The 69,425-nt window shown below is 48.5% G+C and overlaps 3 protein-coding genes and 1 pseudogene across 12 annotated transcripts; 1 reads left to right on the forward strand and 3 right to left on the reverse strand.

The window, feature by feature from the left end:
* Positions 1-13,735: 13,735 nt before the first annotated feature.
* LOC115513698 (psoriasis susceptibility 1 candidate gene 2 protein homolog) lies at positions 13,736-33,040 on the reverse strand. Of its 10 annotated transcripts, XM_030315028.1 has the most exons (19): positions 32,133-32,378; positions 31,809-31,875; positions 31,516-31,726; positions 29,470-29,773; positions 26,887-27,050; positions 26,650-26,785; positions 26,324-26,434; positions 25,980-26,129; positions 25,278-25,388; positions 25,082-25,188; positions 22,162-22,274; positions 21,944-21,989; positions 21,667-21,803; positions 21,356-21,544; positions 21,154-21,255; positions 19,287-19,438; positions 19,002-19,173; positions 18,388-18,533; positions 14,356-14,441 (listed from the first exon to the last, which is right to left on the reverse strand). In XM_030315028.1, exons 1-18 carry the CDS (start codon positions 32,277-32,279, stop codon positions 18,421-18,423), a joined length of 2,532 nt encoding a protein of 843 aa, XP_030170888.1. In that variant the 5' UTR covers positions 32,280-32,378; the 3' UTR covers positions 14,356-14,441; positions 18,388-18,420. The 10 variants fall into 10 exon arrangements, 9 of the variants coding, with proteins under 9 accessions (XP_030170887.1, XP_030170886.1, XP_030170889.1 ...); XM_030315027.1 differs by lacking the exons at positions 18,388-18,533; positions 32,133-32,378 and adding an exon at positions 32,941-33,040 and having other exon boundaries at positions 13,736-14,441; XM_030315026.1 differs by lacking the exons at positions 18,388-18,533; positions 32,133-32,378 and adding an exon at positions 32,941-33,032 and having other exon boundaries at positions 13,736-14,441; positions 31,809-31,940.
* Positions 33,041-33,167: 127 nt separating this feature from the next.
* Positions 33,168-38,231, forward strand: TCF19 (transcription factor 19). Its single transcript, XM_030315036.1, has 4 exons — positions 33,168-33,516; positions 33,935-34,559; positions 35,665-36,223; positions 36,491-38,231. Exons 2-4 carry the CDS (start codon positions 34,322-34,324, stop codon positions 36,729-36,731), a joined length of 1,038 nt encoding a protein of 345 aa, XP_030170896.1. The 5' UTR covers positions 33,168-33,516; positions 33,935-34,321; the 3' UTR covers positions 36,732-38,231.
* Positions 38,232-38,386: 155 nt separating this feature from the next.
* Positions 38,387-43,884, reverse strand: POU5F1 (POU class 5 homeobox 1). The gene is made up of 5 exons (XM_030315034.1): positions 43,480-43,884; positions 40,019-40,139; positions 39,567-39,697; positions 39,086-39,244; positions 38,387-38,901 (listed from the first exon to the last, which is right to left on the reverse strand). The coding sequence occupies exons 1-5, from the start codon at positions 43,882-43,884 to the stop codon at positions 38,635-38,637; spliced, it is 1,083 nt and encodes a 360-aa protein (XP_030170894.1). The 3' UTR covers positions 38,387-38,634.
* A 25,468-nt stretch (positions 43,885-69,352) lies between these two features.
* Positions 69,353-69,425, reverse strand: part of LOC115513711 — a 3,562-nt pseudogene continuing 3,489 nt past the window's right edge.

The raw sequence follows: 69,425 nt of genomic DNA on the forward strand, positions 1-69,425 counted from the left end.
TTCCTCATTGCCTAACCTGGAACTGGGGGCTCTACCCACTCAGGTGGCCACTCTCACCACAGGACCCAGTCACCTGGCTCCTTCGCTCTCCTGCCTGCCCTGGTGTTGGCCTGTCCCACTCCTTCCATGCACAGACATGGACCTTTCTACTTTCCTGTCCACAACAGAGTGCCTGCTCTGGTCCCACACCCCACCACATGGTTAACCCCACCTGGTTTCCCATCCACAGCCTCTGAATCTGTCCCTTTCCTTGGGATCCATCACTCCGCCTCCACTTTCCACACTGCATCCCCAGTACCCCCCTCCTTCCCACCTTGTTGTCATTGTCCAAGTTCCATGCCTGCCACACCTATTACATGTTCCATCAATGAATTGAGCCTTTTCCCTCTTAACTAGGAATCTGCACTCCAAGCACCAGCTCTCTGATCTCTCCCTTCTGGGGGTGCTCCTGGGATAGTACGAAGGGTGCTGGTTGCAAGGGCCTCAGCCTGAGGAGAAGCCTGGGCTGGGAACCACTGTCATAGCTAGGTCTGAAGTTACTCACAGGCCACTCATGGCCTCTCCCCCACAGCTGGTGACCCTGACTTCAGTGGGTGAGCCACAGGCTAATGAGACTAATTGGGAAGGTGGTGGCCCTGCAGACCATCAGCTGGCTCCCTGGCCTGGATGAGTGGATAAGGGAGGGCTAGGCAGATGTCAGGATCCCTGAAGGATGAAAGGCAGGACTGGCAGATCAGAGCCTTGAGTTCAGCAAGAAGGGGGGCAGGTCATCCTCCATCACATTCCCCTCCCTCCTGCTTTGGTCCTGGCCCCACCCCAGCCAATTAATTGCTCACTAGTATTGCCCAGAGTATCAGTATCGGAGGGAGAGGCCTGGGAGTCAGGTCAAGCTGCCTCTCCTCCTCCCCCACCCTGCTCCCCTCACCCAGACTCTCATCTCCATACTTCGCCAGTCTCCTCACAAAAGCAGTCTATGTCCAAGCCCTTGGCTGCCCTCTCCCATTCCCTCTTTCCTGCCCCGCCTTTAATTCCAGGCCAGTGCTATCCATAGGACTTTCTTTGGTGATGGGAATGTTCTGTACCTGCCAAGTACGGTAGCCAATAGCTACATGTGGCTATGAAGCATTTAAAATGGGGTTAGTATAGGGAGCCTGGGTGGTTCAGTGGGTTGAGCGTCCAACTTCAGTTCAGGTCATGATCTCATGGTTTGTGAGTTCAAGCCCCACGTTGGGCTCTGTGCTGATAGTTCAGAGCCTGGACCCTGCTTCAGATTCTGTGTCTGCCTCTCCCCGACTCACACTCTGTCTCTCTCTGTCTCTCAAAAATGAATAAAATGTTAAAAAAAATTAAAATGGGGCTAGTATAACCAACCTAAGGAACTGAATTTTTAATTTTACTTCATTTTAATTTAAATGCAAATAGCCATGTGCAGCTAGTGGCTACCATCTAGTCTAGTTCTTGACCTTACCAGCATTCAAGATAGGAGTGGGAAGGAAGAGGGGCCTGGAGCTACCGCAGCAAGAGGAGATAATGGTACAGTGTCCCCTGAAGAGGGCTGACGCAATGGGAGGGAAAAAAAAAACACTGGCTTTAGACTCTGGATGACCTGAGTTCAAGTCCCAGCTAACTTTTGGCTTTAGGCAACTGTCCAAACCTTTCTGAACTTCAACATCCTCCTCTGTCAAATGGGGATATTTTAAGTCATCCTACCTTGCAGGGGGTTTGTGAGGATCAAATGGGAAATTATCAGACAGATTAAAGGGGACTAAGGGCGCAGCCCCCCTGGTGCAGGCTTATCACGTGAAGCCCAGCAATGTCCTGTCTGTGTCCCACACTGGGACACAGCAAGTAGGATGCACAGTCCCAGGCTCTCCCTTTGGAGTCTCCAGTCTGGCTGACCTTAGGAGACCTACAGCCTCCTTGCCCCTCTGCCCCTACAGAGCAGTGACCTGCGTGTGTCTGTCCCAGCCACATCTGTTCCCTCCCTGGACTCCTGGCCCCACTGGAGCCCATCTCCCTGAGGAGGAGGGGAAGGAGGGAGGGGTGCCGGGAGCAGGGAGGGAGTGCCCGAAAGAAGAGGTGTGTGGAGCCTTGTGGGTGAGGAGGAGGGGAGGAACTACAAGGCCTGTGGGATATTCTTTTCCAGAACAAACAGAGGTGGCAACGTCTGTCCTGTTTTCTTCCTCTCATTCCTCCTGGATGCTGTCAGCCTCGGCCAGGGGAGCCAGGGCTGGAGGAGGCACAGTCTCTCTCTCTCTCTCTCTCTCTCTCTCTCTCTCTCTCTCTCTCTGCCTCTGTCTGGGTCTCCAGCCACCCACACAGCCTGGTGTTCAGCCTCAGAGCCCTCCTCTCACTGTCCCCCTGTCTGCTGTATCCACCCCTTTCCACCCAATCCCATCACCACATCTGCCCACTTGTGGGCCCTCCCAGCTCCTCTCCACTCTCTCTTTTCTTACTGGAATCCTATCTGCTCTGCTGTTTTACTATGCTATGTCCCTGGGACTCATTACTAACCCTTCTCTCAGCTCAGACAGTGAAAATCTGAAGCTAATGGGCCTGAGGAGGGCAGGGAAGGGACACTGGCTGAGTGCCTGCCCAGCCCAGGGCCACCTTGAGGGACATTCACCAATTAGACAATGCCCATGGAGATGCAGGTGGGTCTGCTGTGTTCCCCAGCAGCAAGTGTCCTGCCCAACAGGTGGACTGGGTGAGACAGCACTGGTGGTCCAGGGCAACCCCACACACACCAGAGAAAATAAAATTTAAAGCATGTGCCTTCCAAGGACAAGAGATTGGGAGTTCTTGCCCCACATTTATGAAGAAGGCAAGTTGTGTCCACTCTAGGCTGCCCTGGGCTACTCTTTGCTGCTGCATTCTGCACTGGGCACTGGGCATTCTGCACTGGGCACTGGTTCAGCATGCTCATCCTACACTGTGCTTTGGAAGTTGCAACAAGGAGGAAGATGAATTGCCCTTGTCCTTGAGGAGCTGAAGTCCATCTGGGGACAGACAGCCTAGAAAGAATGCTGACATGGAGAAAAGGGACAGGCACTTGGCTTTGAGGAGGCAGCAGGATATTCCCTGGGCTTTGGGGAAGATAAGCAGGGAAGGGAGCAGGCAGCTCAGACTCGGGGCCCTGGTGGTGCTGAGAGTATATTTAGAACAAATAAGTAGCTTGGGAAGTATAAACAGAGGAAGAAAGAGATGGAGAAAACAGAAAGGCTGTTTGGACCAGCATCAGAGACAATTTATAACATCAGGCTAAGGTAGGACTGTGGTATGTGCAGGAGGATGCAGGGAACTGAAGGTTCTGAGTGGGGGGACAGCATAGTCAGAAAGGAGGCTTGGGGAGTAGAGAAGAACCATTTCCTCTGTCTCAGGTCCCCCACGAATGTGCTGGTGCTTAATCCTTACACTAGCCCTGCAGAGTAAGAGTTCTTTCTCCCCCATTTCACAGATGGGGAAACTGAATTTAAACTAGTTGCTCAAGGGGCGCCTGAGTGGCTCAGTCAGTTAAGTGTCCAACTCTTGATTTCATCTCAGGTCACAATCTCATGGTTGGTGAATTCAAGCCCCTCATCGGGCTCTGTGCTGACAGCACGGAGCCTGCTTGGGATTCTCTCTCTCCCTTTCTCTTTGCCCCTCCCCTGCTCATGCCCTCTCTCTGTCTCTCTGTCTCTCTCAAAATAAACAAACTTAAAAAATAAAAATTAATTAATTAATTAGTTGTTCAAACCAGCTGGTAACTAGAAAAAAGAGTTTGGAAAGGATGCAAACCTGCCTATTGGACTCCAGAGCCCATGTGGGTACCATCACTCAACTGACACCAGGCCATAAATTAATGGCAGTGGTCCATGGACAGACTTCAGAGGTTCCTTAAGCCCTGTATGGGTATATGCAACATTCCTTGTGTGATATCAAAGTCTCAAAAGTTAAGAGGTCCTAAGTGAGAAAGTCAATAGCACATGCTGTCCCTCCCACTCAATCTTTTCTCCTCTCCTTTTTACCATGGCCCTCAAAGATGGGACTGAAGTTCTAGAACGAGCGTTCCATGCAGGGGTGTTTGGCAGACCTAGGGCTACTGCTTGAGAGAAAGAACAAGGGAGTGAAAACACAGGAAGGGAAGAAGCCCAAAAGATGAGCTTGTTTTGTTGGGAGGAAAGGGGAAGAGGCCACTCTGCACCTCAGGCCCTGAGGGCTCCTTCCCTCTCTGAGCCTCTGTGCTCTGCTCCAGCCATAGGCACTTTCTTCTCCTCCTCTCTCTTCCTCTGTTGCCCTTGTTCTGCCTGTGGTGGGCTCCTCTCTCCAGCAGTCATGCCCCCCCCTCAACAGATGGCAAGCTGACACTCCCTGCCCACTCCCAGTAGGGTCTCCCTGAGTTGTTTCCCTGTAGTGGCATGTGGGGATGGGTGCCCTGGGTCATTCATACTCTCCCCCTGGTCTCTCTCGTGACGTAGGTCATGGGTCCAGGAAGGAAAGGATGAATTTGTACATGGGAGATCCAACCTGGTCTGTGCCCTCTTCAGCCCCAGTGTGCCCATGACTGCCTAAACTTCATTCAGTTGTAGTCTCTGTTCTCTGCCTGCCTCTGTACTTTCTTCCCTGTGGTAGATGGTCAAGCACAGAATCCACATTCCATGTGGTCTGACTCCTTTGCCCTCAGATAGAGTCTGTGGCACATTACCTATGCAGCCCCACACAGCCTCAAAATGCAACAGAAACCATTGGCCCTGGACTGTGGTCTCCAGGACAAATGGGCAGAGCATATGCCTGCTCGCTGAATTTCAAGCACTTGCCTGTGGTAAGCACGTGGTGATTCTTCCCTTTCTACCTTACTCTGAAATACATCTTCCAATCTGGCTTCAGTGCCCTCCACCCCTCCCAACCGCATCGTGCAAAGCCCAGTATAGGTGCCAGGTGATAAACAACAGTGGCTAAGGCCTTGCCTCCAGGAGCACTCGGTCTAGCCAGGCAAGGAGCAGGAGACACATGGACTTGGCTCTGACACAGAACTACTTACCTGTGTTCTCTTGTGGGCCTATCTGTCCCACCCTCATTCCTCATGGATGACTGTCTCCCCTGAGCCACTCTTCTCTCCACTGGATGATCTCTTTTCTCTGAGGGATGCAGCACACTTCCATTAACAAACAGCAGAGCTCACGTGGCCACGCTGAGGAAGTCTTGGGATTTCCCCCTGCACAAGGCATTAATCTGAAGCCAGGAGTGGAGTAAGACAGGGCTGTGTACTTTAAAAATCCCTTAGGTGGGGCGCCCGGGTGGCTCAGTCAGTTAAGCGTCCGACTTCAGCTCAGGTCACGATCTCGTGGTCCGCGAGTTCGAGCCCCGCGTCGGGCTCTGGGCTGATGGCTCAGAGCCTGGAGCCTGCTTCCGATTCTGTGTTTCCCTCTCTCTCTGCCCCTCCCCCGTTCATGCTGTGTCTCTCTCTGTCTCAAAAATAAATAAACGTTAAAAAAATTTAAAAAAAAAAATAAAAAATAAAAATCCCTTAGGTGATTCTTGTTGGGAATCCCACCCAGCCCTTAGCTAAGATCACTGCTCTGAGGATCAGTCTATACCCCATCAAGATATATTCTGCTCCCTCAAAACATATCCAGTGGTGTGGTCTATACCCAGCTCTCCCTTCCCTCCTTCTCCGTCAGCTCCCAGTCCACCCATCTCTTCTCTAGGACAGACCTCCTGGAATTTGGCCTGGTGAGCCTCCACTTGTGCTCTTCCCATCTGTCCTCACCATCTTAGCAGCCCTTCTGGTACCTTCCAAGGGACCCAGGGCACCACAGCTGGGACACGGGAATGAGGACTGGAGCCAGAGCCAGGGACATCCTCAGGCAGTGAGTCCTGAAGAGGAAGAATTCAGCAGGTGGGAGCTCTGCCCACCACGCTCTCTGCTCCCCCTTCTTGCCCTTCCCCACTGCCTGCAAGCCATAGGAAGTCAGCTGAGTGCGGGTCATGCTCCCCAGGCCCAACACCTCATCGCTAGGTTTAGGTCACATCTGATTTAGCCACCACCCCTCTTGTCTTGTGAGGAGGTGACTACAGAGGCTGTGATTAGCTCTCAGAGTAACAATAATATTTGTCCTCTTCTCTGTTCTGTGGAGTGACTGCTAGGGACACCAGTTCTCATTGTTTGCTCGTTATGCTCACCTTTAAAACAGTCATTCTTTCCACTGTGGCTATTAATGCTTTTTATTGTCATTGGTCACCCAGAATTAGAGACCCAGCTCCCTCCCGAGTCCAGAGGACAGAGCCAGGGAGGGCGGGTGAGAGGAGGGCCAGGGTGCAATCTGAAGAAGCTTTCGGGAGCAGCTGGAAGGACTCGTGCCAGGAGGGACTTCCAGGCCAGGTGTGGCTCTCAGAGCTGCTGAGGGTGTATCAGGTGGGCCCATCTTCTCTGGCCTAAATCCCTCTGGCTGGGAGCTCCTCTCAGGCAGGAAGCTTCTCCTGTCCCCAGTATGTCCCTGGCACCTGATGCATCATGTACACACAGAGGTGACCTGAAAAGACAGAATTCTATGGCAGAGGCTGGCATCCCTAGTCCAGCTGCATTCTCCTGGACCCCAGGCTAGAACCAGGGAAGAACACTGACTCTTCAGCAGTGTGTAACAGATCACCACAGTCATCTACACGTGCTGGATTGACCTTGATTCTCCCAGTGACTCTAGGAGACAGAAATGATCATTTGTCCTTTGGGGCCACAGACACAAGTTCAGGGAGTTAAGGCGATGCCTACCTCCAGTAGCTGGGGACTTTACCTGCAGTCCTGATGCTATATTCGGCACACAGCACTAAGCTGGTTTTTCCTCTTCTTCCTGGGTATTCCCATGGCCTGACTCACTCCCTCATTTTATTCACTTCTTGTCACCTGCTGTTTCCTCAGAGGCCCTTTCTGACTTTTCTATTTCAAATCATATCCTAAGTCCACATATGGACCACCACTCTCCACTTCCTTCCTCTGTCTTAATTTTCTTTAGAACATTTATCACACGTGATACCTTATTAGACATGTCCTGTATACATCTTGGGTATTGCTCACTCCCCCCACTAGAAGGTAAGCCCCGCTATTTGACTCACCACTGTATTCACAGCCCTAGAGCACTGCCTGGCTTATGGAAGGAACTCAGCACATAATGAGAGAGAGAATAAATAATAATGAATATGCTTGGCCACTTGCCCAAGCAGCCTATGCCTGAATTTTCCTGAGGGCCCCAGAGCTGCCTCATCTCATCTCAAGTGCCTGAATCACCTTAGAGGGGTCACCTTGGTGACCAAGAGGGCACTAGTGGGGCTTGACTGAGGCCTGAAGAGTGGATGATGTAGAGGCAAAGAGCAAGGACGACTCTGGAGGGAAACACCTTGGAGGAGCCTCTAGGCCGCCCTCTGGTGGAGGAGCATAGAATACCCACACACAGGAATTAGGCTGTCTGCACTGGGTGGAAATTTAGAAATTAAGAAATTGCCTAAAGTCACATCCCAAGGTCATACAGAGAATAGATAACAGAGTAGGGACAAATATCTGGATCACAGTCTGATGCTGTCACCACTATGCTATCCTGTCTTCCCCATCACAGGAGTTGAGATTAAGCTGCCAAAAGGAAGGCTAAGGATATTTGAGGATATGGGGGAGGGGGCGGGGGGCAGGGGAGAGGTGAATAGCTTGGAAGGTGGATTTGGTTAAATTCAACAAGTTTTTTGAGCTAGCGCTGGGCACCCAGTGGGGCACTTAATTGAAGATTAGAGGGAGAAAATATACAGTAAGAGAGCTTAAATTTATACCAAAGCAAGTTTTCAAATGTATTTGAAACAAGAAATTAGCAGATGAGTTAGGAATTCCCCTCTTCAGGGGAATGCCCCTCTGTGGTTTAACTTTTATCACATTTTATTGCCATGATTGACATGTTTGTTTCTTCCCCGGACAGAGCTCCTTAAGGGCAGGGAGGACTGAAACTGCTTCCTGGGATTGTTACCATGGCCTAGCACCCCACGCAGTGGATGCTCAATAAACGATTGTCATTTGGGAAAATGTTTGAACAAATGAGTGGTTTGGAGTTTCCCTGCCCAGAGATCTTCAAAGAAGAGCAGACAACCATCTCTTCTGTCTAGTCCAAAGACATCACTGGCCTGCCCAAAGGCTGAGGGCTGTGCCTGATGCCTTCCCAAGTTAACTCAGCTTCTATAATTAGAGTATACCATGATACAAGTTCTAGATTCTTTTCTTTCATTGACCAAGCATTTATGGACTGCCTACCAGTCCAAGGTACTGAGCTATTGTTCTCTAAATCCATGATCCTATTGTATTATTTGATTCTATGACTCCTTGTTGACATAAGATGCAATACTGTCCCCACTGCATTCACTCCTAGCTGAGGTCAGCCAAAGTAGATGGGAAGAAGCAGTGAATGGATAAGCTGGCACAATGGGTTCCCCTGTGTTAATGCTCCATACCCTCCAGTCCCACTCAGTCTCCTTTTCAACTGATAAACACACCAAGTTTGGGTGTCAATACCTGTTGCCTATTAATAGGTATTAAAATCTCCAATTACCTCATGCCTCCCCCTTTTCCCTCCCACTCACCCACCTATTGTGTCAAACGGGGAAGAACTGGTTTGGAGCAAGCAGTCCTGCATCATCTTGACTTTGGCACTTGGGTGATGTCTTAGATGAGTTACCTCTCTCAGAGTAGTTTCCTCATCTGTGAAGCAGGGCTAATAATTTGCCTTATTGAATACCTTCTGGGTCATGTACTAGGAAAGAAGGCATACAAACACAGACAAGGCACGGTCTCTGCCCTCAAGAAACTCATACATTACAAGGGGAGGAAGACATGAAAACCATAATAATGTGGAAATTAAATAAGACAGCATGATGTAGAGTCCTAGACAACTGCCTGGGCTACACCAAGGACTTTTCCCTCACTTTCTCTCTCCTTTAAGAATTATTTTCTTGGGGCTCCTGGATGGCTCATTTGGTTGAGCAACTAACTCTGGATTTTGGCTCAGGTTCTCACAGTTCATGAGTTCAAGCTCCGCACTGACAGTGCAGAGCCTACTTGGGATTCTCTCTCTCCCTCTCTCTCTCTGTTCCTTCCCTGCTTGTGTGCTCTCTCTCTCTCTCTCAAAATAAATAAATTAAGTTTAAAAAAAATTTTTTTTTAATTATTTTCTCTTTCTTTTCCAACGAACTTCATCTGGCTTGGGGGATTGCTACTGGTCAGTTTGAGGGTTCTAGACTGCTTCCCTTCCATCCCATATAACCCTGCCACAGAACACCCAGTCATGCATGTGAGCCTCCCCACCACTGGACACATTTCTATCGGAGGAAAAACACTTTAAACATGATTCTTTATTTATTTATTTATTTATTTATTTATTTTGAGAGAGAGAGAGAGAGAGAGAGAGAAAGAGAGTGTGTGTGTGTGTGTGTGTGTGCAGAGAGAGAGAGGGAGAGAGAGAAAATCAATCCTAAGCAGGCTTCACGCTGTCAGTACAAAGCCCTACGTGGGGCTGGAACCCATGAACTGTGACATCATGACCTGAATCAAAATAAAGAGTCGGACGCTTAACCAACTGAACCACCCAGGTGCCCCAGAGGAGAAACACTTTCAGATATAAACTCCCAAGCCTGGCTTCCCTATTTCCCCCCCACCTACCTGTCCAGCAATAACCCCCTCTTTTCCAGGTGCTAAGCCCTTCACTCTAACCATTTCAGTCTACTCCCTGTTGCCCAAACTTGACATTTATTAATGAATTCGGCCATTCATGAAACATGTATGCAATGGTTAATTTTATGTGTCAGCTTGACTGGGCTAAGGGATGCCCAGATAGCTGGTAAAACATTGTTCCTGGGTGCATCTGTGAAGGTGTTTCTTGGAAGAGATTAGCATGGGAATGTTGAACTAAGGGAAGAAGCTTGCTGCCGCCAGTGTGGGTGGGCATCATCCATTCTGTGAGGCCTGAATGTAAGAAACAGGAAGAGGGGTGAATTTGCTCCTTGTGTGAGCTGGCATCTCTACCTTCTCCTGTCCTTGGACATCATCAGCACTCCTGGTTCTCAGGCCTTTGGAATTACTTCACTGGCTTTCCTGGTTTTCCCACTTGTAGATGGCAGACTGTGGGAATTCTCAGCCTCCACAATCTTGAGCCAATTCCTATAATAAACCTCCATATATACTCTATTGGTTCTGTTTCTCTGGGGAACCCTAATATAACCTATTAAGTGTCCATGAAGACCTAGGCACTATATTCAGTGTCAGGGCTACACAGATAATAAATAAAGGGATGGGGAAATATAGTGGTTAAAATCAGAGACATTGGAGGGGCACCTGGGTGGCTCAGTCGGTTGGGCACCAGACTCTTGATCTTGGCTCGGGTCATGATCTCAGTTTATGGGTTTGAGCCTTCCCCCACATTGGACTCTGCGCTGACAGTGTGGAGCCTGCTTGGGATTCTCTCTCTCCCTTTCTCTCTGCCCCTTCCTCGCTCTCTCGCACTCTCAAAATAAATAAATAAATGATAAAAACCTGAAAAAAGGAAAAAAATCGGAGACATTGGCTTAGTAGATAGACCTGAGTTCAAATCCCAGTTTTGCCATTTGTCTTTTCTTGTATGAGTCACAGTACCTCTCTGGATCCAAAACGGTGGTAAGGATGCGGTTACTGTGCAAATTAGGTGAGAGCTTAATCTGCAGAGCATTTGGCAACAGTGCTCATACAGCACATGAAGTCATAAGTAGTCGCAGTGGTTTGCAGCAAACCATACTCTGCGACCCAGGCTGGGATGCCCAGAAGTAGATCCTGAGACAAAGATTCAAGAGGACTTTTTTTTTTTTTTTTTTTTTTTTTTTAAGGTGAGGGTGGAGGAGGAAGGAGGAGGAGTGGGTTAGTGCGAAGGAGCCCAAGCAACGTGTCATGAAAGGCAACCGGGCTCAAAGGGCTGGCGTGTCGATACCCCCACATTTATCGGTCATCCTTCAAAGGTTGGGAGAGAGGTGGGGGCAGCGAGGATGCGAGGGAGAAACACAGGTTCTTCCAGCACGCCAGTGTCCCAGCGGTGGGAGCCCTAGGCGAGGCTGCTGAGAGTGACAGCACACTGGGAGGCACAGGCACCAAAATGGTAAAGCGATCCCACAGAAATGTGCAGGGCCGTCTCTGCCCCCAAGAAGCTCGAGGCCTAGGAGCGGAGGGCAGGCGGAAATAAATCCTTGCCCTCTGAGTTTTGTTCCACGCACTGTTGAGCCGCAGACCGCGGTAGCGCAGGGGAGGGGGCGCAGGTGAGTGGGGCGCGGCGTCATTAAAGAGAAATACCACCCGCTGGAGACAGGAAGCCCTTTCCAGACACTGGGAGCGGCACCAAAAAGGCAGGAGGCGGGGACGGGCAGAGCACCGGTGAGCAGGGGCGGGTCCTGCAGGGCTTGGGCGTCAGGTAAGTTTGCGCCTGCGCCTTCGCTGGAGCCGCCCCTACCCACATTCTCCCCAGCCCGGCCCGCAGCCCGGCGACCTGCCCTTCCCCCGCGCGCGCGTGCCTTCTTCCAGGAAGCCTCCTCTGACTATTCCAGCTCCCCGTGACTCCCTTCTGGACTCACGGCGTTTATTGGCGAGGCTATTTGGTGCTTACTCATATAATTATTTAGTTACTCGCATCCTGTCTGTGACATTGTTATTTAACTTTTCATACAAATCCTTTCTTTCCCGGCTTAATTTTAAGCTTCCGGAGAGTGGGAACTGTTTGTTTTTATTTTCTATATTCCCCCATGGCACCTGGCATTGATGGACATATTAAGGTATAAGATAATGACTGAATCTCGTGAACCTAGTCCACACTGGAAACTATTAAATTCTAGGCTCACCCCTACAATTATTACGTGTTCTAGGATTCTTTCTAAACTAAAATTAGGTGGGTTTTTTGGTTTTTTGGTTTTTTTCCCAAACTGGTCACATACCGGTTTTGATGGGGGGCGGGGGGGTTGCTGTGTAAACAAATTTGATCTCAAGTGTGAATTTTAAGGTCATGCACAATTTCTTTTAGCCCCTCTTCAGCGCCCAACCCTGGTAAGCCACTTGATTGACATTAGGCAATTGAGATCCCTTGGCTCCTGCCTTTTTAACTTTCCAGCGTAAACACTCCCTTAACGAAGTTTTTAAAAATTATGTATGCTTTACACGTTTTTAAGTGAACAGTTAACATTTTTAATCATAAGTTTGAATATTGTAAAGGGTATACTTTCCAGGGAATTGTATATACTTACCTGTTAAAAATCACATCACTCTTTCAAACTATATTCAGATGGGGGCGCCAGGGTGGCTTAGTCGGTTAAGCGTCCAACTTCAGCTCAGGTCATGATCTCACAGTCTGTGAGTTTGAGCCCCGAGTCAGGCTCTGCGCTGACAGCTCGGAGCCTGGAGCCTGCTTTAGATTCTGTGTCTCCCTCTCTCTCTGCCCCTCCCCAGCTCATGCTCTGTTTCTCTCTGTCTCAAAAATAAATAAAAACATTAAAAAAAAACTGTATTCAGATGAAATGCTGTAACATTTTCATATCTACAGCACCCTTTTAATAAGTGAGCAAGCCTTTTAACCAGTCAGCAAATTTAAACTTATTTTTGTTTAGCTTTTTCCATTCCACTCTTCCTAGTTTTATCCTAATGAAATATATTTTCATTGTATTGCTTTTTTTGTATTTTATTGTATTTGGGGGGAAGTCTTTTCATATATCTCTGTAACAAAAATATGTATATAAATTGAAATTTATTTTCTGTGACCATAAGACTGTGTTACGAACAGTTATGCTGCAGTGGGTTTATAACTACAATTATTACAAGACACGGTCAAAACTACAAATATTGACGATGATTAAACAGAATAAGCTTTTATTTAAGATGCATCTCTTGGGGCGCCTGGGTGGCTCAGTCGGTTGGACGTCCGACTTCGGCTCAGGTCATGATCTCGCGGTCTGTGAGTTCGAGCCCCGCATCGGGCTCTGTGCTGACAGCTCAGAGCCTGGAGCCTGTTTCGGATTCTGGTCTCCCTCTCTCTCTGACCTTCCCCCGTTCATGCTCTGTCTCTCTCTGTCTCAAAAATGAATAAGTGTTAAAAAAAAATTTAAAAAAAAGATGCATCTCTTAATGAGATGGAAAGGGCTGGTTTCTATTCCCCACTGATTTTTGTTTGCTAAGTTTCTATTCCCCACTGATTTTTGTTTGCTAGCTCTAGGAAGAGCACTCTCCTCCAGTTCAAGGTGAGCAAGAGAGCTTGGCTTTTCTCTGTCCAGAGGGAGAAGGGTGGTTTGTTATCGGACACCAGTGGAAAACGAAAACATGGTACAGTCATCAGGCAGATTCATTTTTGGAAGGGGTACATATACTTCTGGAAATTGATCCCCTTAGAACTTAGTCCTGCCCACATACCCCCGGGAAAGTTTTCATGTTCAGCCAGGGGTGTGCAAGCCATGAGCTATTAAAAAGAGACGTAACTTGGTTTCTCATTCTCCAAAATAGGGGTTCCAGAATGGGAGAAATGTGGGTCTGAATGCCCTTGTAATTCTGATAGTTACATTTCCAACTTCCTTCTGCTGAGTTCCACATCCTTATGCATAATTATGGGCAAGCCAGGAACTCATATTACTTCCAGATCTCTGTATGTTTGTGCTCTGAGGAAGGCATCTCAATATTCAAAGACCTAATCATTGGCAAAGAAGCAGCCTAGATTCAAAATTAAGAAAACATGGTTTTTATTTTTCCATTTCATGGAAGCGCCGTTTTGGTCTCCTGATAGTTTGCAGCTGTAGGCCACCAGGCGGCAGCAGAAAACACAGTGTGGGGCAGGAGTGGGAAAGAGGAAGTTGGGAAGCAAGTACTGGGGGAGGACTGGACATGAGGTAGGGGTGTATGCTTCAGTTGTCAGAGAAAACTGGTGGGGAAATGTGGGCGGAACTCAAAAGTGGACAGGAAATACTGAGAATTCAGAATTAATTGAAAGAATGAGGAAAGAAATGGAGGATAAATTGGGGAGAACTGAAGGGGAATCAGAAGGGTTCAGATGGGCTTGGAGGGCACTGAGATGCCTCTGGGGAATCCCTCTATCTGTATTCTTCCCGGGGTGGGTCAAGATCTGGCTCCTCTTGAGATCCATGGTCCACTTCAGGAGCAGGTGGCCAGGGGTGTTCTGGAGGCTGGGGTCCTGCTGGCCAGGGATCATCAGGCCGGGGAGGTTGAGGGGGATCGGTTCTTGGGGGCTCAGGAGGCCAGACTCCAGATTCAGGCAGGTCTCTCCAGGGACGACTGGGGCCAGGAGGTGGAGGGTCCTCAAAGAGAGGGGGTGCCCCTGGCCAAGGGTCACCAGGGATTGGGGGGCCCTGAGGCAATGTTGGGGACCCATCCTCTTCTCCAGCCTCTGTGGGTGGGTGAGAGGGGTGGTCTCCGTTGCCTGAGATGCCTGTGGAGGTGGAAGGAGAAAGGTAAAAGGTGATGAGGGCCAGATCCCTCCTCCCCCAGCTAGAGACTCAGAAGGCATAGCATCTCTGAGATAGACCACACCCTGAGCTGACACCACAAACACATCTCAAAAGTTAACTCACTCGGGTGCCTAGGTGGCTCAGTCGGTTGAACATCCGACTCTTGATTTCGGTTCCAGTCATGATCTCAGGGTTGGTGCCTTTGAGCCCTGCATCAGGCTCTCCACTGACAGTGCCAGAGCCTGCTTGGGATTCTCTCTTTCTCTCCCTCTCTCTGCCCCTCCCTGCTCTCTCTCTCTCTCTCAAAATAAATAAACTTTAAAAAGGGGGGAGGGCACCTGGGTGGTTTAGTCAGTTGAGCATCCAACTTTGGCTCAGGTCATGATCTCATGACTTGCAAGTTCAAGGCCCAAATCGGGCTCTCTGCTGTCAGCACGGAGCCCGCTTCAGCTCCTCTCTGCCCCGGCTTGTGCTCTCTCAAAAATAAACATTTTTTAAAAAATTAAAAAAGAAAAAGAAAATAAATTTTTAAAAAGTAACTCTCAAAGAAACTTTACACATTTACAGTGTATCTTTGATCTTAAAATGACATAAGAACCCTATCTGGTATCATTAACTTGACCAACTTTCTTTATTTTTTGAGAGAGAGAAAATCTTAAGTAAGCTCTACACTCAGTGCTGAGCCCAGTGCAGGGCTCAATCTCATGAACCATAAGATCATGACCTGAGCTGAAATCAAGAGTCGGACACCCAGCTGACTAAGCCACTCAAGCACCCCTAACTTGACCAACTTTAAATTGACAGGACCTGATATAAGCTCCATCCACCCTGGCTGGGACCCCCAATAGCACGGTCTCTGTGCTGGTCTGTACCTCCAAAGCCATTTACACCTTGGGCCCATGTGGCACACAGATCCCAGCCTCTGCAGTGACACCCACCCTCTTTCACACAGTCCTCAGCTGTGAAGAATACTTGCCTATACAACTGGATTCTGATTGAAATTGCCACATGGACCTACACCTGAACCAGTAAAAACATTGAGCTACATCACCTTCAACCTCTTAACTCTTCTCCTCACGTGAATACCCAGAATCTCCTCCATCCCTATGCATCTAATTCACCCTCACCTCACTTGACCATCTTCCAACAACCCAGGTTGCACTCCTGGCTTACCTACGGCATACAGGTAAAGGACCAGGATCCCCAGTAGCTTCCAGTTGAACATCATGGCTATCTCCTGGCCCCCAAAGTTGGGGGTGGGCTGAGTCTAGGTGCCTGGGAACCCCAAGAGACTTTATAGGGGAGGCGTGAGAGGAGGTGTCCAATCTCTGGGGAGGGGCCAGCCCAGTGACACAAGGAATCCCATCAGAACCTAACTGGTCAAACCCGTTTGGAAGGCCATGGCTGATGTGTAACCTCTGACGGTGGCGTCCCTCATTTTAGTCCCCCCCCCCCATTTTGGGACCCAGCCACCCCAGCTCTATCAATGATCTAGACCTTGGTCACCCCACCCTTGTTTTCACATCCTCCTCCCTACACACCCTGAAGCAATCAATACCCAGCTCTCAACTCCGTAATCACAGGGACTTCTACCTTTCATCCCTTGGAGCCATTGGAAGCCAAGGAATGGGAGCAAGCCTTGCGTGGGGAAGCAGTATAATTACAGGGGCTGGGAGGCAGGACGCTCGGGGAGGAGCAGGGAGAGTTGCTCCTGTTTAAACACACAGGATGCAGCTGGGATGGTCTCAGCCAGCACCCCGAGCCTCCCCCTTGGGACTCAGTTTTACCCTTGGAACTTCCACTCCCCTCTAGACTGCTTTCCAGCATGTGCCTTCATCAGACACCCAGGGGGCCTCCCAAGCAGTGACATCTGAAGAATTTCATCCAGAAGCCAACTGGGGTGATGACAGATGAGAAGTATGAGGACATTCTGACTCCTTCTCCCCACCCCAGAGCAGGCTCCATCAGTCACAGCCCAGAGGCTTAGGAGGGACCTGCCTCTGCTTCCCCAGTCATCTCAGCCTCTTCCTCCTCTCTCTGGAACCCTGCTCACCGGCCCCTGTGACTGCTTCCCTGGTCCTTGGTGCCAGCTCTCTGTGGCCCCCCACTGCCTGGGAACTTTAAGCCTTGGTCCAAGTCTTGTCGAAGTTTCTCAGAGACCCCCTTAGAACCTCTTCCTCAGGAAAGCCTCCTCTGGTCTGAAGGTCTAGTGAGCTTCTCAGAAAGCCTTCCAAACAGAACACCCTTCCTCCCCAGGCTATTCCCCACCTCATCTGCTGCCTCCTAGTGAGGGACAGTGGTGTCACTTTGAACCCTTCATTCTGCTCCTTCCCCCCCCACACTCCCCAAGCCAAGCCCAACCCACCTCCCCATTCTGGAGCCCATCTCTCCCCAGCCCCCAGTACCCTCCTAGCCCCCACTCTTCATCCCTCCCCGCACCGAAACCCCATCCTCCACAGCCAGCCAAACTAACTCTTAAAAATGTCACCCTAGGGGCTCCTGGGTTGAATGTCTGACTTTGGCTCAGGTCATGATCTCCTGGTTCGTGAGTTCAAGTCCCACATCAGGCTTGCTGCTGTCAGCAAGGACCCCGCTTTGGATCCTCTGTCCTCCTCTCTCTCTGTCCCTCCACCCCGTTCATGCTCTTTCTCAAAATTAAACATCAACAACAACAACAACAAAATCAGCCTAATTGTGTGGCTGCTTCCCAGCTTTAAATTACTCCAAGGGCTTCCTACTTAGATAAAATCCCCTCTACCAGGTCCTCCCTTCCCACTCGGCCTCTGTGCTTGTCTGTCCTCCGCAGGACTCTTCTGGAGTGCTGCCGGTGTGGCTCCTCTGCTTGCTTTCCGCAGCAAAGGTCTCCACACATCTCCCCCTCAAGGCCTTTCTTGTCCCCTCATCTAGCCGTCTCTCCCCAGTCAGGTTCTATCACATCACTGTATGTGTCTTCTCTTCATGGCAATGCTGCTTTGCCCACTTAGGTACTTGTCCATCATCTGTCCCCCCTGCCCTGATGTCAGTGCCGTGGGAGCAGGGACCCACCCGTCAAGCCACCACTGCAGCCTCTGAATGCCTCTGAACAAGGACACCGCCTTAGCTCTGAGATTCCTGTCAAATGAGTGATGTCTTATATTCCTCATTCCTGACAGTGATTATCTTCCAGAGGTAAAGAGTTGGGTTTTTTTTTTCTTTTTCTAGAGAGAGTGCAAGTGGGGGAGGGGCAGAGAGAGAGAGAGGGACAGAGGATCTGAAGCAGGCTCTGTGCTGACAGTAGAGAGGCTGAAGTGGGGCTCGAACTCAGAAACTGTGAGATCATGACCTGAGCCGAAACCAAGTGTCAGACGCTAAACCGACTGAGCCACCCAGGCACCCCAAGAGGTAAAGAATTTTAAAACAAAAGTTGAGGGGCGCCTGGGTGGCTCAGTCGGTTAAGCGTCTGACTTAGGCTCAGGTCATGATTTCACGGTCCGTGAGTTCAAGCCCCACATCGGGGTCTGTGCTGACAGCTCTGAGCCTGGAGCCTGCTTCCGATTCTGTGTCTCCCTCTCTCTCTCTCTGCCCCTCCCCCACTTGCACTCTGTCTCCCTCTCTCAAAAATAAATAAACATTAAAAAATTAAAAAAAAAAAAGTTGAGAATAAAGAAAACCTGGAGCTTCTCAAAAAACTTCCCAAGCAGCCCAGGAAAAGGGGTTTTGAAAAAGGCACCACCTAGAGAAATAGCTGTGTGGGACTCCTCACATTTTCTGGAAAGCGATGGCTGCTGGGAGAATTCCCTTCCATTCCCAGAGACAACATGGCTCCTACTGTATTCATCTTTATTGTGCCATAGAAGAATTCACAGACATCTTGGTAGCTCGTGTCCATGAGGGCAGCTGGCTGACCTCCCTACCCCACCCCACTTCTCCAAGATCCTCCCCGCCCACCTTGAGCCCCCAGCTGCTCAGAGTGCCCACTGCTCAGAGGCAGACTGGAGGAGGATAGTTCTGGTTGTCTCCTTGAGAAACAGCTTCCTCTTTGGAGATGGCCTCACTCAGGCCCTGCAGATCATCAAGCAGGACAGAGAGCGATCCTGGGAAAGAAGACCCCAAGGGATAGGAGCCCACCAAGAGAAGGCTGTTGCAACTACCGCGCAGAGAACAGGGCATCGGATGGGAGAGTTATGAGGGAGAGGGTTCTCTGGCCCAAGACAGGCATGGATAAGAGAGGTTGTTGGGCCTCCAAGGGTCATGGAGAACAATGCTCATGCATTAAGAGTGCCTGGAGAAGGGGCGCCTGGGTGGCGCAGTCGGTCACGATCTCGCGGTCCGTGAGTTCGAGCCCCGCATCGGGCTCTGGGCTGATGGCTCAGAGCCTGGAGCCTGTTTCCGATTCTGTGTCTCCCTCTCTCTCTGCCCCTCCCCCGTTCATGCTCTGTCTCTCTCTGTCCCAAAAATAAAATAAACGTTGAAAAAAAAAATTTTTTTTTAAAAAAAAAGAGTGCCTGGAGGAAAGATTGCTAAAGTCCCCCTCATGTGTCCCTTCCTACATCGACCATTACCTTTTATGGACTCTCTGCTGGTGGGTGCTACTGCTGGAGGCACACGTGCTGAAGACCCTGGGGCCCTGGGGCCGGACTCCATAGATTTCCCCTTATCCAGCAGGGAAGGAAGAACTGCCAACAGTCGCTGCTGCTTGTAACGGGAGAGGAGACCCTCCTGCTGCAAGGTGGCCTGGGAAGGAGAGGGTTAAACGCCACCGAGCCCAGACAGAGCCGAGCCTCCTTCTTCTACACCTCTGCTCCCCCACCAGCTCAAGAAGGGCCCTGGTCTCTGCCATCCCCTACCAGCATAAGGTTCTTGTCCCTTTCTAGCTCCTGCAGGCGTTGGGTCAGCCGCAGCCCCTCCTCCTTCCGGGCCTCATCTTGCAGGCGCCTGAGCTCCTGGTTCCGTTCCTTTTCCCGGGTGGCTTTGCGCTGCATCTGGCGCAGGGAGACCACTATGTGGAAGCCGGGGCACAGAGGGCACAGGTGTGGGGCAGCCCAGAGGCAAAGAGGCACCATGAGAACAGTACTAGAATGATGGGCAGGAACACCGGGCCCCCAGCTCTATGGCTCAGGGAAGCCATTTATGCTCTAGGACTGTCTCTTCGGTCTGGTGGCTAATGCTCCACGACCCTATGGTCCTGTGAACCCAAAGTACCTTCCCCATCCCTGAACTTAGGAGAAATCTGAATATGAACTGGATATTAGATTTTGTGCAATTAATGTTCTTAATGTGACAATCATATTGAGGTTATGTAGGAAATTTTCCTCCTTGTAGGAGGTGCAGCTGAATGGTCATAATGTTTGTAACTTATTTTAAATGATTCCCCAAAATATGCATGTATCAGTGTATGTGTATATATGGATAGAGCAAATGTAGCAAACGATTAGGAACTGCTGGGCACCTGGCTGGCTCAGGTGGCAGAACGTGTGACTCTTGATGATCGGTTCAAGCCCCATATTGGGTGTAGAGGTTACCTAAAAAATAAAATCTTGGGGTACCTAGGTGGCTCAGTTAGCTAAGCATCCAACTCTTGATATCGGCTCAAGTTGTGATCTTATAGCAGTGAGATGAAGCCACACGTTTGGCTCCTTGATGAGCATGGAGCCTTCTTGGGATTCTCTCTCTCCCTCTCTCTCAGTTCCTCCCCTGCTGTCTCTCAAAATAAACATTTTTTTAATTGAAAAAGATTAATTAACTGTTAACATCTAGTTAGAGGTATACAAGTGGGCATTACATGACTCATAACTTGTGTAGGTATTTGAACTTTTTCCTAATAAAAAGTTGGGGGGAGGCTCCTGGCTGGCTTAGTAGGTAGAGCATGACTCTTGATCTTGGGTTTTTGAGTTCAAGCCCCATGTTAGGTGCGGAGTACTTAAAAACAAAATCTTTGAGGGGCTCCTGGGTGGCTTAGTCAGTTAAGCGTCCAACTCTTAGTTTTGGCTCAGGTCATGATCTCACAGTTTCATTGAGTTTGAGCCCTGTCTCAGGCTCTGCACTGCCAGCTTGGAGCTTGCTGGGGATTCTCTCTCTTTCTCTCCACACCCCACCCCCATCCCTCCTCCACTCGAGCTATGTCTCTCTGAAAAATAAATAAACATAAAAAAACAAAAAAAATTTGCAAAAAAAATAAATAAAACACTTGAAAAAAAATGTTGGGGGTAGACACACACAGGAAAGAACACCATGTAAAGATGGAGACAGAGAATGGAATGATGTGCCTACACACCAAAGACTGCCAGCAACTGCCACAAGGCAGGAGAGGATCATAAAACAGATTGTCCCTTAGAGCCTCTAGGCTCTGTGTGCACCAACCCTGTGTGCATCTTGAGTTCAGAATTCTAGCTTCTCGCTTCCAGGGCTGTGAGAGAATAAATGCATATTGTGTTATGGGAAAAAAAAAATTGGGGGTAACTGTTGGTATGAGGTTGGGATGGGTGTTGCCTTTGTGAAGGAGAGTGGCTGGGAGGGGCTTAGGAGGCTCGGGGCTGGTCACATGCCAGTGCTTGATACGCGCACTGGCTACCTGAGTGTGCTCACCACCTGAGAATTTGTGCCATTTCTTGATAACTTCATTATTTGCATACTACCAAAACAGCTTTTAAAAAACCTACGTCCAACACTTCCTGAATCTCCCCAGAAGCCCATGTGCATCCCAGCAAATCTCACCTGCCTTGCCATGCTCCCTCCGAGCCTCATTCAATCTCCTCTCTGTTTCTAAGAGCTGCTCCCGAAGCCTAGTTTCCACTTCAGCCACCTTCTCTTGCAGAGCTGGGGGGGTGGGGAGGTGCAAATGGGGTGTGACAGGGGTAGCCTTGGTTCTCTGCTCCCCCCAGTCCTCCAGGGTAAACCCATTTCCCCTCCGGCACACCTTGCCCATAGATCTCCTGCTGCTGGGTCAGTTCCTGTCGGAGACTGGCAGCCTCCTGTGTGCTCTCCTGCTGGCCCTGGCGAGCTGCTTCCAGCTGCAGCCCCACACTAGCCAGGGACTCCTGGGTCCGCTGCAGCTCCTGCTCCAGCTGCTGGGCGACCTTGCTCAGCTGCTGCCGCTCCGCCTCCCCTGGGAAGAGGCAGCACTCACAGGCCTCCCCTTGCCAGGCCCCAGCTCTTCCCTCCTCTCCACCCACAAGGCACCCAATTCAGGCCTGTGCTTCAGCCCAAGGACTCCAGGACCAAGAGTACCTTGCTCCCGGGCCTGGCCCACCTCCCGCTGGATGATATGGGCACTCAGCTGCAGTTCTGTGTCCAGGCGGTTCCGTTCTTCTCGCAGCTGCTCCAACTCAAGGCTCACATCTGTGGCCAGTGGGGGTTGGGGGCAGCTGGGGCAGGGAAGAGAAAGAGGGGAAATCACCCAGCCTGATCCCTAAGCCCCCATCCCTCCTCAGTCCTCATTGTTTGGGGTCCCAGCAAACAACACCTTAACTCCTTCCCATCCACCTCAAAGTGCCCTAAACTTCACCTCTCCTGGCGCAGCTGAACAAGGGCCAGTTTTCGAGCCATCAGGCCTGGAGGAGAAAAGGCAGAGAACAACAGAGAGGAGTTCGAGGAGGAGAAAAGGGAAGAGGGGAGTAAGGGGAAGAGATTCAGGGGCTGGTGGCATGTAGGCAGGGGGACAGTTGTGGGATGAAAAAGATGGGGGAAGACGGCTACAGTGGGTCTGGCAGTTGCCCTACCTACCCCGAATGGTGTGGACTCTGCGGACGGCATAGCTGACTCGGCTGCTGAGGCTGGGAAGCCGTGTGGTGGCCCGTTCCATGTCAGCCACGGTGCTCTGGAGCCAGGTCTGGAAGCTGAGGAAGACATGAGGTTAGCGACACTTCAACCCCACCTCATTCCCAAAAGGACTTGATGTGACCTGTAGGGACAACTTCTATCCTCTACTGCTTAACATGTGGGGAGCAGGGAAGGGCAGAACATAGCAGGGAAAAGAGAAGCTGAAGCCAGGGCTGGAGCACCAACTCTTTGTCCCGCCAGTCACGCCTGAGCTCCTTAGCCAAATAAGGAAGAAAACCCGAGAGCCTAAGTCCTTTGGTGTGTGTTAGATAAAAATGATCCAGTTGAGGGGTGCGCGCCTGGGTGGCTCAGTTGGTTAAGTGTCTGACTCTTGATCTCGGCTCAGGTCATGATTTTGCGGTTCGTGAGTTCGAGCCTCTCATGGGGCTCTGCGCTGACAATGCGGAGCCCTGCTTGGGATCCTCTCTTTCTCTCCCTCTCTCTGCCCCTTTCCACTGCTCAACACTCTCTCTCTCAAAATAAATAAATAAACATTAAAAAAAATGATCCCCTTTCTCATAAGGACAGCACAGCTATGCTTGGTCCCCAAACCTACAGTAAGGCTCTCATTTGGGTCCTCACAATCGGTGTCTTTAACAAGAGCCTTGCAGTAATGAGCAAGAATGAGCTTCATGGGGTCACATACCTCATCTGGACCCAGAGCCCATATACACAGTAGAGTTCAGTACAAATGATTCACACAGGCTACAACGAGTGCCATAAAGCTGGCTAATCTCTAGCTGATTTGGACTTTTTTGCCTGCAGGCGCCTGAACATGTCTCCTGGCTTTGGTAATCTGGTATTGTATGCCACATCTGGGTATACAGCATTTAGGTGCACTTTTCCTAAGAAACAGAGTACATAACTTCCATCAGTTTTCTAAGGGGCCCTCACCCCAAGAAAGCATTACCTGACTGTGTATCTTTTCAAGCAACCTGCAAGGTTTATTTCTCATAACCTAGTTTTTGATCACTGGTATGCATTAGAGATCAAAGCTATTCTCTCCAACAATTCCTTGATACCAGTGAAGGCCAGATACCCGTGCTTTATCAGCTGGCTGTGCCCAAAGCAGGACCAGCGTGGTGCATGAAAGCTGAGAAGCCTACACAGCCCCCGCTGGGAGGAGGACCTGCATCTCAGGGCAGGGGTGGAATACCCCAGGAGAGTCCAAGTCTGTACCAATTGGAAAATAAATGAATGACAAAGGCTGACAGTTATATCTCTAGCAGCACAGCAGAGATCAGTTATCTAAAAAATGGTGTGAGCAGATGCTTCCAACACCTCCTGTGGCTCTTATTAAAGCCATTTTTTTCAAGTTTTTATTTACTTTATTGGGGGGAGTGGGGGCAGAGAGAGAGAGGGAAAGAGAATCCCAAGGAGGCTCCGCACTGTCAGTGGAGAGCTTGATGCGAGGCTCGAACTCAACCGTGAGATCATGACCTGAGCAGAAACCAAGAGTCGGATGCTTAACCAACTGAGCCATCCACGTGCCCCTTAAAGCCATTTTCTGACAAGGTCTCCAGGCCATCTAGAGACTATCTAACAAACCTGGCAATAATCTGAGCGGGGTTGTTTTAAGCCTCGTGGACTTTTTGGCAACCAATCATTAGCAACAACCATTTCAGTGATGTCCTGATGCCAAAGTAAAACCCTGTGTACAGCATACCTTCCCGCTCTCCTGGGGACAGGAGGCCCATGCAGGGAGTTGAATCTGGGGTGGTTCGTTATAACTAGTCTCTCCAATCCCGTGCAAAGTGGAAGTTTTTCATAATTTTTAAGTGAAATTAGTCCTCCAGGTACAAATCCAATAGAAGGTGATGTTGGGCAAGGACCTTTCCGGCACCACAATTTTGCTACACCAATATTCTTACGTGATCCATTCAGAACAGCCTCATGGTAATGGTAAACATTTACAGAGTGTAGATGACAAGCCAGGCACCGTGCCAGGAGCACTGTGAGGGCCACCTCAGTATCCCAAAGTCCAAAGCTGAGGAGGGGCTGTTACCCACACAAAGAAAGTATGTTTCTCCTTTAGAGGTCTTTCTAAAGGTTATAAAACAAGAGTCAAGAAGTAAAATCCTAGGAAGTTGGTATGAGAGACACAGACTTGCAATTGATTGAAAAGGAAACTGGCATACATTTCAGATGGAATATCAAATAAGCCAGTAGGTGTGCAGCTTTAAAATAAATAGAGGGGCACCTGGGTGGCTCAGTCAGTTAAGTGCCTGACTTCCACTCAGGTCATGATCCCACAGTTTGTGGGTTCAAGCCCCGCATCCGCAACTGAGAGCCTGGAGCCTGCTTCGAATTCTGTGTCTCCCTCCCTCTCTCTCTCTGCTCCTCTCTCTCTCTCTCTCTCTCTCAAAAATAAATAAATGTTAAAAATTAAAAAATAAATAAGAAAATAAAATAAAATAAAATAAAATAAAATAAAATAAAATAAAATAAAATAGACTAAAACGTGGTTCGAACTAAACAGGGCATAAAATTTTAAAGAAAGAAAGATGGAGTATCCACACTCTCCATCCTCGAACAACTCTGAAGGTGGAGATCCTCCCAGGGGAGCTGAACTACAGGAGGAAGCACAGCCTCGCCTCCAGCCAAACGTGCACGGGAGTCATAACAAGTGACCCTTGATGAATGTGGAGCAGGCTGCCCCAGGGGAAAACCAGCACAGGGACTTTTCCAGGGCTACACACCTCTAGCCCTGCATCCTCCAATGGCCAGCTCTCCAGCCCCTCTTGCCTGAAACTCTTAACCTCCAAGGTGCCCAGGAAGCTGGGGAAGCAGAAATGCTACTCCACCCACCCTCCACCCCAGATACCTGCTGACAGAATTGGCCACAAGCTTCAGCTGCTCCTCAGCTGTGGCCGTGTGCTGCTGCCTCCGGCGCTGGGCCTCCTGGGCTCGGTTCAGCTCTATCTGCAGGGCCTGGGAAGGATACAGTGAAAAGAGGGGTCCCCTCCCAACTCCGGGGACATCCCTGACTTCCCTCAGCTCCGCCTGTCTCAGACACAGACCTTGGCGCCCATCCGCTCCACCTCCACCTCTGCGGCCTTGTCCTGCAGGGAGCGCTGCAGGATGGCCTGCTCCTGGCTCTGGGCCACAACTCTTTCCTGGAGCTCTGCCACCTGTGGGAGGAGAGGATGTGGGACAGGGCACAGCTGGAGCGGAAAGCTGGAGGGGGGCACTGGGAATGAAGGGGCTGGTGCCAAAGTCTCCGGGAGAACATCATGCAGGGAGATGAGCCTGGGTTCCTGAGAATGGAGTCTGAGTCCAGGTTTCCTTTCAGAAGCATGTTCCATGTGCCCCCCCACCCCTTGAGGAACCACCTGTGACATACCCACAAAGACTCACTGCCACTGCCCACGCCGCCATCCTTGGGCATCGTCACCTCCTCCGAAAAGCCATTCCTGACCATCCTACCTAAAGCCGGCTGACGCCATGGTCTCTTTCCGTCACTTATCTTTTACATTTTTCTTTAAAGCACACATAATTCCTTGACATCATCTAATTGTGTGCTTGCCTGTTGTGGGTCCCTGCTCCAGAATGCAAGCTCTCTGACAGTAGTACTTGTCTCTGTTCAGGGCTATGTTCCCAGCACATGGTAGCCACTCAATAAATCTTTGCTGGACAAGTAGCATCCCTCATGTAAGGAGCCAGGGGTTGGGGGGGGGGGGGGAAGGGGAATATGGAGAGAAAGAGAGCGAGAGTCAAGCAACCTGTCCCTTCAGCTGCTCCACGCATCCTCTGTGCTCCAGCTCCTGGGCCTTCAGCTGTACCATGAGGGCAAACACTTTGTCGCGCCAGCGCTTCAGCAGGGACTGGCACTTCCTAGTGAATTCAGGCTCCAGGGAATCTGAAGGTTGAACCTGCGGGGTGGAGGAAGGGTGGAAGTGTGGGTTCCTGGTGGGGGCAGAGGAAGGGGGTGAGGTGTCGTTTTGTTTTGTCTGGCCCGACCAAGCAGCAAGAGTCACAGCAAGAAGTGTTCACAGAAAAGAAGATCCCAGGAGGTTCTGGCAGCATGCGAACGCCTCCCACACACAGAGAGCCACCAGGGGCCTACCTTCCTGGCCAGCTCCTCCTCCTGCATGGCAAGGATGTGCATGAGGCTTTGCACACGCACCTGCAGCAGCTCCATTGTGGTGTGCAGGCCATCCCGGTCCTCCTGCAAGTGCTGCGTATGGGAGAGGGAGGGCGAGAGCCACCGCCTCTGTAGAACCTCCACACAGGCCCTCATGCAGCAGGCAGCACGCTGCCCCTCGACAGCACTGCCTTCGCTCCTGGGCACTGTGCTCTTCTTCAGGGGGCCACTCCCATCCCAGGATCTGATCCCTGAGCCCTCCCATCCCACGCCCAGCCCCCACACAGAGGCACCCTGTACTCACTCACTTGCACAGTTTCTAGAAGCTCCTGTCGCTCTGATTCCCAGGTCTGGCTTTGAACCTCAGGAGGGACTTGCTCCCCCACATATCTCCTTAAATTCTCAACCAAGGTCACCTGTGCTTCCAAATCTTCTTGGGCCTTGCTAGGGTTGAGGTTGGAATAAGGCAGCAATCGGTGAGGCACCCTGGAGACCCACCACACCCACCAACCACCAGGTCCCCCTTAAGTCCACCCCCCCTTTACCTCAGCTGCTTCTGCAGCAGCTCAGCCTCCTTCTGGGCCACAGCCAGCTCCTTGGCTTCCCCTGCCCTCCTGGTTTCCAGACTATTCAGAGATTTCTCCAAGCCCTCAGCTTTGCTGGTCAAACTAGAAAGAGCCTCCTGATGAGCCTGCGTCAAAGAGGAGAGCTGTGGAGAGAAGAGAGGGCACAGCAGGAGCCAGCTCACTACATCTGGACTTGGCAAATCCGCTCCTGCTCAGGCCCTGTCCCTTCACCCCTACCTTCTGTGACCTTAGACAACAACCGAGCAAATCACCCAACTGCATATGGCAAAATGGAGAGTCCTCACTGTCCTCCATCTACCTTCCAATCCATCAGCAGTTCCTGCCAGTCTCCCCCCTTCACTTCTGTCTCCACCGCCACTAACCTTAGCAAGCCACCCTCATCTCTGGCTTGTACAACAGCAACACACTCCTGACCAGTCTTTGAAAGCTTTTGGTGGCTTGGAATGCCTGGGTAGCTCAGTCAGTTAAGCAGCTGACTTAAGTTCAAGTCATTATCTCATGGTTCCTGGGTTCGAGCCCTATGTCCAGCTTGGTGCTGAGAGCCTGGAGCCTGCTTCAGATTTTGTCTCCTTTTCTCTGCCCCTCCCCTGCTCACGCTCTGTCTGTCTCTCTCTCTCAAAAATAAACATAAAAAACAAAAAAGCCTTCAGCGGCTTATCATGGCACAGACAACAAAACCCATCTTCTGCCCTCAGCCTGTGAAGCCTGACCTACCGTGGCCTCTGCCCACTTCTCTGAGCTCAGCTTCTACCGCTCTCCACTGCCCACTCTGCTCCAGCCACAATGCCCTCCCTTCCGCACTAACAAACCAGCTCTTTCCCACAGCAGAGTCTGCCTGAGGCTTGGCTTCCCCCAACTCTTCAGACCTCGGGCGATGTCACCTGCTCAGAAGGCCTCCCTAGGCCCCCTACCACCCACTCCATCCTACCACCTATTCATCATCTGGAATGATCTTGCTTCCACACAGCTCTCTGCCACACCCTGTTGGAAAGGCAGCTCTAGGAAGGGAGGACTCTGCCCCCTCCAGCCCTATGTCCATACCATGAAGTGATCATTTTGGACTTAAATCACAAAGCTGGTCTTCTTATTTTATTTATTTTTAAGTACGCTCTACATTGGACCTAGGGTTTAAAGTCACAACCCCAAGATCAAGAGTCGCACGCTCTACCAAATGAGCCAGCCAGGTGCCCCATAAAACTGGTCTTTTTAGACATAAAATACAAATCTGATCATGTCATTTCCCTATTGAAAACTTTTCAACAGTTGCGCATTGCTCTCAAGGTAAAGTACAAAGTTCTGAACAGGCCCCGAGGCCTCACTGTCCACACACCATCCAGGGCCTCTCTTATCTCCAGCACTCAAGCCCCTCTGGCCTCCTCATATCCCCCATGCTACCAATGTTGCCCAGCTCCCATCACCTCCCCATGTGCCAGCTAACCAGCCAACTCCTATTTAGCACAAATGACAATTTCTTATCATGAAGCATTCTTCATAAATCTAAAAGCTATTTATATTTTTCTTTGAACTATCTCCTTTGTCCATTTTCTGGCTAGATTGCTACCCTTCCCTTGTCAATTTCTAGGCATATGAGGGACATTAGCCTTTTCCTGTGATATGAACTGTATATAATCTTTAATTTTGTCATTTCTAAATTTAATATTACAAAGCCAATGTATCAGTCTTTTAATGGCTCTGGATTTGATTCATAGGTAGAAAAGCCTTCCCCAATCTGAGGTTATGAAGGAATTCACCCAGGGGCGCCTGGCTGGCTTAGTAGGTAGACCATGTGACTCTTAGTCTTGGGGTTATAAATTCAAGCCCATGATGGGTGTAGAGATTATTTAAAAAAATAAAATCTTAAAAAAAAAATGGATGACAATAAATTATGTTTAAAAAAAATGAGATTCACCCATGGTTTCATTTCTTAGCATGTCTACTGGTTAGGGTGGTCTTCCCTAACCCCCCAGACCATATTAGGGCTCCCTTGTCCTTCTCCTGCATAGCATTTCTCCCAGTTGCAAAGAATGAATTAGGATTGAATTAGGCGTTGAATGTGCATGTCCCCCACTAGGCTGTCAGCCTCACCCACAAGGACTCAGGCTAATTTGCCCTCCCCAGAGTCCCAGCTCCTATCTCCTCAGAGATGGCAAAGAGTAAACACTGAGCAAGGCTTGCTGACTGAATCATCTCCCCTTCCCAGTCCACCTTAAGACCTCTCTCCCACCCTCCTCACCACCCCCACAATGCTCCCACACGAAGTGGTTACCTGGAGTGAAGTAGAAAGACAAACTACCTCCTAGTGGAAGGGGAAGGAGGGCTTCAGGTGGTGGAGGTCACCTGAGTCTTGGGGGGAAAAGTGAAATCTGGATAAAGACCAAAACAGCCAAATCCCTCTTTCCAGATCATCTGCTCTCTCGCCCTCACCGAACATCTCATCACTCCACTGCTCACAGGGCCTGATCTGCGAAAACTGCTGTTTGCTGGGAAGCTTTTGCCCCATTCACCATTGTGAAGCCGAACCCTTCTCATCCCCACATTCACCTGCTCTTGGTGCAGCCTTTTAACCTCCTCCAGGTCCCGCTGGCTCCCCTCTTCCAGGTTCTTCCGGACAACCTCAGCCCCAGCCAAGGCAGCACGCAGGCCCTCAGCCTCAGCTCGGCCAGCCTTCTCCGCCCGAGCCAGAGCCTCCAGCTCCATGGCCTGGGCCTCCAGCCTCATCTTCTGCTGCAACGAAGTCTCCCGCAGGACCCGGACCTCCTCCTCAAGTCGCCGCAGCTCTCGCAGCTGCCGAGAGATCAGCTCAGCCTGCTGGCTCAAGGCCTGTGACCCCTCTAGCTCCACAGACCTTCAAAGACAGGTTAGCACAAGTGAGACCTGTCTCTGGTGCTGGGAGGGTGGCCAAGGGGACAAACGGAGACAGAAGAGGGTCCCTCTGCCCTGTGTGTGGAGATGAGGGGGATGAAGTTGGGCCATGGGGATATCTGCACTTCCATCACTGTTGTCATTTATCATGCCCCTACTAAGCAGATTAGGTCCACTATCAGGGCTCACAGGACCTAAAGGCTAGCTGAGATCATGGAATATGACCTCTGTTGAGAGAGCTATGTACAGGCAGATGCATTAAACATCAAATGCACACATCATCAGGCCACACATTTTGAAATGGAGAGGCTGGAAGACACCCAGAGATTTCTGAATTCTGATTTAAGGGCAAGGAAAAGTTTGAGGAAGTTTCAGAGGAAGAGAGGTCATGGCTTCCAGTATCAATAGAGTGAGACCAGGCATCAGTTAAAAGCATTTATTGAGCGTTAGATATACCATATGAAGAGTTGATAGCACATTGATAAATTACATAGTCTACTGGTATCTTGTAAAGTTTAAACCAGCTTATGTTAACATGGCTCTTGATGCAACTCCTTCACTGAGGCCCAGAACCACAGGATTTTTCTTTCAAAATGACGGGGATCGGGGCACCTGAGTGGTTCAGTCGGTTGAGTGTCCGACTGCAGCTCAGGTCATGATCTCATGGTTTGTGGATTCGAGCCCCATGTTGGGCTTTGCACTGACAACGCAGAGTCTGCTTTGGATTTTCTGTCTCCCTCTCTCTCTGCCCCTCTCTAGCTTGCACACACATTCCTCTCTCTCTCTCAAAAATCAATAAACATTAAAAACAAATAAACAAACAAACAAACTGGCAGGGATCTATAGCCTAGAGACATTAAGTGACTGGCCAAAGGACCCTAGTTGGTAGCCAAACTAGCAGCAGTCTCTGTCTCCTGACCCCCACTCCAGTGTTCCTCTTTTGTCATCATGCTCCTTCCTCTTGGACAGGGTCCAAGGTGGACCCACCTGCAATCCCACTCCAGAGCAAAATGTCAGAATGACATTCCAGTACATTTGGGAAAAGACACACATGAAATATCAAGAACAAGAATCAGAATTTTTACAGACATAACATCGACAAATAGCGTGTCCGGCTCTAATGGCAAGCACTCCATCAGAATAAATGCATACTACCATAGTACAGTCTATCTATACTCCTACTTTGCACTTCTTTGTCTTGCCTCATATTATGCTCATTACCTACCGTCGGTTGTTGGTCAATCTACCTCTTCCCTTAGGATTTTTAGTTCATTGATATCAGTATCTCATTCATTTTTGCTATCCCCATCCAGCACATTGCCTTGTTATTTATGCATTATAAGCTCCAGTAACTGCTTATACAAAAATGCACAAATTATGGAACTAAGGGCTGCAACAGGGTAAGGAATCTATTTCAGTGAAGAAGGGTCAGCAGAGGGGCGCCTGGGTGGCTTAGGCGGTTGAACATCCAACTTTGGCTCAGGTCATGATCTCGAGGTTCATGAGCTGGAGCCCCACGTTGGGCTCTGTGCTGACCTCTCAGAGCCTGGAGCCTGCTTCGGATTCTGTCTCCCTCTCTCTCTGCCCCTCCCCCGCTTGTGCTCTCTCTCTCTCTGTCTCTCTGTCTCTCTCTCTCTCAAAAATAAACATAAAAAAAAAAAAAAAAAAAAAAAAGGCGGCTCACTGGCAAGAAAACCCAAGGAAAGAGCAACAATGAATCCCTACCTGCCTCTCCGCCCTGGCTCCTGCACATTGCCAGAAACATCCTGTTCCCACATTATCATTTGAGGTCTCTGGTCTGGCCGCTTCTCTGAGACATCTTGATGGGCTGGGGGTTGGACCAGGGGAATGTCTGAGACCCAGGTGGGAGCCATTCTTGATAGAGTTGGAAGGGGACGAGCTTGGAAGTGGGATGGGGGAATCAGCCCAGTGGAACCTGAGGAATCACACACAATGACAAAAATGGTCAGTTTCCGAGGGAGAGACAATCATCAGTCCCCTTGCCTGGTCCCACTGACCTGAAGGTCGAAACATCTCCACATCACTTGAAGTCTCTAGATTCTGTGTCCAGTCATCTATGTTTTCCTGGACAACAGGAGAAACAAGGACACCCCAGATCAATTTTCAGGCCACCTTCCAAAGAGAAAGCCCTACAATAACAAAATCATAATCCTTTAGTAACTTCCCAAGTAGGAAATACCCAAAGATCACTTGCTTGACCCAACCTGGCTCCTGATAGAACTATGGCAATAACCATCAGGTAGAGGGAATTAACTGAGACAGGTTGAGAAAGAGCTCTTAGTCTTTACTCATACTCTTAGAATTCTGGGCAGAGCCTTTACCCTCCTCAAGTTCCTACAGTCTCTGCCGTTCCTGGTCGGAGGTGAGGAAGGAGGTATGCAGTGCAGGGGCTGTGAGCCCAATCTCCAGAGTTCTCTCCATGGCTCAGCAAGGCCTCCAGGAAGCCCATCCAGACACCACCAAGCCATGACGCCCGGTCCTTCCCTATTACAGCACTGGCCCAAGGCCTGGCCCCAGATGAATGTGACCACGTGTAGGGCAGGACACTCTCCAGGTCCCCTGGGAATCCAGACAGCCTAGATCCCTTGGCAGAAAAACCAGCTTCCTGACATCTCACCCAAACCCTTCTATCAACTTTCCTTAGTTTCTCTCTACTATGCCCTTTGCAGCCATTCCTGCCGCCTACCCTCCTCTTTCCAGAGTCCTAGAGCACAAGAGAGGTCTCTTCAAGGTCTCCCCACCCTCCCACCAGAATTCACCTATTTTCTCCCAATCTGGGATTCCTATCACCCTTGCTACAGCCTAATCGGATTTTTTCCTGAAGGAATTATTCCGATCCCTTACTCCCCCCTCATCTCCCAATTGCTTCCCTGCACTCTAGCAGGTTCTCAGTTCTCGCTCCACCCCATCCCCCCCCCCCCCCCCCCCCCCCCCCCCCCCCCCCCGCCTCTCCTACAGATACCCGAGTCTACCCTCCTGGACCCTGAACTCTAAGGCCATTCGGGCCACCTCATCTGTTCCTTTACCTGGTCCCTGTACCCCTCTTCCCCTGTAGACCCCTGAACCCACCCCCGTACCCCCTCTCGACCCCCCTCCCGCCCCCAACTGACACTTCCGAACGTCCCTTACCCAGCGCGAGAGCCTCCTCTGCCCTTTAGCCACACCCCCTACACCTCGCTCCTGGGCGCGGCCTCCGCCTCTGACTGCGCCTGCGCAAAGCGGGATGCTTGGCGGGCGGCTCTAAAATCCGGTTTCACCCAGGAAGTAGGAGAGAAAGAGATGCGCGCAGGCGCAGTACTGTCTAAAGCCGGACACAATTAAAGCGTTGGGGGACGTCTCCGCGCCCTGGCGGCTCCTCCCAACTCCGGGAACCCGGGAAAATTTGTGAACTAATCAGAAAAAGCGGAAGGCGGGAGATCAGGGACACTCCCAGCACGCCGCCCAATGGAGGGGAAGAGGACAAATGAGCTGGCCAATCAGGAGTGGCACAGGGGGCGGGTTCGCTCGGCGCGGAGTTCAGACCCGGGAATTCCGAAGGCTAGGCGGGTGCTGCCCGCGCGCGAAGACCGCGCCCCTCTCGACCCCGGCTTCCTCGCTGTCAAACAGCGGCGGTAGCGCCAGCTCCGGGCCCGAGCCGGAGGGGTCCGGGGTCGCCGCACAGTCTGGCACTGCCTGGAGAGGAGACTACTTGGAGACTGCACCGCGGTAGATCGGAAACTGGGCTGGGCAGGGGAGGGAAAAGGCTGGATTTGCCTTGCATGATCTCGGGGAGCTCTTTCCCCTGTTTTTATCCCAGCCGGAGAAGCTGGGAAGCCTCCAGGGTTTAGATCTGCTTTGTTAGAGAACGTAGGGACCCTTTTCACTGCCTTTTGGGGGACGACAGTGGATTCACTTCCCACTGGGGTTCAAGATAACCAGGTAGAGCGAGGGATTGGCCTGAAGAGCGAGGTGCGGGCGAGCAGAAGGGTTACTCTCTTTGGATAAGTCTGACAAGAAAAAGCTTCTTTTCTCCAAAGAACACTGAGGTGACAAGTTAGTATTGTACAGAAGCAGGAATCCCTATACACACATCTACAGTTTGCATTTTTCTGGAAGTTGCCTAATGTATTGTTGCCTTGCACAGATTGAGTCTCCCCGAATATTCTGTGGCCTGAAGATCCGGTTCAACTAAAGTGCCATAGGACGTGTTCGTTTTTGCGTTGCAGTGGGACCTTCCCTGAAATTTTCAGTTGCAAAACTGCTTGCCAGACAATTTTGTTTGCATCGCATGCCTAGGCTCCTTGCACTCTGAATTTGCACTATGCCGGTCTGGGTTCTCTTCTGAGTTTTGCCACAGACCCCTGGTGAAAACTCAGGCCTGTGCTCAGAGTTGCACAAAGCACAGCTCAAATTTGCATCAGACAGAAAGTAAGCCATCAGCCCAGAACTTAGGCCACCGTGCATGGCTCAGGAGTGGGAAAGGTGATGGACTCCTGAAGTGGAAGAGGTGGTGCAGGGGGGGGCACCGCCCATGCTGCCCTGCTTCCAGCTGCTGCGCATAGGGGGCGGCAGGGGTGGTGATCTCTACACCTTCCACCCCCCTAGCGGGGCTGGCTGCACCTATCGCTTGGGTTGTAGGGCCGATCTGTGTGATGTGGCCCTGCAGCCCCAGCAGGAGCCTGGCCTCATCTCTGGAGTCCATGCGGAGCTGCACGCAGAGCGCCGGGGTGATGATTGGAAGGTCAGCCTGGAAGACCACAGCAGCCAAGGTGAGCAGTGAGCGGGCAGTCTTGCTCCTGGGCAGTTGCAGTTCTGGGCTGGAATGATTAAGGGGCTCCACAGTGACCCTGCCTGCCTCCCAAACTCCCTATCAGGTTGGATGGACAGTTGTAGTCCAGACCTGTGTCTTCCCACTAAAGGTGTGCAATGTCAGAATCTCTCTGCAGTGTTGGCCCTCAATGGTCCCTGCCTAGCTGGAACCATCCAAACAGGGGCTGGATAGATCCAGGGCCTGGGCCATCATTAGGGAAGTATCACAGTGGGAATGTTCTGGGACCATTGGGGGCCAAGCTCAGACTTGACTCAGTTTCTAAATTGGCTGAGACACCTTGTTCTTGTCTTAAGGCAGTTATGATATGTTGAATTATGTTTTAGTGAGCAGAGCATATGTCTTACTCCCTGACTTGCAGGCAATTGTATGCAGTCAGCGTCAAGAGGCCTGGGTTTTGCCACTGTCCCCTGGTGAAAACTCAGGCCTGTCACTTTACCTCTCTGGGTCTCAGTTTCCTCGTAGGTAAAATGTAAGGCTTTGTAAGTAAGGTCTGTTGTAAGAGTGTTGTGGAGATTAGATAACTGTAGTAGCCAACATTTACTTAGTGCTTACTGTATGAGCCAGGCACTATTCAGGTGCATTAAATATAGGTGAGCACTAATATCATCCCCATTTTACAGACAAGGAAAATGAGGCATAAAGAGGTTAACTTGTCCAGGTAACATAGCTGGGAAGGGTGGAGCCAAGATCTCAACCCAGATAGTCTGAGGTATGCCAATAACTATTTTTGTGTTGGAGCTGGGGTGACAGTATGTCTGAGAATGGGACTCCAGTGGGACCTCAGCAGAGTGAAGGAAGGAGTCCATTTCCTCCATGTGCCCTGAGAGAGGGCATAAGTAAAATAAACTTGTCCTCCACTCACAAGGAGCTTAATATCTGATGTCACCTGCTGAGGGACTTCAAATGTGAGAATTTGATGACAGATGTCATGTTCTCCCTCATGTTCCCCAAAAAACCAAAGGAGGCCAGATTTCTCCAGTCCTGACTCTGGTCATTTCTGTTTTTGTCATTCTCTGTATCTATCTGGTGCCCTCCATCAACAGGGACTTTGGTCAATAATATCCGACTCCCAAGGGGTCACAGACTGGAGTTGAGTGATGGGGACCTTGTGACCTTTGGCCCTGAAGGGTCCCCAGGAACCAGCCCTTCGGAGTTCTACTTCATGTTTCAGCAAGTCCGAGTCAAACCTCAAGATTTTGCAGCCATTACCATCCCGCGGTCTAGTGGCGAAGAGGGAACCAGAGCTTGTTTCCGGCCTATGCTGCCCCCACAGGGGGCCCCACAGCGCCCTCTTAGCACCCTTTCCCCTGCCCCGAAAGCCACACTGATCCTCAATTCCATCGGCAGTCTTAGCAAGCTCAGGCCCCAGCCCCTCACCTTCTCCCGGACTGGGGGTGGGCAACAGAACGTGCCTGTTCCCACTCCCCCTAGAGAGGTGGGGGCCACCCCTTCTGCCCCACCCCCAAGAAATCGGAGGAAATCGGCTCATCGAGTGTTGGCAGAGTTGGATGATGAGGGAGAGATGCCCGAGGGCTCCCCATCGGTCTTTATAGAGCCCAGGAAGAAGCTCCGTGTCGAGACACCCCCACGGACACCTGGTGGGTAAGTGGAGAGATCTTTCTCAATTTGTAAACTCCCTTTGGTTCCTTTTTAGACCCCCAGGCTGGGAGGTGGCCCTCTGCTCTGGGCATAGGATTGGGGATGGGGATGGGAGGTGAACAGAGATGAGATAGATGTTGAACAGCAGGACCTGAGTCAGCTCTACTATTCAAGTTCACTGTTAGTGTAAATTCATTGTGATCATCCAGGGGCAAGTTCTAGGCTTCTACAGGTTTCCAGTGACCCTGGCTTTTGTGTCACTTTGTTCAGAAATCGACGTGGACGTCCTCGGAAGCACCCAGTGAACACGCCCAGGGCTCCCCCAGCAGTTGGGGGTGGAGAGCCCTGTGCAGCCCCTTGTTGCTGCCTGCCTGAAGAAGAAACAGTTGCCTGGGTTCAGTGTGATGGTTGTGATGTCTGGTTCCATGTGGCCTGTGTTGGCTGCAGCATCCAGGCTGCTAGGGAGGCTGACTTCCGGTGCCCAGAGTGCCGTGTAGGCATCCAGACCTAAGGCCCACCAAGGCACCAAGAGGACAGAGAGCTGGTACCTCCAGGCCTTGGGTGGACACAGTGGGGCACCAATGGGTCTTAAAAAATGTCCCCTTCTTTCCTTGCCTCCCCAGGAGGGAATAGCTATAGGGGAAGTGCCCATTGCTATGGATATGGAGTCAAGGCCTGAAGCCGGTCCTCATGGCCAAGGGGACAGAAGAGATGATTTCCTACCAAAGATCTTTGTTGCCTCCGGGAAGTTGCCAGCAAGCTGGAAATTCCGTTACAAGCTACAGGTTCTTGTTGTCATAGGCACTAGAATGTCTGTGGTCAGAGTACCCATCAATTGCAGATGCCATGCCTGAGCAGATAAAAGCCTCAGACTTGGAATGAGTGAATGCTTAATGTTTTGGGATGGCATTATAAGGCATTCTGGGAAAACCTAGGGCACAGCCCCAAAACTTTTACATTGTGGGTAAACCATTGCCACTGACCATGATCATTACCTGGCTTTTCAGAGCTGTGCTTCTATTTCCAAATAAAGAATTAGCTTCATTCACTCTTAGATACCTATTCTTTTTGCAGGTCTGATACTCCTTGCTTTCCAGTTCTTGAGAATGATATTGTCTGAAAAACTAATTCAGGCTCTTAGAAGAGAGATGAGTAGATAAAGCAGAGAAATATGAACCTGCTCACTTGATATGGAATGGGCTGGAGGTGGGAGACTAGAAAAAAGGTAATTAAGGTTTTTAGATTAAAGGAAAACAGATCCACTGCCATTAAAATAAGGTGGATGGTTTGGTCTGGTTCATGATGGCAGAACCTTTACAAGTTTCACAAGTATGACCATGGAAAAGAGAAAACCTGGTACACCAGCTTGAGTGAATGCTGACCTGATCCAGTGTAGATCAGCTTAACCCACGTATAGTATAATAAACAGATTCCCTTTCATGAGCCTTACACCAAGCCAAGATACTGTCAAAATGGGGTTTCTGTAGCTCTTATTAGGAAAGTCCCATCTTGACCTATTACAATCTTTTATGTCCATTCCTTTCTATCCCTTAGATTTACCAACACAAGGTTTATTTTTTTTTAATTTTTTTTTTGTTTTTAACATGAAGGAAACAGCTCCAAGCAAGGGCCCCAATTACCCCAATTAAGTAATGGCAGAGCCAGGACAAAAACATGGGGATTTGGGGCGTCACTCATGGACAAAGTAGGCCAAAATCTTAAGTGGAAACCAAATGGACTTTGGTATCAACAAAGCACATGATGGAGTTTCTACCTGGGGCAATATACAGAAAGAAAATATTTAAAGATAATTCCTTGGTGTAACGCCACTAAGGATACTTCCAGAGTAGAAAGTGGGGAAAGCAAAAAAAAAAAAAAAGTCAGCTCCTAATAGGGAATGGGCTATAAAAATAAGGTATTCCACTCAAATTTCCCCAGGACTCCAAGTCACAGGCTCTGAAGAACTAGTTCATACCTATAGGGACTTTCTACAAATAAATGGATTCCAGTACTGGCTTTCCCACGGATATTGTGTGACTGAGCAGTTTAAATGGAACCTTGGTTTCAGGGTCATTGGGGTCGGAGAGCTAATACCTAACTATTGGGTATCCCCAGCTCCTCTTCTAATCAAAGGAGGACAAACCAAAGACAAAAGTATCCACCTACTGTGTCCCAGGCTTCTTTATTTAAGAAAGTGATGAGTGATGTGGGGATTAAAAACAAGAGCATCCTTGAACTTCACCTTCCCTCCAACCAGTACCCCCCCAAACTCCCTGCCCCACACCCTTTGTGTTCCCAAATCCTTTCTTAGTGAAATGAAGAACTTAATCCCAAAGCCCTGGTACAAACCCCAGGTTCTCTTTCCCTAGCTCTCCCCCTTCCTCTGGACCCCATTCCTAGGAAAGGTTGGCACCTCAATTTGAATGCATGGGAGAGCCCAGAGTGGTAACAGACACAGAGGGAAAGGCTTCACCCTCAGGGAAAGGGACTGAGGAGTACAGTGTAGTGAAGTGAGGGCTTCCATAGCCTGGGGTACCAAAATGGGGCCCTGGTGCCAGAGGAAAGGATACTGGTGCCCCTGAGAAAGGGGACCCAGCAGCCTCAAAATCCTCTCGTTGCGAATAGTCACTGCTTGATCGTTTGCCCTTCTGGCGGCGATTGCAGAACCACACTCGGACCACCTGGGATGAAAGATACAAGGTAGAGTGACAATCAATCATGAACTCCAGGAGGTGGGGCTAGCTTTGCTTAGTCATTTGGCGCAAAGCCAACAGATCTAGAGTGGTTTGAAGACAAGAGCCAGAGCCAGGGAAAGGGAGGTGGTGACTGGGGAGGAGATGGAGCACATAAGGACTGGGCACTCACATCCTTCTCCAGCCCGAGCTGCTGGGCAATGTGGCTGATCTGCTGCAGGGTGGGTTTCGGGCACTGCAGGAACATGTTCTCCAGGTTGCCTCTCACTCGGTTCTCGATACTTGTTCGCTTTCTCTTTCGGGCCTGCACAAGTGTCTCTGCTTTGCATATCTGGTGAGGTGGAGAGAGAGTGACAAGGGAGGAAGATGGAATGGCAGACTTTGAGCCTGCAGAGCACCAGGAAGTCAGTGACTCAAGAGCAAATTGCTAAAGGGGCAGTGCCTGGATGGGTCACCTGTAGCAGATGGTATGGAGAGAATCCTGGAAGGGTGGGTTTAGACGGATGACTCTGGACCTCCTTCCAGAACTGAGGAATTCCACTCCATCCCACTGAGGACCATTGCCCCAGGAAGGAGAGCTGGAAGCCATGGGTGGAAGCATTGAAAACCAGGATAAGGCTCAGCAGACCCCTGAGCATCGCTGCCCCCCTCACCTCCTGCAGATTTTCGTTGTTGTCAGCTTCCTCCACCCACTTCTGCAGCAGGGGTCGCAGCTTACACATGTTCTTGAAACTGAGCTGCAAAGCCTCAAAACGGCAGATGGTTGTTTGGCTGAACACCTTCCCTGGGGAAGCCAGTGGAAAGAGAAGCAAGGTGAGGCAGAAGGCAGTACCTGTGTGACCCCAAGACCCAGGGCCTCCCCACCTTTTCCTGCCTTCCCGAGATCCCACACCAGGGTCACACTTCTTCCCAGAGGAAAATCAAGGTCCAGGTACTTTTTCCCCCATCCTCTCTACCCTCTTCATGTGTGGGGATAGAGTCCGCTCCTGAAATACCCTTCCTTTGCTTCCCTGGTAGGAAGAAAAGCCCCAAGTTCAGGCATGTTCTTCCAGGGGAGATGTGGTCCCTGTGTTCTGTGTGTCAGGACAGGCTGAGGGAGACCCACCAAAGAGAACCCCCAGGGTGAGCCCCACATCGGCCTGAGTATATCCCAGGGTGATCCTCTTCTGCTTCAGGAGTTTGGCAAATTGTTCCAGGTCTTTCTGCAGAGCTTTGATGTCCTGGGACTGCATTCATAAAGGAAGAGGACATGTAAGAACATAAACACACCAGTTGTCGATCCCCCTTCCCACCTGGGCCCCAAGAACCTGGCTATAGCCCCAAGGAATGGTCTGTGGGAGTATCTGCATCCAGACTGCCCACCAAATATCTAGAAGTAGCCTATCTACGAACATCATTCACCCCAGAAGGTAACACATCGGGTAGATGCAGAGCACCATTCCTGCATAGATGGAAAGGCAGGCCCTGGCCTCCATGAGAATGAATACCTGTCAGGTTATAAGAAGGGAGCTGCTGCCTCTTAGCTCATTTCATTCCCACAAAAGCTTTTTGACCCAATTATTATGCCAGTTTGAGGCAGTTGAGACTGGAAAAGTAAAGGGCACATGTCTCTAATTCTCAATATGCTCTCCCCCAGCCTCCTCCCAGGGTATGACATGGCATGCACCTCCACACACACACTACAGAAAAGGTGTCAAAAAAGGTATGAATTAAGTGACGGGTAGACTTGGTGCTCATTTTTAAAAATCTGATTATTCCTTATTTTTACTGTATCTTTTTGTGACATACAGGAATTCTCATTGATTAATTCAATAGATTTACTGCACACTTTCTATTAACCAAAGGCTACCCAAACTAGACAAAAAGCCTCAGGGGGCTTCCATTGTAACATGGAGACACAAATAAGTATCCAGCATGTTACTATGGTAGAAGCACCATGGAAAAAATGCAGCAGGGTGAAGAATTAGAGTACAGCAGGGTGGGAGACTATGAGGATGGTGACAATTGTAAATAAGAGATACTGATGCTTCAGCAAAGGGAAAGATCCCAGTGGAAAGGCCCTGCAGTGGCAAGGCCTGTGTGGCTGGAGCAGGGTGAAAGATGCAAGAAAGAGAAGAGGGGAGGAGTTCACAAAGTCAAAGGGATGAGCAGGGCAGATCTTGTGGATGCTGCAGTCAGCGAGTGAAACGGAGAGCTGCTGAATGGATTTGTAGAGTAAAATATCTGATTTTAAAATGTTCACTTCAGGGGCGCCTGGGTGGCTCAGTCGGTTGAGCGTCTGACTTCGGCTCAGGTCATGATCTCACGGTCCGTGAGTTCGAGCCCAGCGTCGGGCTCTGTACTCACAGCTCAGAGCCTGGAGCCTGCTTCAGATTCTGTGTCTCCCTCTCTCTCTGACCCTCCCCCATTCATGCTCTGTCTCTCTCTGTCTCAAAAATAAATAAACATTAAAAAAATTAAAAAAAAATAAAATGTTCACTTCAGGAGTGCCTGGGTGGCTCAATCTGTTTAGCGTCAGATTCTTTAGTTTGGCTCAGGTCATGATCTCACGGTTGGTGGATTGAGCACCTCATCGGGCTCTGCATGGACAGTGTGGAGCCTGCTTGGGATTCTCTCTTCCTTTCTCCCTGCTCCTCCCCTGGTCATGCACGCACACTCTCTCTTTCTCTCAAAGAAATATTTAAAAAAATAAACAAAAAAAAAATTTTTACTCCAGAGGCACCCGGGTGGCTCAGTCAGTTAAGCATCTGACTCTTGGTTTTGACTCAGTTTGTGATCCCAGGACTCGTGAGGTCTTCGCTGACAGCACGTCAGCACGGAGCCTGCTTGGGATTCTCTTCTGAACCACCACCCCTGCCCCACCCCTGTGCTCATAGTCTCTCTCTCAAAATATATAAATAAAACTTAAAGGAAATAAAAAAGATAAAATGCTCACTTCAGTTGACATGTTGACAACATACTAAGGAGGAAATGAGGGTATGACTTGTAACAACTGCAGTAACCCCCACATAGATGGTGGTGGCTGGGACCAGGGGGTAGTGATTGCTTCAGGGTGTATTTCCAAGGTGAAGATAGCTGTGCTTCGAAAAGATGGGATGTAGAATGTGAAAGGAATGAGGATGACCGGTTGGGGCCTTGAGCTACTGGGTGGTGGATGGGGTGACGCATTTCATGGAGCCATCCCAGCAGGAGACATAAAGTGTGGTAGTCCTCTCCACAGGCATTTGAGCTTGAGAGTGGATGAGAGGAAGGAAAGGTAGATAGAGCAGAGGGTGATGGACTGAGCCCTGGGGCACTCCAATGAAGGCAAGTGGCCAAGAGGGCCAGAAGAGCAGCTAAACCTTTGTGCAGTCCTAGAAACTTTGAGGGAAGCATTCCAAGGCTGATCACATCATATTCAAATAGGCTAACTTCCATTCCCAACTTCTGCTCAGTCCCTGCTTCAGACCTATAAATGTTCTCAGCTTCCCATAATGACTTTTCCAAATCCTACTTTGAGGATTGAAATAAAGTAACCCCAGTTCAGACCTTAGCTTCATCATTTAGTAGTTAAGACCCGTGAAATAGGCTAATAATACCTCCCTGGGAGATTTTGTGGTGGTTTAATGAGATAATGATGTAGAAACTGAGCACACAGCCAGGCACTTAGGAAATGGACCACAATTGGCAGCCATTATTATTCAAGGCTCAGCAGTCACCTCCTACAAAGTCTAGGGCCACTCGGTCGGCTGACCCGCTCACACCTCCTTTGGTGAGGTCTAAAGGCTTAGTACTTGATCTCTAATTGCTTACACTTGTCTCTTGGGAGGACTGGAAGATACATCCTTACTAGTCCTTAGCAGGGCTGGACCCAGAAGTCTTTCAATCCCTCAGCAGACCCTACATTTGGGCGATGGCCTGGAGGACTTCTTCCACCAAGGGGGTGCCAGGGTGTGCACTTTGCATAATGGTGACTCACTGGCCCCGAGGCAGAGGTCAAGGGAAGACAAGCCCTAAACTTGACGGGAGGTAAACCCAACCCCACACGTCCACACACACAGCACAAACAGGAGCTTCTATCAGAAATCAGTCACACCCTAGACTTTCAGGAACAATAACCCTGGGATAAGCACTGTTTTTGCCCTCAGGCCACACTTAACCCTAAGGCCAAGATCCTGAGTCTCGTAAGGATCAAATTTTCAAGAAGGGCTAAGGGTGGGAGAAGGGACTCAAACCCCAAGCTGGGCCTAGTGCTGGGCTGGTAATAAATGAGTGATCGGACCCTGGTCAGGCCAGGCCTAGGATGTGGAAAGGTGCTACTTGACAAGGGCCGGGCGGGAAGCAAGGCCAGCCTGGGGCAGCTTCCGACTCCCTGGGGCTGCCCTGCCCTCACCTGCCCCTTCTCTCTGAATTCTGGCTTCTGGTTCCCACCGTGCCCTTGCTCTCAGGCCACACAGCCCTCTTTGCCTGGGGCATCGCCTCTGCCTGCTGCCCTCTTGGGTTCCAGGCCTAGGCAGCCACCACCCCCTCCCTGGACGCCCCCTGCCAGCCCAGCCACCCCCTCTGGCCCTGTTTCAGCTCACTCGCCTCCTCGGTGTTTTGCTCCAGCTTCTCCTTGTCCGGCTTCACAGCCCCAGGTGGGGCAGCGCAGGGCTCAGGGGAGGCCCCCTCGGAGTTGCTCTCCACCCCGGCTCCCCTTTCGCCCTCTGGCTGAGAGGTCTCCAGGCCGCCTTGGGGCACCAGCCCCACTCCAACCTGAGGCCCACAGTACGTCATCCCCCCGCAGAACTCATACGGCGGGGGGCACGGGGGAATCCCCCACACCTCAGCGCCCGGCCCAACCCCGGGCCCGATTCCTGACCCGCCGGGAGGGCCTTGGAAGCTCAGCCAGGTCCGAGGGTCAACCCAGCCGGGCTCCGGCCCTCCCGGCGCATCGCCTCCACCGCCTGGCGGGGGCGAGAAGGCCAAGTCGGAAGCCAGGTGTCCCGCCATGGGGAACGGAGGCGCCCCAAGCCGGGGGCCTGGAAAAATGAGGGCTCTCCGAGGCACTGCTCAACACCTCTCTCCCTCCCCAATCCCACCCACTAGCCTTGACCTCTGGCCCCGCCCCCTGGATGGGTGGAGGTGAGGGCGGTGGGGGTGGGAGAAACTGAGGCGAAGGGTGTTTGCCTGATGGTGGCGGTGGTCTGTGGCGGGGGTAGGAAAGCCAGGGAGCTCCAGCTAGGCGCCTCTCAAGGCCCCAGACCCTTGATGCAGGCCCCTCATTCGGACCTTCACTTCCAACCCGCAACAGGCTGCCTGCCCCCTCTGGGGCTCTGCACACCTCAGAACTGTCTGGGTGACTTGGATACTTCCTCTCGGTTCTTCAGGAGCCCAGGTGCTTGACCCCTCTTCAGAGACACTGACGCCATCTCCTCCCTGGTGCACAGCCATCCTCTCAGCTCCTCAAACATTTTTGAGTGTGTATGTGCCTAGGACTGCCGTAACTACCCCTCCATTCCTTAATAGCCACCCCCTGCAGTCCTCCCTCTTGCCCAATTCCCCCAGGGGGAATTGACATCCCCATCCGGATTACTGGCCAGGTTCAGTCACTCCAAAGCCACAAATGCCCTGTACCTATCTGCCAAGCCTGCTGAATTTCACCCCATCTCCAACGGCAGACTGACAGACAAGGCCTCCCTTCCAGAGCCCCCTTATCTACTAGACCCAGGGATTGACCCCCTACTTCCCTTTCTAAGGGCCAGACTCTGGACTGACTTGGGCCCACGTTCTCTAACCTTTGTCCAGACGGAGGGATCAGACACATACACCCCAGAGGCCCCCCACTGTGGGGCCCCACATCAGCCTCCTTGGCCCCCCCCCCCCCATCAGAGACCCGAATATCTGGCCCCATTGTTGGCTGTTCTTCCTCCTCCCCCTCCCCAGCCCAGGCCTCCAGCCCCAGGCCTTGGGTGGGGAAAGCCAAAGGAGAGAGCTGGGGAGAAAAAAATATCCGACTTCAGGTTCAAAGAAGCTTGGAAGGGACTGGGGGAAGGGGGCAGGACAATGGCCTTGGCTGGACAATCCCAGTCCCCAGAGGGGGCAGCTCTAACCCTAAACAAGTGCTCAACCCTTGAATGGGCCTGGATGGCTCCCCTGGGGACAGCTTCCTGCTCCCCAACCCCCAGCCCCAATCCCCCACACAGAATCCCCCTCAGAGCAGCTAAAAAGAACTCCAGTAACACCATCCCCCTGCAATCCCCTCAAAGCCTGAGCCTCAGACAGGACCCCCCGCTGGGACCTAGGTATCCTGCTCCCCTTCCTCTGGAGGACTCAGGCGTCCAGCCTTGTCATCCACCCCTCCCCCAGACCCCCAGGCCAAGGGATCCGCTTTGTTTAGTGGGGCTGGTGGAAAGATGCTGAAGAGGTGGAAAGCGATTTGGGGAGGGGGTACAGGAAGCCAGCCCTAAGCTCTCCCCCCAGGGTCTATTTTTCTGGACTTCCCTGACTGTCCTCAGGGTTCACACTGCTGGCCTAGTGCTTGATTCTGTTTGCAAAAGAATAACCCTCAAGGATCCTCAACCTTGCCCTAAGTGGAGGCACTCGGGTAAATTGGGGGACTGGATCAGAGTTATCCGCAGCTTGTAAGGTCGGAATCCTAAGCCTAGGGACACTGACACTGACCCCTGCCAACTTTAAGGCATCTCTTCAGCTCGCCCCTGTCTGTGGTTGTTTGCTGGGGTCAGTGGCTCAGTGTCTGCCTTCTGAGGGGCTGAGTGTCCTAGTGGGGGCCCTTCTACCTGTAGCCAGCTGTCTTTACTTTGGTATCAGTGAGTTTTTTGTGCCTGTTTTCTTTTTTTCCCCACTGAGTCTATATAACACAACCCTGTTCCTGTGCCCATCTATATGTACATTTTGTACAACTAACTGTGTGCATGCATTTCAACACTTCCCATAGGTCTGTTAGCAGGTCTACAGGGCAGCAGGGCAGTGGAGCCGGAACTGTATTCACCTCTAAGCCACTAACTGCCCAAAAGGCAGATAGATTAAGAGGCTTGATGGGGGTGGAGAGACGTGCTTTAGAACAGAAGGGGGCCCCTCCCCAGCCATCTCCCCCACCCCCAGGACAGAGCCATCACAGCACCTTTGTCATGCATCTATCTGCTGTCTGCCAAGAAGACAGCCTCCTGGAGGAGGGGGAGGGGCAGTCCTGAGACTTGGCTGAAATCCCCAACACCAGTGCTTCTTAGCTCACCACTCTCTAGAAACCTCCCTCCCCATGCGAGTTCAGAGAGTCCCTGCTGCCCATCTTCGCAGCGACTCCTCAAACACCTTCCCAATTTTCCCACTCAACACCACCCTCTTGTTTTTTAGATTACAAATTGTAGCTGCTCTAGGTGGTGTCTCTGGCCTGGGCAAGAGACTCATTCCAGAGAGAGAACCAGAAGAGGAGCGGGTGCTGGGATCCCTGTTGGCCTGTGTGGTACCTCTGCTGCAGGTCAGCCCTGTGCTTGCCTGGAGTCTGAGAACCTTAATGGCAAGTTAAGTTTGTCTGGAGTCCTAGCCAGCCCCTCCTGGGGTTCTCAGGGCTGACCCAGGCTGAGACATGTTGCCCTCCCCTTCTCCACCCTCCTGTTCATCCTGAAGGGTAGGGGGCTGCCCTTCTGCCAGCCAGCGTCTGTAGGGCAGCCCAGGGTTGTTGACCTAGAGGAGACAGGAAGCGAGGTTGAGTCATCAGACCAGGCTTGACTTTCCTGGATCTTAGAGAGTCACTAAAAAACTTCAAGTCCCAAAAATCAGTTCAGGACTAGGCTCACAAACTCTCCACATACACCTTTATTGTAGTGCAATGTCAAGGCCCTGCACAGAGAAAAATACAAGTATCTGGTTTCAGGGCACCACCTGGAGACTCAGGAAGGGCAGTTGAGGTCCAGCACTCCTCAGGCGTGGCTGGCTGTGTAGCTGCAAAGAGGTGTCAGCCTAACCATCCCCTTGCTGGGGCATGGGGGTGCTGTTTGGGAAAAACAGCTGAAAGGCTCAGATGGAGACCAATGGAGACTTGCTCTACACCAGCATGGCAAACCACTTATTTTGATATCAGGGTTCTGTCAATCTGTAGGCAGAAGAAAGCAAGGAGGCCTGGGGAGAGAAGGGTTCAGGCTTTGCCCACTCTGAGAGATTATCTCCCTAATCTCAATGTATACATATTCCACTCCTGGCTGTAAACCACCACCTGCCCTTCTCACAGTGATCCTCCAATCTCTCCCCAGGTGTGCAAACTGATGTCTTCTTTTCCCCAGTCCGACACTTACCTCAAAAAAAAGGAGCCTGTTTGCTGGTTGTAGTCTGTGGGAAAAGTGGGAGGGGTGGGAGCCTGGGAGAAGTAGTCAGGAGTAAACTACATGTCTGTAGAGCAGGGTTCTTGGCCCTGGCTCTGACTTCCCAGCCAGTGGCACCTCCTCCATCCATGCCTCAGTTTCCTCACCTAATAAAGAGGAATTGGACTAAATGAACTCTACGTTTCCTTCCAGCCAGAACATAAAATTGCTGCCCCACTCCCATACACCCTCCTATCCATCTTTATCACTTCTTTGCCATGGGAATATAGATTTGTCTCTGTGCACTTGTGAAGAGAAATTGGGGTTGGAGGAGTAGGAGAGGAGGAACTCAGTGAGTTGCCAGCTGGCAACTGGCCTTTCTGCACCCCATCTCCCACCTCCAAGCAGCCTTCCTGGGAGATCTGGCAGGTATTCCCATCAAGTCTGATCGAGTTATGTAGGAGAATTTTGACAGGCCAATTTGGACTTGGTTTTCAGTGCTTGGGAGGTTACAAGAAACATGCTTCAGGAGGCAAAACTTCTCATGGAAAACAGAGCTGCGTGTGTGTGTGTGTGTGTGTGTGTGTGTGCGCGCGCGCGCGCACGCTCGTGTGTATACTAGGAAGGAGACACCCAAGCCCAAAGCTAGAGAGGAAACAAAAATCCTAACCTACTCCCTTCTCTTTTCGTATACCTTCAGTTGCTCTCTTTAAATCCCTGCCTCAGCCTCCCAGTGAGAGGGATGTCAAAACATCCTTATGGTCACTCCCAGCTCTAATACTCTGAGCATACCTGCTACCCTTCTTCCACTTCTCCAGAGAAAGGTGCACTGCAGCGCCCACAATGATCACCATAGAAGGCAGGAGCCCACAGAAGATCCAGACTGTGTGTGTGTTGGGGACGGGAGCTTAGAACAAGGAGGCTCTGAAAGGTGAAGGCATGTGGGCCACTGACAGACCAGCTGAACCCTCCTCCACCTTTCCCTGGGCCTGCTCTCTGGGTCTCCTGCAGAGACCTAGCATTGGCTTGGTGATCCCCAAGACAGGAGAGCCTCTGCTCATGTCAAAGGGCATCTCAGTGGACTTCTGGCTCCAAGCAGTCCCATCCCCTGGGAACAGGTGGCTTGAGCTCCCAGAGATTCAGGGTTCAGAGGCAGCCTGTCCCTCGACTAGGTTAGTTGGAGTACTGCTAGAGGACAGGAGCCAAGGGCCCCACATGTGCAATGAGCTCCTTTCCAGGGGCTTTACAGATAGTCACACACACTAGTGGGACAGGGAGCAGCAGTGGCAAAGGAGACCAAAAGACCTGGACCAGGGAACTTGCCACCTCTGGTCTTGCCAAAGTACTACGCATCCTCGATGCCAGGTCATGCCCTGTCCTTCAGAACTTGAAGGCCAAGTGGAGAAAGGGTTCACCAAGTACATATGAGAGAAGGCAAGCAGAATGATCAGCAATAGAACTATGCTCAAAAGACACACAGGTAATGTGATGGAAGTAATGGTTATCTGAAAGGCCTGCTTTCCCACCCTTCCCCACAGTGCCCTCAGCACCCCCCATCCCCTAACACACTGATCAGTGCACACCTATCACTCCTATCCTAGGCCAGGGCCTCACCCCAGCTGCCAGGTATTTCTGGAGTGAGTAGATGCAGCTCTGGGTCAGGAAGGATTTCTCTTCGGGTGCCTGGTTGAGCGTTCGACTCTTGATTTTGGCTCAGGTCACAATCACACAATTCATGAGTTCAAGCCCCACATCAGACCAATAGCACAAAGCCTGCTTGGAATTCCCTCTGTCTTTCTGTGTCTCTCTGTCTCTCAAAATAAATAAGCATTGGAAAAAAAAAAAAAAGGAAGGACTGCTCTTTTCCTTTCTCCCCATCTGTACTTCTGCTTTTTCTAGACTTGCTTTTGCTGGAGTGGAAAGACTCCAGTGTGCTGAGAAGGAAGTCCTGGCCAGTGTTCCCAGATGCTCTGGTTCCCTAACTCACAGACTACCATTGTCTGCAGGACTCTCAAATACCAAAGCTCTGAACTCCAAAGTTACAGGAGAGCCAAACAGTGGCTTTCTCCACCTCCAATCCCCCCACTTCCCAAAATGCCTGAAATTCCCTTCTCCAGCTGATTAACCTTCACTCACTCTCAGAGACATATCTTCTCTCTCATGAATCCCAGCAAAGTCATGCTGCATCCCACCCTCTGTCTTTTGCAGCAAGTGGCTTCCTCCTGTGTTCCCAGCATGCATTGCTCATGCCACAGTAATGGTACTGACTACATGGAGTCCTCATTCATTATACACCTCACCACACTGAGGCTCCCTGAAGGCAGAAAACTTTGCACTGGGCCCAACACAGCATCTTGCTTAAATCTCAGATCTAAATGCTACTGCTCCTTATGATGCCCACGGCAAGTATAAATGAGCCACTCTAAGCAGCACTTTCCTCATCTGGGAATTAGAGATAATAATAGTATTTACCTTAACAAGTAAGGATCCAATGAGAGAACCCATGCCAGTGTTCATATAAAACCCATCAGTAAGAATTCAAGTACTAGTAGGTGCTACCGTAATGTTTATTATTGGTAATGCAAAATGAACAGCACTTGTAGACCCTCAGATATTCACTAGATAAAAAAAAAAAAAAGAAAGAAAAGGAAAAGAAAAAAAATACATAAGTTAGAAGTATACTTCACTTCAGACTCTGACCAGTCTCCAGGGTTCCTATGAACTGCTGGTGAGGGTAGGGAGGTGACTCTGTCAGAAAAAGGCCAGTTATTTCCCAGATTCTGGATTTGGAACAAGGGCAGGGATGTTATACTCATGTCCTACTTTTGCCAATACTCAATGCCTAATATCCAGTCTTTCTGGCACCACTGGGTACATAGTCGGGTTTGGAGTCAGGGATAAAATCCCTCAGAAGAAGGAGGAGATAATATCAGAATCTCAGAAAAGGTGCTGTATCTAGGGTGCTCAGCATATTTATTCAGTGCCCAAACTTAACAAATAGTTGAACAGGGGTGCCTGGGTGGCTCAGTGGGTTGAGTGTCAGACTCTTGATCTCGGCTTAGGTCATGATCTCATGGCTGATGGTTCAAGCCCCATGTCAGGCTCTGTGCTGGCAGTGCAGAGTCAACTTGGAATTCTGTCTCTCCCTCATTCTCTCTGCCTTTCTCCTGCTCATGGTCTGTCTCAAAATAAATAAAAAATTAAAATATTAAAAATTGAAAAATAGGGGGCACCCGGATAGCTCAGTCAGTTAAGCATCCAACTCTTGGTCTTGGCTCGGGTCATGGTCCCATGGTTTGTGAGTTTGAGCCCTGCATTGGGCTATGCCCGGACAGTACAGAGCCTGCTTTGGATTCTCTCTCTCTCTTGCTCTCTCTCTCCCTCTCTCTGCCCCTCCCCTGTTCATGCTCACTCTTTCTATCAAAATAAATACATAAACTTTAAATAAATAAATAAATAAATAAATAAATAAATAAAGTTGAACAATAATGAATGCATAGCTCCATATCTTTAGAACTGTATTGAGTCTTCCATCACAGCCACACCACCACCACCCCACCCTCCTCACACCTCTCCACCACCTCACCCCTGCCCCAATCAATCACCTTGGCTCTAGTTGTTCTGCTTCATCATGCCCCTTAGAATGATGACACGGTGCTGACAAGGTGCTTAGAATGATGAGCTCTGGTGAGAATCAGCTTCTCCCAAGCCCCTGGACCCTGGCCTGGGACCCAGATGCCTGGGGTTCTGCCCGCCTGCCCTCCTTGCAGCACCGTAAGAAAGACTGGTCATCCAAGTAACTTGAGAATTCCTATGTGAACTACCCAGTGCTGAGCTGGGAAAGAGCTATGAAGTTCTATTGCACAGAATACATCACTGAGGGAAAAGAAATGGTGGAAAGGGTTTATCTCTCAACAGACATCAGCATGAGATGGCCCCACAAGGTTACTGTGAGGCTGTATGACTATTTTTAGGGCATCAGAAGAGGGGGTAAAGGGAATGGGGAGTGAAGAGTGGGAAGGAAAACTGTTTCTCCACAGGATCTCATCCAAGCTCATTGCTTTAAATAGTAATGACTACCAATATCTAAATCCTTGTACTCCACATCATTATATCCAACCACCTGTTGGCCATCTTGGCTTAATGTCCTACATTGCCTCAAACTCAACACATTCAAACTGAGCATATTCTTAGCCTCCAGCATAAAACAGCCTGACCCTCATCCTATATTCCTGGTAGGTGGCATCACCATCTAATCTACCCACTTACTCAAGTCAGAGCTGGGTTGTAGTGTGGGAAATTACTTTGATGCCATGGTAGCTGGCTGGTGCAGTACTAAGAGGCTATCCCAGAGGTCACAGAATAAAAAGGCTCACAGACCAAACTGAAATGCTTGACTCACATGGTTTATTGGATAAATGTAAAACACACAGCAAGGAGTAAGGGGAAAGTGATGGGGTAGGTTAATACATTTAGGATTGGGTACAAGTTGGGTGGAAGGATCGTACAGCCTGAATTCTAGGTTATTCGATGTGCATCTGTCCTGTCAAACTGAGTCCTCCTGAATATCAAGTGCTTCAGATGCATCATATATTTAGAGTATCACGAATACCATGATTGCCTGTCTGGGTCTTCCCTCCCTTTCTATCTCAATTCGGAGAAATATATTCTACTTACTTGTCAACATCTAACGTGTCTCACAGATTACTAACTTACTTACCCACATGCAACACTTCTTATAAGTTCTATTCATCCTATTTGTTTTCTTGTCTTCTATAGCAGAACTGGGTATTCCCAAACAATCAGCAAGTGTATTTTACTTGGGTACTTATCCTAGATTGCTGCCTCCCTCAACACCTCCTACTTTCAAACAATTACCGAACCTTGCCCATTTTTCACTTCCTATTTCTTGAATCTGGACATTCTTCTCTATTCCCATCAAACTGACCAACCCATAGTATGGCTTGTTTGACTTATAGCCAGAGTCTTTCCAGTTGGTCTCCCTTCTCTAGGCTTCTTTCTCTCTCTCTCTCTCTGTCTCTCTCCAGTCTTAACCATTTAAAATCTGCCCTCCTGATACAATCAGTGATCTATCTGGAAACACATATCTTACTGCATACCACTCTTCTGCTCCTTCAAGGATTCCTTTTTGTCCTCAGGATGACTTCCAAGTTCCTTAGCAGGCTAAACAGGGCCCCTCAAAGACTGACTTCTCTACCTTCATCTCCCACTACTCCCTGCCTTCATTTGACCAACTTGGAAGAGGAATATTTGAGCATCTCTGTACTCCTGCTGCTGTCCCATGACCCAGAGTCTTCCTGGGACTGTCTATTGTCAAGGGAAGATTCATTTCTCCCTTCTGCTCCACCCACCAGCCACATTAAACCCTTACCCTGGCCTCAAACCATCTCCTATGCTGCTACAGCCCTTGGTTGCTAGAACCTAAGAATCACCTGGGCTATCTGTTTTCCAGGCTTTTCCTCTCCAGAGTCTGTCTCAGGAGGTTTGGAGGAAGTCCAAGAATCTATTTTTAACAAGCACCTCATTGATAATTCTTATGAGATGTACTATCTTGGACAAGGTTTTAACTCACCAAGCCTTACTTTCTTCATGTATAAAAATGAGGAAAGAGGGGAGCCTGGGTGGCGCAGTCGGTTAAGCGTCCGACTTCAGCCAGGTCACGATCTCGCGGTCCGTGAGTTCGAGCCCCGAGTCAGGCTCTGTGCTGACAGCTCAGAGGCTGGAGCCGGTTTCGGATTCTGTGTCTCCCTCTCTCTCAGCCCCTCCCCCGTTCATGCTCTGTCTCTCTCTGTCTCAAAAATAAATAAAACGTTAAAAAAAAAAATGAGGAAAGAATGCCTTAGAGGATTCTAGATAATTCTTCTACCCCCCAAAAAGCACCTAGTAGGGTATTTTAATACATTTTTAAAAAAATACATACAGCTTACAGCACAGTGTGGGGCCCAATACGGGCCCAAACTCTCTAGCAACCCTGAGATCAAGAGTTGGATGCCCAACCCACTGAGCCACCCAGGTGTTCCTTAAAACATTTTTTTTTTAATTTTTTTTTTTTTGGTTGGGGGGAGAGCACAAGTAGGGGAGGGACAGAGAGAGGGGAACAGAGGATCTGAAGCAGGCTCTGCGCTGACAGGCTGACTGATAGCAGTGAGCCTGATGTGGGGCTGAACTCACAAATCATGAGATCGTGACCTGAGCCTAAATTAAGAGTCAGAGGCTCAACCAGCTGAGCCACCCAGGTGCCCCTCCTTAAAACATTCTTAATCAAATGTAGCTGCTGTTATCATTGCCTCCTTTTTCAGAAACATCTGCCTTTTGACTCACTTTCTTTTTCCAACAAGCTTCCAGAATGAATTGTCCTTCTCTACTTCTTTAGCCCCCACTCACTTTTAATACACAAAATGTTTTAATTGGTTATTTTTTCCTGATCAAAAAGTAACATCAACTATATCATGAAGAAAGTAATAGGCCCTCCAACACCCTTCCTCCCAAGATAACCACTGTTGTCACCTTGGTGAATGTTCTTCCAAGTTACTGTTCATGAATATAGTAACCTACTATATTTTTAAACAAACAAGCAAACAAAAATATGATTCTACTCTAAACTTTTCTCCACTTAGTAAATACATATCTCATTATATCTTGCTTTTGCCTCCACCTCAGCATGGTACAGCTGATGTCACCAGCCACTTCCTAATTGCTAAATCCACCAACTCTTTGCAGCCCTTATCTCAGATGCTCTCTCATCAGCCTGTGACCCTGGCTGGATTTCTCTTTCTCTCGTCACTTTCCTGCTTGGGAGTTGACTCCTCTCCTCAAGTCTCCATGACTGGCTACAGTGCCTGAGCAGTGACATCAGGTTTTCTCAATCACTTCCTCAAGCCCTACCCTCTGGGCATTTTTTGAGTATTGCCTGGAGAAACTCATTCATCTCTGGACTTTTCTTGCAGTTGCTACCATTTCTCCTCTAGCAGCTGCTTTTTCAATATAAATCTAATCATTTTACTGCCTTCCCTGAGATCCTTCAGTTTCCACCCTCTCCCCGCCTCCAACCTCCCCTCTTCAAAAACACAGTCAATTTCTTGCCCTGGCTCCTGTGGGGAAGTGGGAATTGCCTAGGATCTGTAATCAGAAAGACGTGGACTGACATTCCTCACAAACATACCAACAGTGTGAATTTATGAAATAACATAACTTCTAAGCTTTCGTCTCTCATCTGTAACCCAGGAAAATAAGACCTAAAGGGATATGGCTGAGATTCAAGTTTATTAAGTACCCAGACAGCAATAGCAAGGGTGAGTGCTTTAACAATCCATGTGCTCTGATTGAGCCTGTACCCTCCCCCCACACCCTCCATTCCCATCCCCACCCCACCCCCCATCTGGTTTTCAGATCTACCTGTGGTTCCTAGAACCCCACACTGGCTGTGGAGTTGCCTGGAGTGCTCTTTCCCCTCTCTAGTTTGTCTTATCTCCGCAGTCAATGTCAGCCATCTCCTCTCAATGCTTTCTGCACCTCCACAGGTAGAATTCACTCCTCTTTTGGGAAGCCTCAAGACCCTACACATTCTGCTGTGATAGCATTTATGTCTAATATTTCCTTGCACTAATCTGCTCAGTAGTTTTCAGCAGACTGACACATTTTAAGACCAGACCTTATTTCCCTTTGCAACTCTCTTCCCAAGCAGGAAGTAATCAGTAAGTGGGGGGTGCAAAAATCAGTTTGATATAAAATCCATTTTTTCTCTTCATGCTGTAGGACTAAGTGTAGGGGTTAAATTTAAGGTTCAGATGTGGGGGAGAGGATTCGGGGTAATTTATTTATGAGAAGCAACTGATTTCAGAGGAAACCCTACCCCCTATCCTCTCTCAGACTTGGCAACCTCCATCTCCCCAGCCTTCTCTGGCTGGGCTCCAGAAGGTGGTCACAAAGGGCCCCATAAAGGTCACAGTTTGGGGAAGGGTGTGGATGGGGTGAACTGAGCCCCCCACAACTCCTCCTCACAACTCAGCGCCCCAGTGAGGCACTGTCAGGCCCCCGGCTGTGGGAGTGAAACACTCGGCCTGTTTCTCAGTTTCGAAGTCTCTGGCTGCTGGGCTGGGCGTTAGAGGGACGGGCGGTCATTAGGCTTGGAAGGCCGAGCAGGGGCCCCACACCCTCGACCTCCGCTCTCACTGGCCTGGCTTCCGGAACGAGCCACCCCGAGCAAACACAGTAGCAGGCCGAAGGGCGGCGCGCCACCGGGCCCAGGGGCGCGTATCTCTCCAAGTCTCTGGCGACCGCCACCCGCACAGCCAGAGCTCAGGGCCAGCGCACTTTACCTGCCCCGTCAGGATCCCAACGGATCCAGAAGGCTCCCATTGGGCTGTAGCTGCTTGAGAGGCGGGACTTTTCCCTTTCCTTGTATCCCACTGGACTAAATCTAGTTAGAGGTGGGATTTTGTGCTCCCCACCTGCGAAGCACAAAATCCCGCCTCCGGTCCACCTCGATTTTGGAATTCTGGATTTAGTCTCCCCCGTCACTGTGGGATTATGAGTTTTTGGCTTTTTTTCTTAATGTTTAGACTCCTCTTCACCAACTAAATATCATGTTTTTAAAAATTCACTTTCATTTCTGATTTCCCAGTCTCGACCAGTCCCAACTTCCATTCTTAGTCACAGGATCATTTGCAGATGCAGCTTAAGGTTTTTGTTTTGTTTTTAAATTGTGGTAAAATACACATAACATAAAAATCACCGTTTTAAGCATTTTTGTAAAAAAAAGTTTATTTATTATTTTTGAAATGGAGAGAGAGAGGGAGAGAGAATGCCGAGCAGGCTCCACACTGTCAACGCGGAGGAGCCTGACACCAAGCCTGAACTCACCAATCCTGAGATCATGACCTGAGCTGAAATCAAGAGTAGGAGGCTCAGCGGACTGAGCCACCCAGGAACCCCAAGCTCTTTTTAAAAAGTTTATGTATTTATTTAATCTTTACACCCAAGGTGAGGCTTGAACTCATGATCCCAAGATCAAGAGCCACGTGCTCTGAGTCAGCCAGGAGTCCTCCCATTTTAACTATCCTTAAGTATACATGAAGTACAATTAAGGTGGCATTACATATATTCACGTTGTTGCACAACCACGACCAAGAAGCTTTTGATATATAGAATATAAAGTTTAAATTACAAAAGTAGTGCATGCTTGCCGTTATAGGTGAACAATCCAAAACTTTATGAAAGAAAAGTTAACAAATGCACTGTTTCCACTACCAGGAAGTAACCACATTAACAGCTATATATATACCTGTCCACAAGTTTCTCTCCTGGCCATACAAACAGATATCCACATACTTGAGGCTTTTACTTTGTGCTCTTACAAAGATAGGATAATACTACCCATGATAGTCATAAACTTACAGACATCTCTTTACATATATAGGTTAATCACCTTTTCAATAACAGCCCCCTTTCAGTCAGCCTCCCTTCTCCTACCAAGCATCCACTGATCTGACCACTATTCCCATACAGTAGTTTTACCTGTTTAAAAACATAATACAAATGCACTCATAGAGCATAGCCTTCTATGTGTCTGGCTTATTGCATTTGGCATAGTATCTGTGTGATCTGTCCATGCTGTTGCGTGTTATCAGTAGTTCTTCATTTAAAAAAAAATTTTTTTAACGTTTATTTATTTTTGAGACAGAAACAGAGCATGAATGGGGGAGGGGCTGAGAGAGAGGGAGACACAGAATCCTAAGCAGGCTCCAGGCTCTGAGCTGTCAGCACAGAGCCCGACGCGGGGCTCAAACTCACAGACCTCAAGATCATGACGTGAGCCAAAGTCAGACGCTCAACTGACTGAGCCACCCAGGTGCCCCATTATTTATTTACATTTTAGAGAGAGGGAGAGAGAGTGGGGAAGAGGTGGGGGTGGGGGGGAGAGAGAGAGAGCGAGCCTTAAGCAGATTCCATGCTCAGCAAGGAGCCTGTCTAGGAGCTTGGTTCCATCACCCTGGGATCCTGATCTGAGCCAAAATCAAGAGTCGATGCTCACTGAGCCACACATAGTTTATTAATATTTTTATTTTATTATTCTAATGGGTGCATACTGGTTTCTCATTGTGGTTTTACTTTGCATTTTCCCCTGATGACTATTGATGTTAAAACCTTTTTTCATATATGTATTGACCATTGACCATTGATGTATCTTCCTTTGTAAAATGCCTATTTAGGGGCGCCTGGGTGGCTCAGTTGGTTAAGCATCCGACTTCAGCTCAGGTCATGATCTCATGGTTTGTGAGTTGGAGCCCTGTGTCGGGCTCTGTGCCGACAGCTCAGAGCCTGGAGCCTGCTTTGGATTCCGTCTCTCTCTCTCTCTCTCTCTCTCTCTCTCTCTCTCTCTGCCCTGCTCATGCTCTGTCTCTGTCTCTCAAAGGTGAAAAAACTTAAAAAAATAAATAAAATGCCTATTTAAGTCTTATTCATGTTTGTTGTTGTTGCTTTTTTTTCCCCCCACTGTCAAATTATTGGAGTTCCTAATCCACATCCAAATCCTTTGTCACACACATTCATTGCAAACATTCTAACAAAGAACTAAAAAAAAAAAATCTTTGGAAAGCAAAATCTACTAATTTTTCATACATTGTTGAGAATCACGGCCCAGATGGTGAAGTCTAGCCCCAGGAACTTCACATCCTTGTCTTTGTATTCAGAAGTCCACCAAAGTACTTAATTTCTTTGAGGGACCCAGGAACTGTTGGAGAAACAGTTTGCAAACTTTCAGCGTGTATAAATGATTTCTGAAGGTCTCTCTGAAGACTATGGAAAGAAGGAAATAAATGTTCATGTCTTTTCTTCTAAGCTTTGGACCCAAAAAAGCACGTTCAGAATCCAACCCTGCCTCCCCGTCCTCCACACCCTTCCGCACGCCCAGAGGTTGACACCTAAGGCCCTGTTTGCCCCTGTAATCCACACTTCCTCATCCTTCCTTCTTGGTTCTATACACTTCATTCTGGCTTTTGCTCACATTTCTCCAGGAAATCTGCTGCAGTCAAGGTCACAAACATACATACCCAGTTTGAATGGAGATGACTATGTATGTCATCATCTGTACTCTCAGGGGCTTTCGGCACACTTGACAACTCTTTCCTTTTATTTATTTTGCCCAATTCTTTTGGAATTACTTCACAAATTTTATTATTTTATTATTATAAGAAAAGAATAGAGTCACCACTCTATAAAGTTGTCAATTTTTAACATTTTTTTATTATTTGTTATATGCAATATACATAGTAAATAATAGAAATATATGCATACAGTCCTCATTTTGTATGGTTCTGATATGCATGGGGTTCTGTTAACACTGCCGAGGCAAGGACTAACTGTGGGGTGTGTGCATTGAACATGGTGTTTTTACTAATAATTTTATTTTATTTCATTTTTTTTAAGTAAACTATGCCCAGTGTGGGGATCAAACTTAAAACTCTGAGATCAAGAGTTGCATGCTCTACCCACTGAGCTAGCCAGACACCCTTTTATCAGGACTTTTTAAAAGAATCCCTTATTTGGTATGCTTTGAGACTTTGTATAAATTTTTTCTCTCTGAATGTATCATTCTGTAGCTTGCCTTTTCAGTTAACATTATATTTGTTATAAATCCATGTTTATACAAAAGCGTTCATTTATTTTCATTGCTAGGTGGGATCCATGGTGTGAATATGCTATAATCTATCCCTTCTCTTCATTGACCTTTAGTTTCTTTCTATCATGAATGCTCTGGGGCATCTCTCTGTGGTCCTTTGTGTGAATTCCCCTAGGATATGTGTATAGGAGTGGAATTATTGCACATCTCTACCACATGATGCCAAACTGTTATCTGAAATGATTGTATTATTTTATACTCCCCCTGCCTCTCCTTAAGCTTCTGGGACATTATACAGTTCTAGTTTTCTTCCTGATTGCTCCTTCTCAGTCTCCTTTGCTGACTCCCTTTGCTTTAAATACTGGAGTGTTTAAAAACTGTATCTGGGGGGCGCCTGGGTGGCACAGTCAGTTAAGCGTCCGACTTCAGCCAGGTCACGATCTCGCGGTCCGTGAGTTCGAGCCCCGCGAGTTCGAGCCCCGCGTCAGGCTCTGGGCTGATGGCTCAGAGCCTGGAGCCTGTTTCGGATTCTGTGTCTCCCTCTCTCTCTGCCCCTCCCCCATTCATGCTCTGTCTCTCTCTGTCCCAAAAATAAATAAACGTTGAAAAAAAAATTAAAAAAAAAAAAAAACTGTATCTGGGCTGCTTGCTCTGTCGGCTTTTACTGTCTTCTTAATCACTCCAGTTTCATCCAGTTCCAGGATTTCAAATATCATCTATATAGAAATGGCTCCAAAATATGTCTATATATTTTCATAGTTTAAAAAAATAGCATACCAAAACAGGTACTCAAATATATTGAAGATGGAATTGCAAACTGGTCACATTTTTATGAATGGCAATATGGTAATTTCAGTCCAAATTAAAAAATGTATACACCCAGCAGTCCCACTTCTAGGAATGTGTCCAAAAATAAACTCGCATACCTGCAAGATGACTGTATTCAAAATTATATATTGCAGCATAGGTTTTAAAAACAAAACAAAACAAAACAAACTAGGGGCACCTGGGTGGCTCAGTTGGTTAAATGTCCAACTTGGTTTCAGCCTACGTCATGATCTCGCAGTTCATGGGATTGAGCCCAGAGTTGGGCTCTGTGTTGACAGTGCAGAGCCTTCTTGCGATTCTCTCAATCCCTCTCTCTCTGTTCCTCTCCAATTCACACACACACACACACACACGTACACACACACACACACACACACAAACACACAAACACTCTCTCTCTCTCTCTCTTAAAAATAAATAAAGAAATAAACTTAAAAAATATAAAATCTGGGCCTCCTGGGTGGCTCATTCAGTTGAGCATCAGGCTTTGGCTCAGGTCATGATTTCACAGTTTGTGGTTCATGGGTTCAAACCCCATGTTGGGCTCTGTGCTGACAGCTCAGAGCCTGGAGCCTGCTTTTCGTTCTGTGTCTCCTTCTCTCTCTGTCCCTTTCCTGCTCACTCTGTCTCTCTCTCTGTCTCTCTCTCTCTCTCTCAAAATTTCAAAAGTAAACACACGTTTTATATATATATATATATATATATATATATATATATATATATAACCTTATAAACAATCTAAATATCTACCAGTAAGGAACTGGTTAAGAAGCATTGTGTATCCAGGGGCACCTGGATCGGTTAACTGTCTGACTCTTGATTTCTGCCCAGGTTACTATCTCAGGGTCATGGGATCAAGCTTTGCCTGGGGCTCAGTGTGGAGCCTGCTTAAGAGTCTCTCTCTCTCTCTCTCTCTCTCTCTCTCTCTCTCTCCCCACCTCAGTCCCTCCCCCTCTCCTACCTCAAGTGCCCTTCTAGCTCTCTCTTTCTCTCAAAATAAATAAACATGAAAAAAAGAAGCATTGTGTATCTATACAATAGATTACCATTAAAAAATAAAAAGACATGGGCGCCTGGGTGGCTCAGTCGGTTAGGCGTCCGACTTTGGCTGAGGTCATGATCTCGCGGTATGTGAGTTCCAGCCCGCGTCGGGCTCTGTGCTGACTGCTCGGAGCCTGGAGCCTGTTTCGGATTCTGTGTCTCCCTCTCTCTCTGACCCTCCCCCGTTCATGCTCTGTCTCTCTCTGTCTCAAAAATAAATAAATGTTAAAAAAAAAAATTAAAAAAAAATAAAAAGACAGAAAGGGTTTTTTTTTAATTTTTAATGTTTATTTATTTTTGACAGAGAGAGCACAAGCAGAGGAGGGGCAGAGAGAGAGAGAGAGAGAGAGAGAGAGAGAGACTGAGACACAGAAAATGAAGCAGGCTCCAGGGTCAGAGCTTGATATGGGGCTTGAACTCAGGAGCTGTGAGATCATGACCTGAGCTGAAGTCAGACACTTAACCAACTGAGCCACCCAGGCGCCCCAGGAAGTTCTCAATACATCCTTATGGGATGGTCTCCTTGGTATATGGTTAACGGTAAAAAAGCAAGGTGTGGAAAAGCATATGTCAAAATCTGTATGAAAAGGAAAATAATGTATATGTTAATTAATTAATTAATGTGTGTTTGCATAGGCATAAAATGTCTCTGGAAGAATATGCAAAGAACTAATATCACTGGTTGCCTGTCAGGAATGGGACAAGGCTGAGAGAGAGACTTCATATCTTTTACAAGATTCTGGATTTTGAACCAAATCAAAACATAAAATGAAAACCAAAAAAACAAAAAACAAATAATATTTTCAAAAGAGACAAAACAAATGAAACCAAAAAACTTAAAATAGGGGAGCCTGGGTGGTTCAGTCAGTTAAGCATCTGACTTCATAAGCTCAGGTCATGATCTCATGGTTTTTGAGTTCAAGCCCCGCATCAGTCTCTCTGCTGTCAGCACAAAGTCCACTTCAGATCCTCTGTCCCCTTCTCTCTCTTTCCCTTCCCTGCTCAAGTGCTCTCTCTCAATAAATAAAAAATAAACATTAAAAAAAACCCCTGAAAATAAAAAACTTAAAAAAAATGAGAGGAATAATTCCTTTACCTTCATTAAGATAAAAAAAAAATTGTCTGACCTACCCTATGACCCAGCAATAGCACTGCTAGGAATTTATCCAAGGGATACAGGAGTACTGATGAATAGGGGCACTTGTACCCCAATGTTTATAGCAGCACTTTCAACAATAGCCAAATTATGGAAAGAGCCTAAATGTCCATCAACTGATGAATGGATAAAAAAATTGTGGTTTATATACACAATGGAGTACTACGTGGCAATGAGAAAAAATGAAATATGGCCTTTTGTAGCAACATGGATGGAACTGGAGAGTGTGATGCTAAGTGAAACAAGCCATACAGAGAAAGACAGATACCATATGGTTTCACTCTTATGTGGATCCTGAGAAACTTAACAGAAACCCATGGGGGAGGGGAAGGAAAAAAAAAAAAAAAAGAGGTTAGAGTGGAAGAGAGCCAAAGCATAAGAGACTCTTAAAAACTGAGAACAAACTGAGGGTTGATGGGGGGTGGGAGGGAGGGGAGGGTGGGTGATGGGTATTGAGGAGGGCACCTTTTGGGATGAGCACTGGGTGTTGTATGGAAACCAATTTGACAATAAACTTCATATATTGAAAAAAAATTTGTCTGAAAATTGTATACATCCTTTTTTTTTTTTTTCAACGTTTATTTATTTTTGGGACAGAGAGAGACAGAGCATGAACGGGGAGGGTGTATACATCCTTGAAGGAAGATATTTACTACCATTTTTTTTTTAACGTTTATTTATTTTTGAGACAGAGAGAGACAGAGCATGAACGGGGAGGGTCAGAGAGAGGGAGACACAGAATCTGAAACAGGCTCCAGGCTCCAAGCTGTCAGCACAGAGCCCGACGCAGAGCTTGAACCCACGGACCTCGAGATCTTGACCTGAGCCGAAGTCAGCCGCCCAACCGACTGAGCCACCCAGGCACCCCTATTTACTACCATTTTAATTTAGCATGTTGTTTCCTTTTTTTAAAAAAGAACGTAATTTTTTTTTTTTTACGTTTATTTATTTTTGAGAGACAGAGCATGAGCAGGGGAGGGGCAGAGAGAGAAGGAGACACAGAATCAGAAGCAGGCTCCAGGCTCTGAGCAGTCAGCACAGAGCCCGACACGGGGCTCGAACTCACATACTGTGAGATCGTGACCTGAGCTGAAGTCGGACGCTTAACAGACTGAGCCACCCAGGCGCCCCATGTTTGTTTATTTTTGAGAGAGACAGAGACAGAATGCGAGTGGGTTAGGGGCAGAGAGAGAAGAGACACAGAATCCGAAGCAGGCTCCAGGCTCCAAACTGTCAGCACCAGAGCCCGGCGCGGGGCTCGAACTCATGAGCTGTGAGATCATGACCTGAGAGGAAGTCGGATGCCCAACCGAATGAGCCACCCAGGCGCCCTTTCTTTTCATTTTTTAAATAATATTTTAAAGCTTATTTATTGATTTTGAGAGAGTGTGCAAGCAGGGTAGGGGCAGAGGGCAGGGTGGAGTGGGGTGGGGGGTGGGGGGTGGGGGGTGGGGAGAGAGAGAATCCTAAGCAGGTTCCATGCTGTCAGCACAGAGCCTGATGCAAGGCTCCCACTCACCAACCCTGAGCTGAAATCAAGAGTCAATGATTAACAGACTGAGTCACTCAGGTGCCCACTTTATTTCTTTTTGAATGCCTTATCTTATACATATTTGTCTTTCATTCATTAAAAGGTAAATTAAGGGCATGATTACTCAACAAATGCAATCTGTTTGGTCTAGAAAATGGACCAAATATTGGTTTAAGCAGGAAAGCCCAATCTACATGACTTTTTGGTGGTTAGACACCACCCTTGTAGCTTTAGCAATCTCAGTACGCCCTCTAGTGTCCATATGGCTCAAGGTCCCAGTGAGATTAGAAAATAAATCACTTTGGTGGTTCTAGTCCGGTACATCCGTTTTTGTTTTTGTTTTTTTTTTCTTTCTTTCTTTCTTTTTTTAATGTTTTATTTATTTTGAGAGAGAGAGCGCGCACAGGCGAGCTGGGGAGGGGCAGAGAGAGAATCCCAAGCAGGTTAGAGAGAATCCTAAGTAAGCTCCACCCTGTCAGGGTGGGGCTGGAAGCATGGCTCCATCTCATGAACATGTGAGATCATTTTGATATCTCTTTGAACCTTTGATTATGTAGAAGTATGAGTTTAATTCTGCATAGTTGTGAGTTTCCCAAACTTATTTCAGTTATTGATTGGTGTTTAGTATCATGCCCCTGTGGTAAGAGAACATATTTTGTTACTATTTTTACCCTTTTAAATTCACTGAGGTTGGTTTATCTTCAAGAAAGCTCCATGTGCCTTTGAAAAGAATGTATATTCTGTTGATGGCTGGAGTGTTCTATAAATATCAAATTTCTACTGTTGGTTTATAGTATGGGTGAAGTCTTCTTTATCTTTATTTATCTCTGCATCGTTGTTCTATCCATTATCAAAAGTGATATATTTAAGTTTACTACATTGTTGTATTGTCATTTCTCTCTCAGTTTCTGTCAGTTTTGTTTTCATGTATTCGGTGCTGAGTCATTAGGTGAATATATGATTAGAACTGTTTATCTTTATCTTTATTGTTTATTGTTTCATCTTTATGGTGATTTGACCCTTTAAAAACTTTTATTTATTTTTGAGAGAGAGAGCTAGAGCAGGGAGAGGCAGAGAAGGGAGGAACAGAGGATCAAAGAGGGCTCCAGCTGACTGGCTTCTCTGAAGCCACGGCAGGGGTGGGGGTGGGGTGGGGGGACTGGAACCCACACTGAGATCATGACCTGAGCCAAAGTTGGATGCTCAACTGACTGAGTCACCCAGGCACCTCTTTCTTTAAAAAAAAAAAAAATTTAAATAAATTTTAAATAAATAAAATTTAAAAAAATTTCTTTTTTTCAGGGACATCTGGGTGGCTCAGCTGGTTAATCGTCTGACTTTTGATTTCAGCTCAGGTCATGATCTCATGGTTTGTGACACAGCCCGATGTTGGGCTCTGCTTGGTATCCTGTACATACCTGTCTCTCTGCCTTACCCCTGCTCAGGCTCTCTGTCTCAAAAATAAACTTAAAAAAAAAAAAGATGTTAAAAAGATTTCTTTTTTAAGAATGCAATTAAATTTAATATTTTATTTTATTTTTAAAGTAAGCCACATGCCAAATGTGGGGCTGAAACTCATGATCAAGAGTCACCTGCTGCCCCAAAACTTATTTTTTATAATTTTTGGGGTCATCACCAATCCAGGACAGTTATAAACTAAACTAATGACACGAACTTATTTTGGTGCAATGGCCAATGGTAAAGCAAATTTGGACTATCGATCACAGAAAGTTTAGTCTGTGACTGCAAAATTTTTGAAATTGTTGTCTGCTCACTTTTTGCTGGCTCAAAGGCAAATTTCCTTAGAATACTCTGGTACTTAAACATATTTTAAAAAAAGTGAATATGGTTTATTCAGATAACTTTTTTAGACCTAATGTATTTTTTAATATTTATTTATGTTTGAGAGACAGTGCGAGCCGTGGAGGGACAGAGATGGAGGCGGACAAAGGCAGGCTCTGCACTGATAGCAGTGAGTTCCGCAAGGGGCTTAAATTCACAAACCAGGAGATTATGACCTGAGCTGAAGTTGTCGTTGGACTCTCAAGGACTGAGCCACCCAGGCGTCCAGGAGCCCTGTAAGATAGAGCAGATTTTGATGTTTCACCCTATTCTAAGGCTATGAACCTATTTCCCAGATGTTCAGGGAGAGGATGTCTTTCATGCTCCTCACATGAATAAGCTCTGGGCATCATTTCCTGTCTATGAAGGTTATGGACCCAAGAAGCCAAGCTAAGATTTTCTAGATTTGAAAAATGCCCTAAGGATCAGATCAATTTTCTCTTTGGTCTATTGCCCACATTTATAGTTTGGCTTAAATGATTATTCTCTTGATTATTCTACTATACTCTTAAGATACTTATACTTTTTCTATCATTTTTAGTTGTTTTTAGGGGAAGAGGTAGCCTTAAAACTTAGTCTTCCTTGTTATTGGAAATGGCGTCCCAATTAACTATTTCACTTCTGCTATTTATCTGGCACCAGAGTAGGTGCTAGTGTATAATTCCACGTAACCCGATGGTGATCTGTGTCTTCTGTGAGCCAGCACTGGTCTGTGAATGTGCATCAGCCCACAAACAGATACAGACAGAAATTGAAAGTGAGGCCTTATGCTGTCTCATACTAGTAATCAACAAGACAAAAACAAGTTGTATACCAAGTCATTGGATCTGCTAAAGATGGTTTGATTATTGGCTGTTCGTGGACCAGAGGTGGAGAAGGACGGTGTCTAAAGTGGAATAAGTTTTTGGACTTTTGTGGAGGTCACATAAAAACTGATAAAATTATGGATACTCTCTCCAGAAATATGGCCATGTACAAAGATATATAAAATGTCAATATAGGGGCGCCTGGGTGGCTCAGTCAGTTGAGCGACCGACTTCAGCTCAGGTCATGATCTCACGGTTTGTGGGTTCGAGCCCTGCATCAGGCTCTGTGCTGACAGCTCAGAGCCTGGAGCCTGCTTGGGATTCTGTGTCTCCTTCTCTCTCTGCCCCTCCCCCACTCGTGCTCTCTCTCTGTCTCAGAAATAAATAAACATTAAAAAATTTTTTAAAAAGTCAATATATATACACAGATCATCTCAAGTGTTACAGATTTTGATTATTTTTTTTAAAATCCTAGGAAGAGACAAAGGCTGGAGAAGACATTTTGAACAATCACTTTATCACCTGACAATGCTACTCTGCTTATTTGTGAATAGAACTGGAGTAGACAAAAGCTGGATCCCATAACAACTATCAAGGGAAAAAGCTGAAAGATGCCATTTATTAGTCACTCCTTCATCCAAGTCACTTCTTCATCCAGGCCAACTTGAGCAGTCCTAGCCTCAGGGTCCAGTGTCTCATGTCAGGGGACTCAGTGATGTGAAAAGTGGCATCTATACCCAGCAGCAGGACACTTATTGTATAGGGGCCTCACCTTGGGTCCACTGTGGATTCTGTTCCTGGGTGTGTAGACTTAAGCCTGTTCTGTGACTTTCCTTGAAATAGAACATGGCCCCATGTTCTCTCTCTCTCATCTGTAAGTCTCTGTAACTGTACATATGTATCATAAAGAGTCAGAAATCAATGTAGGGAGTAGTTATAGAGGAGCAAGACTTCACAGAAATTTTTTCCCAGATTTATGGAGATAAAATTGACATATACCATTGTGTAAGTTTAAGGTACAAGCTTTTGTTTTGACACATTTCTATACTGCAAAATGATTACCATCACAGTATTAACCTGCATCATATCACCCAGTTACCATTCCCTTTTGTGTGGGGCAAACATTTAAGATCTACACTCTTGTTATCTCAGAGATTTTATGTTGAGCTGATAACCACTTCCTCAATCTGCCACCTGGCTGTGCCCTATGGAGAGAAAATGTGTATGTCCCAGCATGTCTTCCATTTTTCTTCTTACAAAAAAAAAAATTCAAATATGTGTATAAGATACTTTCCCACAATGAAAATTAATGCATTAGGAAATGCTACAAAGTGCAACCTCAAATATATCCAGAACCCCATCACTTCCTATGATTTTTCCCTCCTCACACCCCAGATGTACAGCTGACATCCCCCTCCTGGACACTGCACTAGTTTCCTACACTTTTCCCCATTGGTCACTGGATCGTCACCTCTCAATTCTGTGCAAGAGCACACAGATGCTTCTAAAGAGATGTGAATCACGTTTATCTGTCCATTCTTTTAACTCCACGTTTCACGCAGAGAAATCTCAATCCTCTTCTAATATCCTAAGGTCTAGACATCTGACTGCGTTTCACATGCTCTCTGCTCCAGCCACAGTGGCCTCTCACCCTTCCTTGAACAAGGACACGCTCCTGCCCTAGTGCGTGTGCCTGGAGGTTCCCCTGCCTGGAAAGAACTCCCTGAAGAATTGCTCTTCAACAATTCCTTGTGTCCCGCACATCTCTCAGAGGTCAGCTTCCCAGTGAGGCTCCCTCTGACAGTAAAGTAGCCACCTTCCCTGTCCCCACACAGGAAACTCTATGGGTCACCTTCCTCAAAGCACCTACCAATTTAAACACGTCCCTTATTTACCACATTTATACAATATATGGTTGAATCTGAATTACACTGGTTTTGACTGTGTACATCTACCAATATACGGGCTTGTTTTTTACAGTATCGTCAAATGCGTGTTTTCTTTATGATTTCTTAGTACTTTCTAGCTTAATTTATGAGTATAGTATGTAATACATGTAACATACAAAATATGTGTTAAAGAATTGTTTATGTTACCAAAAGGCTTCCAGTCAACAGTAGGCTATTAGTACTTAAGTTCTAGGGGAGTCAAAAGTTATACTTGGACTTGAGACTACACAGTGAGGTTATTGCCCTCAATCCCCACATTGTTCCAGGGTCAAGTGGAGTCTGCCCCTCACCACTAGAACATATTCTCCACAAGACCAGCACGTTTGCCTCTTCTTAGTCACTGAGGTGTCCTAGATGAAAAAATAGTGGGTCCTGCACGTGGCACACGACATTATCAGTGGAACGATTGGTCAGCGGAGAGGACCTCTGTCTTCTGGATGAGCCTCAGGCACAGCCAGTCCGTGGCAGCTCCCGCACAAAGTGCCCCCACCTCACCATCAGTGCCGCCTCTACTTTCCCCCAGGGCTGCTCCCCCCTCCCTCTTTCTGCTCAGCTCCCCCCTCCCACAGAGTTTCCCCTGCACAGCACAGCACACAGTTATAGTCCTGTCTTCAGAATCACTGTACTTGGGCTCCATGGGGCCCTTTCTCCAACTAAATAGAAATCTACATTAGACCCTGCTTTATAAATCCATGAATGTAGATGGGAACCAGCACCAGTATCATTAGAACTAAGGACAGGAAGAGGGGGCAGAGAGGCAGGGAAGGTAGAAACTAACTGAAGTTGAACAAGGATGAGAAACTCCCAGATTCCTCTCTGTCTACCTCAGGATGTAAAGAATAATCCAGAAGACAACTCTAGAGGGAGGAGATGGATGAATCTGAAAATTCATGTCTCCAAACCACAGAGACTCCTGTGTGCAGGGCCCACCTAGGCCTGCAGAACAACAGCCCAAAGGACTCCTGGTGCTGTAACCACTGGGGTCATCTGGGGAGAAGGAGACAGAAACTCGGACACACGAGCAAGAACAGGCCTGATGCTCCATAGAAACAAGGGGAAAAAAAACACCCAAAGATGGGCCTAAGGTCACAACCCAGGATGGAGCCTGCTGACCCAGTCACAGGAAGCTCTTGCTCCACAAGGTCCTGGTGACAGGTGACGTCCACATCCCAGTGGTCACGGTCCTGGTGAGACAAGGTGCCACAGAAGGGAGAAGGACAAGGAGCAGAGACATGACCCAGCTGAGGAGGGAGCTCGACACACCAAGGATGCACTGAGCACCGACTGGACACAGGCCCCGTCCACACTCAGCTCCTCCAGCCCTCTCCTGTCCGCACCTGCAACAGACATGGCACAGGAAACATGTGGGTTCTGGAAGGTTCTCAGTGCTTTCATTTATTTTGTTGCAACTTTACAAATCTTTTCTTTTATTAATTCATCAA

The sequence above is a fragment of the Lynx canadensis genome, chromosome B2, assembly GCF_007474595.2.
Source record: "Lynx canadensis isolate LIC74 chromosome B2, mLynCan4.pri.v2, whole genome shotgun sequence".
Taxonomy (NCBI): Eukaryota; Metazoa; Chordata; class Mammalia; order Carnivora; family Felidae; genus Lynx; species Lynx canadensis.

Bases quoted from the DNA above. Each gene is read 5' to 3' on its own strand.
- LOC115513698 (XM_030315029.1), bottom strand. From the start codon at position 32,279: ATGGCTTGGTGGTGTCTGGATGGGCTTCCTGGAGGCCTTGCTGAGCCA. The intron at 31,727-31,808 runs GTCAGTGGGACC...GTGATTCCTCAG, and splicing joins GGAGATGTTTCGACCTTCAG to GTTCCACTGGGCTGATTCCC. The intron at 26,786-26,886 runs GTAAAGGGGGGG...CCTCAACCCTAG, and splicing joins CTGCTGCAGAAGCAGCTGAG to CAAGGCCCAAGAAGATTTGG.
- TCF19 (XM_030315036.1), top strand. From the start codon at position 34,322: ATGCTGCCCTGCTTCCAGCTGCTGCGCATAGGGGGCGGCAGGGGTGGT. The intron at 34,560-35,664 runs GTGAGCAGTGAG...CTCCATCAACAG, and splicing joins GGAAGACCACAGCAGCCAAG to GGACTTTGGTCAATAATATC. The intron at 36,224-36,490 runs GTAAGTGGAGAG...CACTTTGTTCAG, and splicing joins CCCCCACGGACACCTGGTGG to AAATCGACGTGGACGTCCTC.
- POU5F1 (XM_030315034.1), bottom strand. From the start codon at position 43,884: ATGGCGGGACACCTGGCTTCCGACTTGGCCTTCTCGCCCCCGCCAGGC. The intron at 40,140-43,479 runs GCGAGTGAGCTG...TTATGAATGCAG, and splicing joins TGGAGCAAAACACCGAGGAG to TCCCAGGACATCAAAGCTCT. The intron at 38,902-39,085 runs GTGAGTGCCCAG...CTTTCATCCCAG, and splicing joins AGCTCGGGCTGGAGAAGGAT to GTGGTCCGAGTGTGGTTCTG.